The sequence below is a fragment of the Denticeps clupeoides genome, chromosome 15, assembly GCF_900700375.1.
Source record: "Denticeps clupeoides chromosome 15, fDenClu1.1, whole genome shotgun sequence".
In the NCBI taxonomy this organism is placed as follows: Eukaryota; Metazoa; Chordata; class Actinopteri; order Clupeiformes; family Denticipitidae; genus Denticeps; species Denticeps clupeoides.
This window is the reverse complement of record NC_041721.1, coordinates 17,155,792-17,222,755: the sequence shown is the minus strand read 5'-3', so window position 1 is coordinate 17,222,755 and position 66,964 is coordinate 17,155,792. Positions and strand designations below refer to the sequence as shown.

General features: G+C 43.9%; 3 protein-coding genes across 10 annotated transcripts in view; all 3 read left to right on the top strand.

Annotated features, from left to right (window-relative positions):
• The first annotated feature begins 6,658 nt into the window (after positions 1 to 6,658).
• On the top strand, positions 6,659 to 9,114 carry dph3 (diphthamide biosynthesis 3). The gene is made up of 3 exons (XM_028954860.1): positions 6,659 to 6,845; positions 6,997 to 7,071; positions 7,473 to 9,114. Exons 1-3 carry the CDS (start codon positions 6,738 to 6,740, stop codon positions 7,542 to 7,544), a joined length of 255 nt encoding a protein of 84 aa, XP_028810693.1. The 5' UTR covers positions 6,659 to 6,737; the 3' UTR covers positions 7,545 to 9,114.
• Positions 9,115 to 11,959: 2,845 nt separating this feature from the next.
• Positions 11,960 to 64,221, top strand: nck2b (NCK adaptor protein 2b). Of its 8 annotated transcripts, none has more exons than XM_028954888.1 (6): positions 12,455 to 12,470; positions 49,368 to 49,510; positions 49,595 to 49,836; positions 60,013 to 60,782; positions 62,706 to 62,896; positions 63,251 to 64,221. In XM_028954888.1, the coding sequence occupies exons 3-6, from the start codon at positions 49,611 to 49,613 to the stop codon at positions 63,291 to 63,293; spliced, it is 1,230 nt and encodes a 409-aa protein (XP_028810721.1). In that variant the 5' UTR covers positions 12,455 to 12,470; positions 49,368 to 49,510; positions 49,595 to 49,610; the 3' UTR covers positions 63,294 to 64,221. The 8 variants fall into 8 exon arrangements, 7 of the variants coding, with proteins under 7 accessions (XP_028810716.1, XP_028810723.1, XP_028810721.1 ...); XM_028954886.1 differs by lacking the exon at positions 12,455 to 12,470 and adding an exon at positions 20,723 to 20,738; XM_028954885.1 differs by lacking the exon at positions 12,455 to 12,470 and adding an exon at positions 45,443 to 48,020.
• A 1,992-nt stretch (positions 64,222 to 66,213) lies between these two features.
• otos2 (otospiralin 2) overlaps positions 66,214 to 66,964 on the top strand; it is a 2,819-nt gene continuing 2,068 nt past the window's right edge. The window contains exons 1-2 of the mRNA XM_028955481.1: positions 66,214 to 66,332; positions 66,475 to 66,549. Of these exons, the coding sequence (XP_028811314.1) occupies positions 66,489 to 66,549 (61 nt within the window). The 5' untranslated portion in view covers positions 66,214 to 66,332; positions 66,475 to 66,488. The remainder of the gene's footprint in view (positions 66,333 to 66,474; positions 66,550 to 66,964) is intronic.

Here is a 66,964-nt window from a genome sequence, read left to right as displayed (position 1 = left end):
TCGGTGTGTGCCACCATGGCGATATCCCATAATATGCTGAAATATCCCATAAAATGCTTCCGTTTGTTGTACAAAGATGACTGGCTAAATGCTATAGCATTTTAACATGGATTATGAAGAGTCGGGAGATAATTCAAATAAAATTGTCGTGGAATCATATTATCATAAGAAGCGCTCTTCTCATTGGCAATAACGGGGAGTGGAATTTCTGCACCCCCCCCACTGAGTAGATTTGAAGTGAGGATTGCTGGTAATGGGATGTGGAACATGGAGAGCCCCAGCACCTGTTCTTCATGGACCTTTAGGTGTTCTCACATGTCATCCTTAGAAGCGTCCGGAGTTTGCTGAAGGCCAAGTGATGAAAAGGAGGCCACGTTCTCTCATTCGACATCAATTAACGCTGCCCCCGCAGGCCAGGTGGTATCTCCACACTTTGGCAAGATTACACTTACAACTCATCTAAAAAAAAGTCTGGAAAATATCATTATCTTTTTATCTGGCCAGTATGATTAACATGTGCTCCATAGTGCATTTGATGCTTATTGGCTCCATATGGTTATGCAGTGTTTTTTAATATTGTGACAGCTCCTAGTTTGCAATGCATTGGACTTTTATTAAGTAATTACCCAAATGAATGACTAAATCTAAAGTGAAGCGAGGTCTTTTGTGTTCCCCATGCCCACGTCTTGTTCTTTGATGACAATTGAATGTATGTGACTTTGAGGAAAATCTAATTGTTTCAATTACAGGCCAAAGGGAATATGTGGAATGTTCCTAGAAACTGAAAGTCTTGACCACAAGATTACCAGCCTTCTGTGACACAAAGAGCCGATGACACAAGCTCAGCCACTGCATGTACAAACGCATCTTTCATAATATAGTCTGCATGCAGGACACTCAAGCGCACCCATGGAGAAGTGGTCGTTCTTGCTGTGACAGCCAGACACTTCACCACCACAGGCCTTGTGAGGCCACATTTAGCTGAACCCTCAGCCAGCTGATAAGACCGGAGGATAAAGGGTGCAGCTGTCAAGATTGTGGTAACGAAAGTGGCGCTAAAACCGTCCCTTTCCAGCGCGGCTCGCATAGACACCAGGCAAAGGTCACCAGAGAGCCCCTTTCCCATCTCCAGGGCAGTAAATGAAATACCACGGGTCTCAACCCAAACACACTGACCCTAGTTATACTCGTTAATGCCTGTGACGTGCTGCACTCTTAATTACAGTTGTAGAGACTTTGTGAAGATTGTGTGGCCTGCAATGTTCTTGTTTACATCAGAAACAACGGGCTGTCTGGGGTAAAAGTTTTCAAATGTGCAAAAGTGGAATGCGGCGGAATGCAAGAAAACAAGCAGCACAGAGGCATCTGTGAGCGCATTCACAGCGAGAGTCCAGGTCTCACAGTGTTGTGACAGAGGGAGCATTACAGAAAAATCCAAAATTCCTGGAACGCTACATGGGCTGTCAGGTTCCAAGGAGTTCTTAGAGCCCTCTGACCGTAATGTATAAATTTGTTCAACTGCTAATTTGCAGAATGGATCTAAACTGGGCACATAAGACCTCGTTCATGAGTTTAACTGCTGGGAATTCAAGTCAGATTATCAGAGGTGAATTTGGGTCCTCATTGTTCAACAGAGACATCCCAAGCAAAGGTAACTCACTCGAGACTCAGGAGCTTAAGATTTTTGGCAAACCCCTGCCCACATAGCCTGGCTCCCTGGGTGAATAGCTGGGCTCCTTTGTATCCACACAACAGTTGTGTTTTATTTTTGCGATGGTTGCATACGCGGTACATTCCGGGCTGATCTCTGACGCACTGGCTGAGGGTCCAGCACGGGCAAGCGGCGCATCTGGATTACTGCCCGGAGCCCCCGACGGGAAAGGTCTGTCGACACGATGGGCCGGGACCCCCGACAGCTTGCCTCTTCTCGTCTAGCACTTAACAAACACACATCACCAAAGCAAACCATCACTTAGCACTTTTACGGCAAGCATAAGCGCCGCACTGTGGTACTGGGTGTACCATTCCTAAATAAAGACAGATCTAATGGAGGAGAAATTGCTCCATCACGCATCATCTAGCTCCATTTGAAAAATGCATGGTAATGCAGGGTCTGTTCTTGTGCAATCCTCAAGTGCGGAACTCGGTTTACCTGAGGCCCTCAGTTTAAAAAAGGCTCAACGGCAAATATGGAAAATGGCCATGAAACTTAATTTATTGATGTGATAAGTAAAGACAAGTACAGGAATCCTCAAAGCACATTGTATTAATGTCATTCCCATGACCACCGGCTACTTATTATGGAGGCATGAAATGAAAAGGTCAATAACCATGTTTTTCTAGTCCACAAGATAAAAATAGGCCAGCTTTGCATTGCATAAGCTCAGCAAACGAACAATACGGTTTCTATAATATGAACTTGGTCGTGGTCAGCGGTTGGTGCACACAGAGTAAATACAAAGTGAATTTAGACCCAGGCAGCGTGGTATCACGAGTAAGCGAGCACAAGGTGCGTTATGCACAATTTATGATAATTGCATGAAAGCCGAGCAATTATCCCAAAAGCAATTATCACATAAAATATAAACATTCACATGCTGCAAAAAAAAAAATTACCCTCAGCAGAGGAGCAGACATTTATGTGTTTGAGGTAAGGGAAAGGGTGCACAATGCCCTACATCATGATGTTCAAGGTGATAAACTGATGTTGCGCAATAATGTCATCCAACGTGGATTTGTCACGGTACCATCGCGGTACCAGAACGTGCGCGCGCGTTCGAAGAAACGAGAAAACCCGGTGCAATTGGACGCAAGGAGGCAGGTTTAATATGCGAACGAGGGCAGGCCTGAGCCACAACACCACGCGGATGTTGTCGTTCGCATTTTAGGTTGAATTGGGGAAGGATGAGAGGGAAGAGTTGATAGGTGAGAAGACGAGTAGGATCATTCTTACGGGTTTGAGGTGGAGAAGGAGCCGAGTCGAACTGACAAATGCCAATCAATGACTGAGCAACTGGCAGTGGCCATCTTGCCAATTTATAGGAGTCACGTTACCTCATCTCCGTGTTGCTCTCAATCATAAGATAAGAAAAGAGAAACCTTTATTAGTCCCACAAGTGGGAAATTGCAAGTGGGAAATTGCATCATGTGAGAGGGTTAAAAATTAATACCCTTATTTTCAGTTTTTTTCGTACATCCAATACAAATATGCAATGTAACAAGTCTGATCTTAGTATTGTACAATATCCTCATGTTGTAGTAAAAACTGTAAACTTCAGCTTGTAATTGTTTCTCTACATGAATTAGTATTTTTTTATGTCGGTAATTAAACAATAAAAGCACACAACCAAAAACAAACTGTCAAATGCCATTTGATGTTTCTAACATTCACATCCATTTGTGTCAAACTGAACGTCCACCTCTCAACAACAACAACACAACACTACATAGAACTCCATTACACTCCAGCACTTTCACTCTCAATCACTCTGGACTCAATTCCCCTAGAAATCCTTGCACAAACATTTAATTTAATTTTTAACTCTTTTTATCCTTGCACATTTACCTTGTTATACTTTGTCACTTTATATTTTGACTTTGACGCAACCTATTTGCACATCTTCACCCTATGTTTTAATTATGAGCCCATTCTGCATGACGGTGTGTCTGTAGTGAGGACTGATCCATATGGTCGCTGAGACCAGCAGTCACCATAACTGAGTTTACGCGACTGTGTGTCTCTTTCATACCGAGAACAAGGGGACTGCTGCCTACCACTAATTCCGCACCAACAAATTTCAGTAAAGTGCCAGAATTGAATTCCTGCCAGTTCACTTCAATGCCTGCTTTCTCGGACTGTCACGGTGTTCAGATGGCATTTATAGCATAGCATCTGAAAGCCTAATTCCCCAGCAAATTGCTGCTGACCCTGTTATTGCGGAAAAGGCTCTTCTTGTGTACAAGGACCAATACCAGTGTCCCACTGCATTAACACTTCAAATCGAGCTCATCAGCACCCTCATGATACGTCTATTATGCCTACAAAATCCATTAAAAGGATTAGAAAAGTGCATTAAAAAAAACTTCCAATGGGTCAAACATCCAGTCCAAACATTATTGATGTTGTGAATGAATCTGGTCATACCTGTTAATGTCTGTTACTGATGGAATATCTGCGTAAATGTAGAGTGGACCATTATCTAGAGGAATGCCATTTGTTAAAAGTCTGTCAAACTTTCATTTTTTTCTATTCAAATCCCCAAACTGTACTGTATTTTCTAACTATTGTAGCTGTCCAGATTATTAATGTATTTTTGTTTATGGGTATGTTTTTAGAGGAGGTCTTGTCATATAGATATCACTACAAATTAGCAGAGTAGATTTTGCCAAGAACAATTACATTAATCTCTGTTACATCCTAGTACTTTGCACAATGCTGCTGGTCTTTAAAATCCTAATCTCACTCGGTGCACCACTGCTGATGTATTTAATAGCAAAAAATGTGCCAGAGATGGAAAACATTCTTCCAAAAGACATTCCCGAATTCAGTTTGGGATGAAGGCAAGAGAGACATGCTCTAGTTATAATCAATAATTGCTTTCAGACAAAAGTACAGCAGCACAAGGGAGTGCAGCAAGTGGTGCTTTCTATTTATGCTGGTGATCTTCTGTTGGAAAAACAGATGCTAATTATGAGCTTTCCCAAAAGGAGGATCGAATGGACAACAGGTTATTCAGCAACAGGACTCCAGCTGAATGCATCGGGTTCCCTCAGTTCCGATGAAGTGATGAGAGGAGAAATCTGAGGTCAAACATTCTGACGATACTTGCCAAGGGCAATGGACATCCATCACCATGTGACATGGTCAGATCCCTGGTGATTTGGAGCTTTTCCTAGTGCTGTTTGACTGCAGGGCCTATACTGTTTAGAAACTGACTCGCTACCCATACTATTTTGCCATTTAACAGTAAACTAAAGCTAAAAAAAAGCTTTTATAGAGTGTACCTTTCTAATATGTTAGGTTCTCTTATCAGATTGTGCAAACCCCATATGGAAAGATTCCAAATGAGTGTACAGACAGTGTTGTGCCTTCATAATGACAGTTGTAAACTTAGATGCTGATCAAATTCAAAAATTCAATTTCAAGGTAAACTTAATGTGACTTAATTATTACTGTGAGAGTCCAGAGACCACAGCGTACTGCTTGTTTAGTTTTTCGGGCCCTGGACAGTGCAAAGAGCCCTGTCCTCGGTACTAAATTAATTTCCCTCTGGCCTAATTGAGTCTCTTCGAATTCCAAAGCTCTGAAGTTGGAGTGGGTGGAATTTAACCCTTCTGTTGCTCAACATGACTCCACCAGTGTCAGCTAGGGACAATAAATTAGAATGAAGTAGAAGACAAAAAACACTTAACATATTACTTTAATTTCATTTTATTCATTTAAAAAGCACTTTTAAACAGTTGATTTTAAAGCACTTTACATGCAATAACTTAATCAAACTTGACATTATAAGTTGAAAGGAAGGAGCAATAAAATATATAAAAAGAATATTCAAAGAACCCATAAAACCTTGAAGTCTTCACACACAAAAAAGGACAATTAAATAAGTGTATCATCCTCAACCAGAGTTTAACACCAATTTGTAGAGATGTCTTTGAAGCAGATTTTTGAAATGTTCATAATACTGGGCTGATCTCGGTGGAAAGTTTTGTGCTGCCACCTAAAAAGCCCCATCACTTTCAGCCTGGAACTAGGAATGTAAAAGTGGTTGGTTCTCTAGTAGGTGTGTGAAAGTGGCCTAGTGGTGAAAGTGGTAAAATTATGTAATTGGTGGCCTAGTGGGTGAGGAAGCTCACCTGTAATCAGTAGGTTGCAGGTTCGAATCTCGATCCACCAAGGTGCCACTGAGCAAAGCACTGTCCCCACACACACACAATCTGTTTATTCACAAACTGAACTGAAAATTCTTCTACTGTCTTATATCATCCAATCACGTACTTTCGAGTGGCACACGTTTATATAAACTTTTAAATAATAATTATAGTAATGCTGATCTTGGAGAACTTTTTGGCATCATGACCTGATCAAGATATAAATCATTTCAGCTGACATGGGGGGGCTTCAATGGAATTCTTCCAGACTCTTAACAGCACTGATATTGTGTTTGGACAGATATCCCACTCACAAGTGTCAACAACAGGACTAATTGCTTGATGCTAATTAATAGACCCACTAAAGGTCAGGTCAGTTGGGGACTGAAGGTCATGAAAGACAAGACAAATGTTAAAAAGTGTTATTCGGTTAAATATAACATAATGTATAACATTTTTAAATTGTATATAACAGTACTTCATAAATATATTTGTCGCAAAACGAGCCATATCTGAAATTTTTTATTTCTTGTTGTGGTGATATTGGTTGTAATATTTTGTACTATTTGTGCTCAGTTTATAATGTTCTGAAGACATTCCTTAATATGTGAAATTTGCCTTGTAATTTGTAACACTAAATAAAAGGTTAATTTAAAAAAAAAAAAAAAAAAAAAAAAAAAAAAACGATCCATATCTGGAGCTTTCGCTTGCACCGTGTTTAGTTCAGCGCCCCCTTGTGGCCAATGTTCCGCTCACATCCGGGTCTGCAGTTGGCGAGTGACGTGAAAAGCGAGCGACGTTTCCTTTGCTTACGTAAAGCGCCATGCTCCCTGGGTTTCGTCTGACGGCAGATTAAAGCGATCGGAATGTCGGTGTACCACGACGAGGTGGAAATAGAGGACTTTGAGTACGATGAAGAGACGGAAACGTATTTTTATCCGTGTCCCTGCGGAGACAGGTTTGCCATAACTAAAGTGAGTTGACCGCGTGGGTTCCGTGGATCTTATTTCTGTATTGTAGTATTACCGATGTCATGAGAAGCGTCCTTTTTTTTGCGAGTTTTCATACTGACATTCGTGTCGCTGCTTACATTTATTATTTAAAAAAAAAAAAAAAAAAAAACAGGAAGACCTGATGAATGGAGAAGAAGTTGCCACATGCCCAAGCTGCTCGTTAATTGTTAAAGTTATTTATGACAAGGTGGGTAAAACATACTAAACCTGCAAAACATTACTAAATGTAATGTTTTAAATTGAGTGTCACTTACCGACATGTCACATTCAGTGTTTTTTTTTTTTTTTTTTATTGTGCGTTATATTAAAAGTGTTTTATGCTGACTGGCATTAGCAGCCACAGTTCCAGTTTCAAAATGTAATTACTGTGATTTGTGTTCTTTCAGAACACAATATTATCACATTAATATTTTAATCATTTTAAAAAAGGATGGACAACTAAACCACAGCTATTCATTTTTATTAATTTTGTTAATTTACCAGACCAAAATGGACCATAGTACAAGTAGACTTTTAATGAAGTTTCTGTATCCTTTACACAAGCATGTATCTATTTTTTTATTTACTACTTTTTTCTTTTCTTTTCAGGAAGCGTTCATGTCTGGAGAAATAGTAGAAGCTCCTGCCACAGATAAAAAATTGGAGCTGGTGCAGAGTTGACTGGAATGACCACACTAACCCCAAACCCCCCCCTCCCACCCCAAGTTGGGGGATTAGGGGATCCTAAGTTTGAGTTTGGTTTATTAGAGTGAACCTCAAACACTGTGTGGTTTACATAATTTCATGGTGTCCTAAGTAACTGCCACCATTTGTTTTAAGTTACAGTTTTAAAGGTTTTTATTTATTTTTTAAACACTCAACACAGTTTCTTTGCCTCAGCAATAAAGTTTGAGGTCCTTCTGTAGTGCTGTTAATACTTTGTGTAGTTTTGGCGCTGAAGCAGAAGGGGGCGCCGAGTACAAGCAAAATGCGTTTCTCGCAACAAAATTGCAGTTGTCTAACCTTCTCGTTCAATTCCCAAAACCTCTAGTCAGCTGCGCACATCATAACTGCAATTTCTGGGCGTTTTGGTGACTTTGCAGTTGCTTAAGTTTACTCAGGCAGATGCTTATGTGCAATTCTCAGCTATATCATGCATTAGTGTTAGCTTGTCATGATCAAAATGCATTATGTAGTCTTACACTCCAGACAAACTGTTCAACAAGATCCCACTGGCTGTCAGGTGTACTTTATAGGTTCCTAAAACATTTATTTGGGATGTATTCACAATGCTAATGATTCCTGCACCACCTTAAATTGCTCTCGGGTGACACATTATTCGGGGCGGGTATAAGATCTTGGATCAATCAAGCAACTATTCACTGAGCGGTCGCATAAAATTGCTCCTGAACCTGCAACTGGCAAGCATGTAAAGACAAGGCACAATGCAGCTTGGAAGAACATCAAGGATGGACAGCCTGAAAATGGAAGCCAAGACCCTGAAGAATAGGTGTAAGGAGACAAAACGGAAGAGGTTCAGCACATAGGTCAGTTTCTAATGAAATGAGGGCCACAATTGTGGGCCGTGTTATAAATCATGGCGTTTCAATGGCTGAAGCAGGTCAAAGGGTGCTGCCAAATTTGTGGAGAACAACCATAGCCTCGATTGTTCGGACATTTCGCAGAGAGAACTGGTGTTGCTGCGTGTGGGGATATAACAGCAGACTCCTGCAGAGGCTGGATAAGACGTTCTAGGAGGCTTTTTCCATGCTGTGATGTGGATGAGAACATTTGGCCTGACAGGATCGGCAGCAATTGTTTGTGTGTGTGTGTGTGTGTGTGTGTATAATATCAAATTTTTTTTATATATATATTTGTTATGCATAAAGCGTTGAAACTTTTTTTTTTTTTTTGCATGGTATGTCAAGCAAACTTGTGCAATCACTAAAACATTCTTCTTGAGTCAGTCTTATAAGCAGATGAGTATTTTAAGGATGTAGTAGGATGAGGATGTAGTGTCGTGACTGGACAGTATGTAAACGTTCATGCCAGCTTCAGGAAACTGGACCCATCGAGATGCCAGTATGCATGCGAGACAGTGAGATAAAGGGCTGAATTTGACCATTTTAAGACAAAGTAGAATTACTTTAAAATGCTACTTTAATGTGTGCGCTGTCTTTAAAAGAAATGTCGAACATGAGCTTCTCTCTCATGCTGGGGTTAAAGGAAATAAAATGCTTTTTAATGTTCACTGGTTTGGTGAGAGAAATACCTATTTATTCTTTTAGGGCTGAAAATATATGGCCCATAGACTCTTGCCCACCCGGAGAAGATGTCCTGCACTACGGTGTAGGCAAGATGGCTTCATCCTTTGTTTTTAATTTTGTTCCCGAGCCTTCATTTGGTCCTGGTCCATTATTCCTTGAAATTGAAAGTTGCCCGTTTAATTGTGTCCCCCTTTTGCGAAATGCTCCGTGTTCATTTTCATCGGTTTCATGCCACCCAGCAGAACTTTTCAGGGCCTGACATCAGCACCGTGCACAATGCCGGCTGGACCCTGGCCAGCGCCATGACTCACAGGCCTGGCCCGGCCGGCAGGGACACGCATCCTGTTTAATGACTGTGTGGATGATACTTGAACGGATAATTAATTTCCATAAACATTGGTCCCACGGGACAGGCATAACTGAGAAATGTTCCGTCATCTGGACCTTGGAAGGACCATTGAAAATTTCTGTAATATATTATAAAAATATCCTTATTTCTTGCCTGTGAAATGTTTGGGAAAACATAAAAACATAGAAGATGGCATTTAAGAGATGTGGAAGTTGGCATGGAGGAAATATTATCCTGTCATTATTAGTCTAGGCACTAAAATTCGAAATCCATGGTGTCTTGCAATGCAGAACAACACAATATAAAGAGCATTAATCGCTTTCACAAATTGTTCATAGACGTGCTCAGGGGCTTCATGTCAAATCCTGACTCGCTTTTATCTGTAGTGCGGCTGAATACCACAGCGGTCATCAAAGAAAAAGGCAAACCGCTCCAGTCTGTTCCAAATGCAGCAAGAACCGCAAATAACGGCTCCTGCGCTCCACTACTTTGAAGAAACCTTGATTCACGAAGAGCCGGTGCTGGTTTGTTATACCGGCTTTAAGCTTTCAGGTTGTCCATTGATCCTATTTTGGTGAACATGACAGCTCAAGATATCAAAGGTCCACTTTGAAATAAACCCCTCAATTCAAGAACATGATGAACTGAGAAACGTTTTGGTGGTTGTCTCTGGAATCCTTCTCCTGGACTGAATGTTCAGCTCGCCGTGCCTTTAACCTGCCACGTACGTCATGAAGTTAAAGAAAAGATAAGAACTGGAGAGAAGTGAAGAAAAGCAGATGCCTCAGACTCAATATTTGTATTTAAATCTAAACTTTTTTTTTTTTTTAACCATAGTATGTCATCAAAAGCATATTCTTTGGATCTTTTTGTAAAGCCACTCTACACAAATTGAATTCGATTTCCGTTCTGTGGCTCATTTTCCGTAGAACCAAGACACTTAATGTCCCTATGTATATATTCATATATCACAGATCTATCTAAATACATGTGTATATGCGTACATAGATAGATATATCTGTAAGCTATGGACAAATACATATGTACATGATGTATGTGTGTGTTTAAATAAATAGTACCTCATAAATAAATGTTTTATTATTCTTATTATTTAAATGCGTTTTTAAATGTAAACATGCGCCCAAATGTGATGTCATCAGAAGGATCAGAATTATTGATAGTCACAACACTGGGCTGCTTACACAGCCACACCTCCTGTTTACGCGAGGACGCGTGACGGAGGGCGAGTGGAATATTCCTCCTCTGCGCTCCAGTCACATCCTCTCTGAAGAGGGCGCGCGCCTTGGCCCCTGTCCCCGACTGTAAACACGTCTAACAGATTATGGATCTTCCTCCCCACCCGTCTCCCGGTAGCTGATGGGCCTGACCTGACGACGGGGGAGAGCCCGCGCCGGTGTCCTTCACGTGATATTGAGGGTGTTGTCTGTATTTGCTGTGCCGCCCGTGTGCGGTGAGCCTGCTGGGCTGAGTCAATACGTTTAACGGCACCCTCTGTCTCCGGGCCTGTCAGTGTTGGGGGCTGTCGGCCGACCCCCCTACCCTCCCCGGAGCGCTGCAGACATTATACTGCACATTTTTCATTTTAGGCCCAGTTGCGATGCCTGTTCATTCAACAGGGGCAGTTTTACAGGGTTTGCGTGCAGCCTGCAGGTAAGAACCTGGTAATTACACCTTCGTGGCCAGACAGAAGACCAGCTTTCACCCCACCGCTGGCACAATGTGGAGTTCATTTCTAATGGTACAGCTCGTATTACCATTCCAACCACTGTCACTTTTTTTATACACATCATTTATCTTTCCGCCCTTCAAGTGGAACAATAATATCTAAAAGCCATGACCGATCCTTTATTTATAACCCCACCCACCTCAAGTGTAATAATTTATTTATTCTATACCCCACCCTACTCAAGTGCAATAATCCTCCCAAGAATAATGCGCTACCGGGGTTCCGCTTGTTCCCATTACACTTACATTTACGGCATTTTGTCAGATGCCCTTATCCAGAGCGACTAACAATCAGTAGTTACAGGGACAGTCCCCCCCCTGGAGACACTCAGGGTTAAGTGTCTTGCTTAGGGACACAATGGTAGTAAGTGGGATTTGAACCTGGGTCTTCTGGTTCATTGGCGAGTGTGTTACCCACTAGGTTACTACCACCATTACTGGTAGTCCCTTTATTTTGTAACCCTTAAATCATCCAATCTATTATTATTAACAAAAGTTATTAATGTGCTCTGGATCCATGTCTATAAAGGAACACAATGATCAAATCTGCATCCATCCGCCTACTAGACATTATTGATCCATATATATGTATTAATATATGTATTAATACAAGTGATTACTGAGGTTTCCGTGGACAATAACTGCTGTGCCGCGAACTTTTCCCCGCCGACAGACCCGATCCAGGCTCGTGCCCGGCGGCCGGGCCGCGCGCGCCGTCCGTCTGTCAAAACCGGAGCGGTGACGTCACGCGGGGGGCGGTGGGCTGAGCCGAAGGTGCGGAGCCGAGCAGACGGGAGAGTTTCGGGGCCTGCCGGAGAGGATCCGCTGGATTTAAATAAAAAATAAAAATAAAAAAAAAGACGGAGGAGGAGGAGGAGGAGGGGAGATCTTCACCGCTCGGCCGTAAAGTTTGGGGAGCGCGCCAGACAGGAGGGGGGCACCGCGTCGCGATTTTTGCCCCCATTATCTTCTCCTCCCATGCGCCCGACGCGGCGTCCGAGCCAGGCGGAGTAAAGAGGAAGGTAAGGAGGGCGGAGGAGGACGGGCAGCGCGCAACTGAGCGTAAAGTTGGCGTGGAGCTGGAGGGGCTGCTGCCGATGGCTCCGCGCCCTCCCTCCCCACTCCCCACTCCCCACTTCATCTACGAATTATCAAAAAAAAAGGCAGAACGATAGAAAGAAAGCAAAAAGTTGCAAGCGATCGGATGCTCCGCGGCTCGGTGCGGGATCCGCGCCCACGAGGTCGGTGCGCGGCTTTGTGTGTTTCCCACCCCGCGCAGTACAATAGACGCCGGGATGGACTGGCGGGGATAATGGTGGCGTTTTCCTTGTTCTTCGGAGGGGATTTGCACGATCTCGGCGCCGCCGATGCGTCGCGATCGCGGAAGATCCGGATGCTTTTTTTTAAATTCTCGCTAAATGGTTTCTGAACGATGAACGACGAGTCCCATCTTTTCTTTTCTTTTTTTTGTTAACTGCGAGCAACAAATTGGTGCCATCAGTAGCGGGAGACTGTCCACCAGCACCGGATCCACGCCGGCGTGTTTCTGGGTTTAAAAGCTCGTTTTAAAAAGCACCCCGCAGCTCATTTGAATATCGGGCACCTGACAAATTCTACTTTCCTTTCGTGGTTTTTAGTTAACGTCACCGACGCAAGAAAAAAAAGTTTGCGATGGTAACATGACGGGTAAACCAGCAAAACACGGAGTACATTTACATTTACAGAACACGCCAGACTTACACCAGGTCTTTAAATGTCCATCACGGAAATCCGTGACTATCGGGAAATACCGATGATCAACTATCGGTAAATATCGATTATCAAATATCTGTAAATACCGATTATCAAATATCTGTAAATACCGATGATCAACTATCTGTAAATACCGATTATCAAATATCGGTAAATACCGATGATCAAATATCTGTAAATACCGATTATCAAATATCTGTAAATACCGATGATCAACTATCTGTAAATACCGATTATCAAATATCTGTAAATACCGATTATCAAATATCTGTAAATACCGATGATCAACTATCGGTAAATACCGATGATCAACTATCGGTAAATACCGATTATCAAATATCTGTAAATACCGATGATCAACTATCTGTAAATACCGATGATCAACTATCTGTAAATACCGATTATTAACTATCAGTTAAAACTGCTTAATAACTATCGGTAAATATCACTTAATAGCAGTCCGTGAATGATGCTTAATAACTGTTGGTGAATATCGCTTAATAACTGTCTGTAAATACCGCTTAATAACGGTTGGTGAATAACGCTCAAAACTGTCAGTGAACGATGACTAAAAATTGTGGGTGAATATTGCTTAATAACTCAGTGAATAACGCTTAAAAATTGTCTGTGAATGACGCTTAAAAGGTACGGTAGAAAGCGTGGTTTGGTTGGATGTGGTCACGTGGGACGTTACATATTCCGTAACTGCACACCTGTCGGTTAACGTCGGCGCTGCAACGCGTCCTTGTCGTGCGGGCGTGCCTGCGGCATTCCGGTACTCTTATCGGAGGATTTTTCCCCCGATATCGCCGCTTAACGTGGAGGTTTTGATTTGCCGGTAAGTACAGTGGTTTGGCTGTGGCGGTTTTGCGCCTGCTGTTCTGCGTTGTGGGTTCGTGACCTCTGCGCTGCGAACTGTGGTCCAATAGTGATTGATTAGATTGATTAGACACCTCTGCTCCTCCGATCAATACGAAGGATGAGATCCAAATATAACGCACAGGTCATAGCGTAGGGCCCTTCAGTCCATTCCGGTTTACCGCGCCATTCGTTGCATGTTTGCTGGTTGACGGCCTGCTGAGTTTCCGTGAAGGATCTGCGGAATTTTCTCCTGTTTATTCCAGATGTAAAAATGAAACGTTTTACAGATATCGTGATCGCACCCTCTACTCAGCAGCGTGGTGGCATTTTTACTGTATCGATGCAGCTTGACGTCTACAGTCGATCCTCAGGTGACGTTTTTCCAGATGCTCGTGGGTGTAATAATCATGTCTGATCTGGGAAGTCTTACATTTGTAATATGTAACTAAGACATAACAACACACACACACACACACATGCACACACACACAGTGAGGTGAGTGGACAGACCTCCAGGGCCCCCCTCCCAGACCGGAGATAAAGACTCTCCCTTTCAAAATAGCATCATTTAGACAGCTCAGGTTAAATGTTCAGAACCGCTTCCCTCACACACACACACACACACCCCGGGCAGACGTGGCATTTTCATCTGTCTGTGACTCTGGATAATTGAAATCCAGAAAGTCATGCATTAATTATGGGCCGCGTAGGGTGGCACAATCCCGGCCAGTTACCCACGAATTCTCATTAGCGTGGCGTCTCTCGCCCGGTGCCATCGTTTCGGGGACGGCTGTGTCAGGGGTGGCCGAGGGCGACCAAGTTTAACATCGCGAAAATGCCCGCGCCCGTAGATCACACAGCCTGCCTCTTATTGATAGATCGACCAGTCTATCACTAGGTCGATTCTTTATTGATCTCGAAGGGATCGTTTATTGGGATTCTAGGCATATGGACGTCTGTCGTAAACGTCACCTCGGCTCTGGCCCTGGAGGTCCCGCCCGCCGTTAAGTGGTCCTGGCTGGATAATGAATAGCTGACTGCAGCGGCGTTCAGTTCGGTTTTTCACTTTACGTATTCCAGGCTACTTGCAGTGAATGGAAAGGGAACGTCAGCACTGAATTAGCGGTTCGTTGCGTTCGAAGCGCTCGGCCGACATCTCCCCACGTTAAACTGATGATATACAAGTTGATTAGAAGTGTGGTCAACCAGTATTTGTTTTTTCATGACATGATGGTGCCATGATTCATGGAGCAGACTGGCCAGCGGCCGATAAATCTCCTCTTAATTCAGATTAGTAATTAGTTATAACAGTTTAGTAATAGTAAGTCTGCATAAATTGAAAGTGAAGTGATTGTCATTGTGAAACACTGCAGCACAGCACACGGTGACACAACGAAATGTGTCCTCTGCTTTTAACCATCACCGTCGGTGAGCGGCGGGCAGCCATGACAGGCGCCCGGGGAGTAGTGTGTGGGGACGGTGCTTTGCTCAGTGGCACCTCGGCGGATTGGGATTCAAACTGGCAACCTTTTGATTACGGGGCCGCTTCCTTAACCGCCAGGCCACCACCGCCCCAACGTTGCACACAGTATTAACGGTATATTAAAATGAATACTGGTCCTATGAGCATTAATGACCTTTGACAGTGTTGTCTTGTCTACATTTCCCGCAAATAGATGTATAAAATACATCAGGAAAAAGTTTCAGGATCCTTGATGGACCAACAATTCAATACCAATTGAATATCAGGTATTATAATGTGACCCAATTAATGATTGCTAATCACAAGTATTATTGATTCCTTTTTAAGCCCTGTTCAGAATGACAGTCATCACCATGACTTGCATGTGGCGTGCCACGTCGGATGAGTGGCACTGGCGTAAATAAGGACGCTACCACCGAACTAGGTTATAAAATGGCCGTGAGCGCGTTCTTAATGGTTCGATGCGAACGAAGCGCATCTGCCGGCAGTTTTTTGCTGGTACGGTGAATGTTCTAATTGCTCTGTGCCTATATAGGTTTGCATCGCGCGGTGGACTTGAAGGGGTGAGTCGGTGAATCGCCGGCCGGTGATAGATGACGAAGGTGATGATGATGATGATGATGATGATGATGCACTCGAGCGCCACGTCGGACCCCGTCCAAGGCGCTGCTTCAGCCGGCAGGCGAGGGAGGGGCGTAATGGTGATGGAAAAACATGACGCCAGCAGAGCCCGTATTTCATTAGAAGGCTGTGAAATCGTGGGGCCCGCGACGCCAGGACCGGGAATAAAAGCGGCGCGGTGCTGACTGGGGTCAAAAGCATGAGGCCCAGACGAAATGGCTTCATCAGATTTCCGGTGCTTTATGGCCTCGTTTATTAAATACTTTATTACATCTTACAGCAGCATGAGTCAGCATGGCAATGCCCTGCACTTGTATTGTTGGCCATTTGGTTTACGTTTTGTGTCTCATATTTATGCTCTAATATCTGATGACAACATGTAGGGTCAAATTTCCTTTTGGTGACTTTTTGCTCGGATCTGTTGGTTCAACTGGTTTTAGTGAATTCTTATGAAGACTGAAAGGTACCTGCATCAGGAAATATGAAACTGAAAGGCTCATCATAGGATAATTAATACCCAGCACTGAAATTGGAGTCATGTGGAGTATCATAATGTTAGATTCTCGGGGTGACGTCTGAGGTTCAGGTCCTTGTTATCTACCGGGTGGGTCTTACGGCTGTATGGCCTAGCACGGCCTTTCTGTCATTCTGTTTAAAAGTATTGCTGTATTAATACGCAACATAATTTGGATTCCAGGGGAGTCGGGGTGTTGAAATGAATCTCAGACTGGAAGGTTCCGCATCGATGCAGTGCAGGACGTCATCGATTATATCGTAATGACGATGCTTGGTTGATGCTTGGCGGCATAAAGATTCTAGTTAATAAGTAGTGATGGTTCTGACCAGTGACGGTACATTTTCAGTAATGTGTAATCTAAACAATTACCGTTTCCATCGTTACAACAATGTTACCGTTACTTACGTTAACATGCGGCGCGTCATCTGACCGGCCAACGCATAAGTCATGATCATTGGCTAAGGTTGAGTTCAACTTCATGGTAAAAGCCAACCAGAGGCCAACACAGGTCAAAACTCATAACTTTAAAGGTGAGAGTGTCACGCCCCGTGATTTCCGAAATTGCGGAATCCAACAAATAAAACGGAATCTGCTTTAAAATGCGAAATTGTATATAATAGCCGTTTCTGCCACTCCAACGCCATGTAAACGCGTGGTCAGCGATGGCGAAGAGGCTGTCAAGCTGTCACTTTCCTGATCGGTTCCGGTACGTTTTTTATGTTGATTTCAAATGTGAAGCGCTTCTATTTTTACGAATGGAAAACTGTGTGTATTGTGAAATATTGTGCAGGAGGACCTCTCATGTCACTGACATATTTGGAAACATAATGTGAAGTAATGTCTGGTGATGCATCGAGATATCGAATCAAATCGCTTACGTGATAATTGAACCATGATAGCAGTGAAGGTTCGCGCCTCTACATGCCTAGGCCCGCTTGTTAAGATTTCCTCAGAACTTCCACTTGGCTGGTGTTCTCCTGGTCCATGGATGATAAAGTCTTCTGCGACTGAGCACTGAGCCCTCACAAGATGGATTGACCGTCACCGCACAGCACTTGGCGACTCGGGAAGAAAACCACACAATGATCCTCTGTGTTCCTGGGATCCTGGGTACGGACGCCTTGTGCCTCCTTTGTCGCCAGCGCGTCCTCAGATGATTTGGGGTGGAACGTCCCTTGCCCCAGGGGCCTGGTGATCTGTCCCTGTATTTGCTGTCTGTAAATCAGTGATTCTACATCTAACTTCTGCACCAGTTTGCTGCTGTCCCTTGCTTCTGTCAAAAGGAACGGGAGCTTTTATGACGTTGAGAAGACATTTAGATTCATTGTTTTGGAATTCCAAGTGAACCAGGTGGCCGCTGGCATGTTGCTGTGGACGTTTGGGTGTGTGGACGGCTGGGGGGTGACACACACAGCAACCACACACAAAAAAAACATGTTCGAAGCCATTGAGAAGAATTGGTGTGAAATAAAGATCGGCAGAAGCTCAGAGATCTAGTGTGTGTCTCCTCCTGCGGACAGGCCATTTCCGTAATTATCTAGTACTTAGGCCGCCCTTTGCCATTGTGCTTGGAAATGAAGAAGAAACGAAGCGACTCTGCCTCGGGGGGGCTGTAGATCTTGGTCGTGGGACAGGAAGCAGCGCTGTTGCCTGCTGATGGGCCATATCGCAGCACCAGCGCTGGAAGATAAACCAGCTGAACTGTATGTGGTTTAGGGTTCAGACATTATTTGGTGAATAATAGTGTCATGTTGCTTATTTCTTCGCATGGGTCGCATGAACAAGTGGCTGCAAAATGGCTGCAGTTTCTGTTCTGTACTCGTGCATGGTGGTGAAGGGTTGAACTTCAGACCTTTGACCTTTAGACTGCTGACACTTACAGAAGTTGTCTCTGCTGGAATCTCTTTGCTAAACTTTGCCTTTGTTGTTACTGTAATATTGGATGATATTCTGATGTTATACTAGTACCATATTTCTGCCACTACTACTACTAATACTAATAATTATTATAGTAAACATTGAGTAAAAAAATACAGGGAGTGCAGAATTATTAGGCAGGTTGTATTTTTGAGGAATAATTTTATTATTGAACAACAACCATGTTCTCAATGAACCCAAAAAACTCATTAATATCAAAGCTGAATGTTTTTGGAAGTAGTTTTTAGTTTGTTTTTATTTTTAGCTATTTTAGGGGGATATCTGTGTGTGCAGGTGACTATTACTGTGCATAATTATTAGGCAACTTAACAAAAAACAAATATATACCCATTTCAATTATTTTTTTTACCAGTGAAACCAATATAACATCTCCACATTCACAAATATACATTTCTGACATTCAAAAACAAATCAGCGACCAATATAGCCACCTTTCTTTGCAAGGACACTCAAAAGCCTGCCATCCATGGATTCTGTCAGTGTTTTGATCTGTTCACCATCAACATTGCGTGCAGCAGCAACCACAGCCTCCCAGACACTGTTCAGAGAGGTGTACTGTTTTGCCTCCTTGTAAATATCACATTTGATGATGGACCACAGGTTCTCAATGGGGTTCAGATCAGGTGAACAAGGAGACCATGTCATTAGTTTTTCTTCTTTAATACCCTTTCTTGCCAGCCACGCTGTGGAGTACTTGGACGCGTGTGATGGAACATTGTCCTGCATGAAAATCATGTTTTTCTTGAAGGATGCAGACTTCTTCCTTACCACTGCTTGAAGAAGGTGTCTTCCAGAAACTGGCAGTAGGACTGGGAGTTGAGCTTGACTGCATCCTCAACCCGAAAAGGCACTCCAGTGATGTTGCAGCTCTGAAATTTGGCCAAACTGGTGGCAAGTGACTTTTTTTTTCGTTTCATGGGCAGTTATTTTGCGCCTTGGTTTTTCCACACGCTTCTTGCGACCCTGTTGACTATTTTGAATGAAACGCTTGATTGTTCGATGATCACGCTTCAGAAGCTTTGCAGTTATAAGAGTGCTGCATCCCTCTGCAAGATATCTCACTATTTTTTACTTTTCTGAGCCTGTCAAGTCCTTTTTTTTTACCCATTTTGCCAAAGGAAAAGAAGTTGCCTAATAATTATGCACACCTGATATATGGTGTTGATGTCATTAGACCACACCCCTTCTCATTACAGAGATGCACATCACCTAATATACTTAATTGGTAGTAGGCTTTCAAGCCTATACAGCTTGGAGTAAGACAACATGCATGAAGAGGATGATGTGGACAAAATACTCATTTGCCTAATAATTCTGCACTATCTGTACAATCAAATTCAATTGCAATGGTGTCTATATACACGCACACATTCATATCAGGATGCATAATTAATATAAATTATACCAGAACCTATGCCAAATGACAACATGAAATGATTACAATACAGGGGTTACAATTAAATGTCACTGTGATTTATTGTTCAGTATATGAACAATTTAGCAATATTAAAAAGTATAAATGTATCTGTGTTAGTCTAACAAAGACGCATCCATGTTCAGTTGGATTGAAGCTAAATTGCGTCAATACAGTACATACAGTACATACATAATATAGTACATTTTAAGCCTGTGTTTTGCCATCCTTCTGCAAAGGTGCTTATTAATTGAACCATGCAATTTTTTTGCACCCCCAATGATAAGACAGTCAGTTCCTACCTACCATAAATCGTCCCCCATGAGACCTTCATTGCTCTGAACACCATTCTGCTTTAATACACGGTTTATGGTGACAGTGACCAGCCTCTGTCTGATGGACATTGCCAATCACATGACAGCCATGAATAGAACTGAACAGGTAAACCGTGGTATAATTAGTTTCTTTATTTATGCCAGCGTCTTCTCAACATGGTGACGGAGTTGCGCAGCATCTGTCATTCAGTGTAGAAGGTGACTGCGAGGTGCAGCTCCGCCCTCTGCGACCGTAGGTATTTGTTCATTTCAGCCCCGCTCACCAGGAGAACCGAAAACCAAGTGAAAGCATGTCCTGGTTCTCAGCGCCTGGACCTCAGGTGGGCCTAAGCGCTCGGCCATATTTCTTATTCATGTAAACTCTTGTTTCCGACACCTTTGCAAGTACAGCTGAGCCGTGGGCCTCGGGCGGGGCTCGCCGCGTCACTCCGAGCCTGGGATGACAGCGCGTGTCGTGACCCTCCGGGCTGTGTGACGTTTGGGTGCTGTGGGAGATCGGCCGAACAGAACTGCGCGTCTGCCAGGGCTAGATAGAGTGGGAAGCCTCAGAGGGGGACGGCGGCAGCGCCCAGGCTGGATTAGAGAGAGTTGGGTGGGACTCTCTCTCTCTCTCTCTCTCACTCGCTTTTTTGTCCAAGCCTGTCCTTACACATGCGAGTCTGAATCTGGATTCGGTTCATTGTCTCGTTGAAAGCTTGTCACTGCTGGGGAGGAGGGGATGAGATAAGTAGACGGAGGGAGAGTTGCTGCCCCAGCAGATCGAGACTGTCAAACTAAATCGCTCAACTTGCCTTAACTAGCCGGTAACCAGCCGGCTGGCTGCGTGTGTGTGTGTGGGTGTGTGTGTGTGTGTGTGAGTTTTCTGCTTTCTTCTTCAGACTTGTTTACTGGTCTTGAATTATTATTGACGAATACAACTTTTCTTTTTGCAATTGTGCCAAATAGACTTTTCATAATAATCATGAGGCACGATCGTGAACATGTACGGGTGGTAGTAGCCTAGTGGGTAACACGCTTGCCTATGAACCAGGAGACCCAGGTTCAAACCTCACTTACTACCATTGTGTCCCTAAACAAGGCACTTAACCCTGAGTGTATCCAGGGGGGGGCTGTCCCTGTAACTACTGATTGTATGTCGCTCTGGATAAGGGCGTCTGACAAATGGCGTAAAATGTGAAATGTGAATGTACAACAGCAGGCATTCAGGCCTTTTAATGCAAGGTAGTGTCTACTTTCAATATTCCCTGAATAAGATCCATTTCTTCAAAGTGGCACGTCTGTCTGTCTTCTTTTCTTAATAAAATGCAGGGGATGTCATAAGGGATGTTCTGATTTATGAATATCAAAGTTTAACTAACTACATATGTATTTCATTTATCATCTTCAATTTTCATTCTCTGGGTTTTTTGTGTGTGTGTTGTATGGTTGGCCGCCAACCTGCTCAGTTCTCCGGCTGTAGCTATATTTATTGGGAATTTTCTGCTATATGACAGGATTGTTTGTGTGTGTCCTTGTTCTTTTTTTTTTTTTTTTTCCTTGTTGTCTCAATTCTCCGGTGACTTATGAGTCACGAGAAACGAAACAATTCTCATTTGACATATGAGTCATTGTCAGAATCGGCTCCTGCTGCGCTCCTCCGACTGACTTTGCTTCTCGGAGGCACCCGGCCCGAGCCGGAGGTGTTGCGAAAATTCCCATCTGCTCTCCACCTCGGTGTTCTGTGTTTTGCGAAACAGAGGATCGGCCCATATGCCTCTCGCGGGGTGTCCCTGCATCTGTTTTGTCCTCAGGCGGTGCCTCCACCACCAGTATTTCATGAGCCAGTCCTACCTGCTTTTCGCGTCCCAGTTTTTCCTCGGATGGTTTTTCTCGAGCTCTTTTATTTCCCTCTATCCCTCTTACATGGTTGGATATTAACCCTGTTCTACTTGTCAGTTGTTACAATCCACTTTTGATGCAACAACATCACTCCTAATAAAATGCGTTATCCCAATCTGGCAACCTGATGAGATTCCATAAAGTTATAATGCATGGGGTGTAACCTGATCTAAAATATATATTTATCTATCATTCAGATGTTCTTTTCAACTAGTAAACAATACAATATTGTGGAATCATTTCATTATCAAAACTGGCAGGTCGGAACGGGCTGTGCTACGATAAGTAATTATGCATGATGCATGAGGGCGAGTGCCATACTCATGTACCAGTGCATACAGTACAGCGTGACCTTGTGTATTTTTAGTAATATTAAGCCGGCTAACTGTTAATATTTATGGAAAACTGTTGCAATAACAAACGTGGCCAACAGTTAAAACAGACCCGAGCAAAATGTAAAGATGCATCGACAGTCCAGCCTTAGTGGAGTTCATGAGAAGCGCTCCTGTGGAGGGTCCTCTCTGTCTTTTAGGAGATGGGCCACGACGCGCCGCCGAAGGATATGAATGATTCAGCAAGCTGTGGGAAATGTTTGTCGGGGTGAAGGCCTATTCCCCGCTCTCCAGCTCACAAAGCACTTCCTTTTCATCTGACGTGTCGGAGGAGTGGGAGGGGCTTAGTGTGGGAAAGCAGGCGAAGGGGAATCTGCCGTCTAGCCTTTGCCAAATTCAGGACTTAGGCTTCGGAACGGGGCGGGTGGGGAGGCTGTGTGGAAACTGGTTCAGGTGATATAACAGTAAAGTAAATCATTTTTCATCTTTTTAATCCTTCTCATACAAAATAAAAAATGCAGTCTGTACTATACTGCTGCATTCAGTGGATTCGTGTCATTGTGTCCTTTCAAAAAATATGTGTTCAAGTTTATTAAAAACTTTAAGCAGCATATGAGGTGGTTCTCTGCGAAACAATACAAATGGAAAACGTCACGCCTGTAAAGACCTACAGCCAGGGTCACGACTATGTTGACTAAAAAACAGACAGAACATGGCTAGGGATGAAAACTGCATTGACCAGCAAGGCCAAGGACTTGAGATATTGCAGCTAACATACGTGTTTTATTTTATATCAATGCTTATATAAGTGTAGAAAGAATAGAATAGAGGAATGAATTCTGTCAGATACTTGGTTTAGTTTAATTTGATCCAAAATGTGCAGTCATATTTAATCTATGGTGTTCAATATTTGTTGTCTATGCAGCTGCTACGTATAACATAAGTTTGTCTAGCAGGTGTGTAACATGGCAAAAAAATGTGTAGATAACACAGTAAACCTGTGAAATTCTGTAAGAGCATGTACCTTACTGACATTACAACAGTAGTTATTGTGTAGTATATGACTACTACATAGTATAAGAAAAGATTGGATGTACATCAAAGCTATGAATGAACACATGTGGAGTTATGTACTTAACAAAAAAAGGTGAAATAACTGAAAACATGTTTTATATTCTAGTTTCTTTGCTCTGATTACTGCTTTGCACACTCTTGGCATTCTCTTGATGAGCTTCAAGAGGTCGTCACCTGAAATGCTTTTCCAACAGTCTTGAAGGAGTTCCCAGAGGTGTTTAGCACTTGATGGCCCCTTTGCCTTCACTCTGCGGTCCAGCTCACCCCAAACCATCTCGACTGGGTTCAGGTCCGGTGACTGTGGAGGCCAGGTCTCCACTTTTTCCTAAGTACATAACTCCACATGTGTTCATTCATCCAAACCTTTGGCCTGTACTGTATGTTGGAAGCTTAGCTGTGTGCAAAGAAGTAGGACATTTTCTCAACTACAATTCAGTCTAGAAAGAACAAGGCTATGCTCAAATGACGGTTTACCCATTTCGTAAATGGTAACAGTCAGCTGTTAAACACTTTATTAACAGTGCAATCAAGCAAAATGTTTAATCTGATATTGAAATATGGTGGCCTAGCCTTTCGAATCCCGAGCCGCCAAGGTGCCACTGAGCAAAGCCCCATCCCCACACACTGCTCCCCGGGCGCCTGTCATGGCTGCCCACTGCTCACCAAGGGTGATGGTTAAATACAGAGGACACATTTTGTTGTGTCACCCTGCGCTGTGCTGCAGTGTTTCACAATGACAATCACTTCACTTTCATTACTTCGGAACAAAACATGCAAAAACACTTTATTAACATTGGTAGAGCATGCGGGAATCGTACAAAACACTTCAAAAATTGGGATTCTCTAAATATTTCTCACACAAGACGTGTACTGTTCCTGTCAAACGAGTAGACGACATTAATGTAGAGCAAGGAGAATTGTGTGGCAAAATGGTCTCAGCAAGTAAAGATTGACATTTGAATTTCTTGAAGACCTTTATCGGGATTTTAAGGCTACCGCCTTCTTTTAAATCGGAGTGAGCATGGAGTGGTTGGACTCCTAGCTAGGTCGTGACCTGGCTAGCTAGCTTCCCTCATCTGACTACAGCAATCTTGCGCTCGTGTGACTATGTTTGGATCTGAACAAAAAGACTTTATCGTGAGCTGAGCCACACAAAGCGGCACATTTTAATTATCTCAGCAACCTCGGCCAAATTGTTAGCTATCTGCTTGGCTAACAGCCTACCTGCCCTTTCAAGGGTGCCAGTGGCTCCATTTTTATCCTAATTGCCCCCCTTCGCCGCCTCCTCGGCTGTCTGTCTGTTGTAAATGGTGTCTAAATTTGGGTTCATTAGGAAGTGATTCATATTTCGTAGCTCGGCTGTCCAGAGTCGCTAAATAAAAGATTCCGCAGGGCAGGCGGCGTGAAGCAGAAGCAAAAAGGGATCAAGGCCCCTCACAAGATGTTGGGACATTTATTGTCCTCTTACCCACCAACTCCTGGGGCGGTGCAGCCTGCGCTCCAGTATATCTCTGACATAGCTTATTGTGAACATTTTCTTTTTTTACCCGCAGTTATCGCCTGCTGCTGCGAGTCTGAAATGGTCTCGACATCAGACCCCATGCAAAGGGGCTGTTATTTCTGAAACGATGACATTTTTGGTCTAATGTCCCTTGCACGCTTACTCTTCTCTTCTCGTTACCCTACACAATGGACTCTGTTATCCTGATGATTTTGTTCTGGTGTGTATGTGTGTGTATGTGTGTGTATGTGTGTGCGCATCCTTTCGTCCTTGTCTGCTACACACACACACAACTTGGCATTAAATGAAGTTTGCACAGTGGGGACTTTTGGCAAACACTTGTATCTCCCACTGTAATATTGCATAGTGCTGACACAGCACAATAGCCCGGACTGTCCTAATGAAAAGGAAGTATATTGTGTCTTGGGGACAGACGCTCACTTGCCTCCTACTAGTCTTCGCCATGTTGATGTAAGAGGGTATTGCAGTTTTATTGACAACAAGCCCCTGCAAGGAAGTCTAGCAAAATCCATTAAAATCTGTTAAAATCCATTTCTAGTTCAGGAATGACCATATATTTATCTAGTTTTCTGATGTAGAAATCCTTTTTTTGTGTGTGTTTTTTGCATCATATAACATAATTTAACATGTTTAAATGCTCCAAATAACCAAACTGTCCCTTTAATGTAGTAATATTGAGCTGAGTGGCATTGCATCATGGTGTGCGGTATTTATTCAATGTATTCAGTTGCGCGCGGAATGCAGTGCAGGTGCAGGTTTTCTGTGGCGTTTTGTTGAACAATGAGAATGTGCCGACATGGGAGGCGTCTCCCCGGAACCTTCTACATTCCCTCTCCCCTGCATTCCCTCTGAACATGGCCGCAGTGCTATTTTTACCCTCCTCCGGGGCGAAAGTTTGGACCCTCAAGCCCCTTGCTGGGTTTACCTGTTTACTGAATCCACGATAAAGTGACATTTTAGATGGGACATGGGTGGATGGCTTTGTCAGGGCTTTTTCGTTTACTGTCTTGTAAACCCGCCATGTTGAATGCAAATGACCGTTTGTGGGATTTTTTTTTCATGAACGGATTGTTTCCTCGAACAGGCTGCGTTTTCATCTTGTCCGTGAACGTGGGCACAATACAAACACCGTGCAACATTTCCCCTCTCATGCTCTTGAAGGTTTAGAGTATAATTTTGTCCCTGTTAGCCTCGTTGTTTTGCCTGGTGTTTCCTAAACCGAAATTGAAATGTGAAAGTGAAGTGATTGTCATTGTGATACGCACAACGTAACCCATCACATTTACATTTACGGCATTTGGCAGACGCCCTTATCCAGAGCAACACCACCGAGGGGCCAAGACGGAGAAGAGTCTAGATGAATGTCTTCCTTTTACCTTCAGAGATGGAGGGACCAGGCGAGCAGTACTGGAGGCTCGGAGTATACGAGGTGCAGTGTGAGGTGTAATAAGGGCTGTGAGGTAGGATGGGGCTACTCCATGTTTGGCTTTGTAGGCCAGCATCAGTATTTTGAACCTGATGTGTGCAGCTACTGGGAGCCAGTGGAGGGAACGTAGCAGAGGGGTGGTGTGGGAGAACTTGGGAAGGTTGAAGATCAGTCGTGCTGCTGCATTTTGTATGAGTTGTAGAGGTTGCATGGTACATAGTGGTAGACCAGCTCACCACCCTTGGTGAGCATCGGGCAGCCATGGCAGGCGCCCGTGGAGTAGCGTGTGGGGACGGTGCTTCGCTCAGTGGCACCTTGGCTGCTCGGGATTCGCAACCTTACGATTGTGGGTCCGTTTCCTTACGACCCGCTAGGACAGCACTGTATGACAAAAAATTTTAGAAGCAAAAGATGACTGACAATTGTTATCATGGGTAATATTGTGACTGTTATATGACATGCATAGTTTCTACATTGCAGTAAATGCAAACCCTTTTAATGAAATGCTAATGGTTCTCACACCGAGCACTAATTAAAAGGGAGGATTTTCTCCCTCCAGACTCATTGTCAGGACGAGAGAAAACACGACTCGGCTGACTGCGCGTCTCTCTCGCCAGCTGTTATGATGACCTCTCCCCTTTCCCCCTTCCTGTTCCGGCCCTGGGTCCTCTCCCCCGGGTGGAAGAGTCCGATTGCGTGGGAACGATGTTAGGATGCTGTTGGGCTCGTCCATCTCCTCACTCGCTTGGATCGTACCACGCGGCCAGTCCTCGCGCTGGGGCGCCTGGCCGTGATGGATGGCGGCCTGTCGGGACGGCGGTGCCGCGCGCTGGTCTGGTGTGAGTGAGTTAGGAAGGGGCATCTCAGATCACGTTATTTGATTGGCCGCTCTGCCAGAAACCGACGGTTGCTGAAGGTAGTGGGGTTGAGGGAAACCCCTGATGAATAGCTCGGAGTTCATTAAAATTCTCGTCCCGGTTACCACCGCTTGGTTTATGGAACAACATCTGGTGAACCTTGTTATAGTTTTGCCCCTGTGTAGCATAAAAGCCCGAAGTAAAAAGGTTGTTACAGTGTTGGAGATTGGAGGACACGCACAGCATCGTCGTATTGAGGCCTCTCCGTGAAGCAGAGAACAAATTGCTACGTGCCGTACGAGTTGCCTCGTACCGCCTTTGTCTCTCATTGTTCCTGCGGCGTCCTCGGCGCTGCCCGGGTCTGCTGGGTAATTGGCAGCCTTAACGAGGCCATGGGAACATCTGCTTGTGGCTGGTCTCCTGCATATTAAAGGAACCGTGTTCAGAGGAAAGGTAAGACGAAGCGTGGCGTGGGCTTCGTCACGTTGCCCATTGTCTGTATGTCTGTACATCTGGAATGATGTACATTTTACTAAGATTATTGAAAAAAAGGACATCATATTATAATTTTTTTTTCGACTGTATCTCAGAATTTCTTTTCTTTATATGAAATATTCTACTTCTGATTTTCATCAGCCACATATTCCTACCACCTAGGAATTTGCCTGCAATACATGTAGATGACATGATGGTTTACCTTTTAAATTACATCAAATTACCACAAGGTCATGTAATGGAATGTAATGGAAAGTGGGAATTATATAACAATGGTGATCATATTTGACAATATCTGATTTGGTTATGATTTTTGCCTTGCCTTTTTTTCGTGTGTTTATTTGTATATGTGTGTATTGGTGCAGGGTTGCATTGAGGCTTTGTAAGTGTTGGCTCTCCGGGGACAGAATGATGTCACTGGCTTGGGGAGGAACTGTCACGCAACTCGCTGGCTCACAAATTTTCTTTGGTTCAGGTAGTTTGGTTTGGTTCAGAACAGAGAGAAAATTCTCTCTGTTCTAAAACACTTGTCATTCTAATCACTTTTCGCACTCTCTTTTTTTATGGTCTAGCACACACACACACACACAGCATGAGACATTAGGGCCAAGCTGGCATCTGGCCGCAGGATCCTCTGTCACTGTTTGGCTCGACCCCGTCCGCGGTCATTTTGACCTGCTAATGCAGATTTACAAACCAGACACATCACAGCGAGTCCTGAGGCCCACGGCTACTCCACTTCTGTCACACTCCGTAAGTGAGCCTGCTGCTGGTCCAGGACAGAAATAAAACCTCCCTGCCTTAAACTGGCCCCAGGGCCAGGTGACTTGGGTCCTTAGGGCGCGTCTGGATAATCGGAATTGTTTTGACTGTTCCAGTTGGTTTTTACTGTAATATGCAACACAATAGCAGTCTACATGTTAGACAATGATGCAATAATGCTGCTGTTTTCCCAGATTAATATTTCAGACCAGCCGTAGTGAAGCGGTTGATGTGACTGCATGGCTTGATACACTTTATAATGTTAATAAAGCTACTGGATGAAAAATGAACATAATGCATTTTTAATGCTGCAATTACACTCTCTGGAGTGCAGCAAACCATCCGGGCTAAAAAATAGCACATATCATTTTTTTTATTGCTATGTATGCGTTATCGTTCACAGCACTACTATTCATGATTATGATGTATAGTATTTCAGATTACATAGTATCCTGATCCTCTGGACTGTAACCCACGTTGTTCATAATCGCCTTCATTACCAGGGCCCTTTGAAATCCATTTTATTTTTTTCCTAAATTTCATTTGAATTCTTCTTATATATTCTGTTATAAACATATTTATTCACCTAAAACTGTCATTATGGAGTTGGTGGGGAAAAAATTACCTGCAATGTGACAAACCACATTTAATCACTGTTCAGCAAAGTACTTAATGTAAATGATATGAACATTTCATGCAAAGAACACATACGTCCTTTTGTAAAATAAAAGTGCTTCACATTTGAAATCAACATAAAACGTATCAGATAAATAAACATCGGGGAGACCTGGAATCTGAAAGGTCCTTGTTTTCCGCATCGTAGAAATCGTAGGGTCCAACATTACAACAGCTATCATCATGCAACTGTTCAGCTTTTTTTCATTCATTTTTCTTTCTTACATACATTTGCAGACACGTACAACACGGTACAGGTTACCTTAACTGCAGTTGTTCAAACATTTACAATTATGGCTTTTATCAGACGACTTATCCAGAGTGACTTCAGTAGTGACAGGGACAGTCCCCCTGGAGACACTCAGGGTGAAGCGTCTTGCCCAGGGACACGATGGTAGTAAGTGGGGTTTGAACCTGTGACTTTGTGGTCTTCTGATTCATAGGCGAATATGTTTTGCCCACTAGCACCTCCCCCCACCACCAACAGATAGAAATCCCTGTTTTTTTAGGAATATTCTACTAACTGTAAAGCCCTGCATGCTTGGCCTGTTAATTATAGACTGAATGTTCTTTATTTTGCGTAAATTTTTTGCTGGGTCAAAAAATATGAAATGCAATTCTGTTTATAGAGAAGAATAGAAGTGGTTCAAAGGAATCAGGCAAAAATGACAAAGTTTGGATGAAACAATTCTGTGATTATGTAATAACTATGACTGACCTACCCTCTAGGCACCTTGTTCCTTTTGCTCTTGGCCATCGAAGGTCTGTTGCTATACATTATATACCTTATAATTATATTAAAGTGCTCTTGTTTTACACACAATGACCTCTTTGCCCCATCCCGGCTGAATTTAATAGTCGGAATAGCCCGTTCGTGTCAGAGTGATGCCCGTTTGATCTGTAGTTTACCCCAGTGCAGGCCTGTAATTGTTGTAAAGACCCCGTTCGTCACGTCTTGTTTCAGCTTGTGCGGGAGCTGATCTGTGGCCGATTCCTGGATCGTCTTTTGCTCGTGCCGGGATAGGGGGCGAGGGAGTGCAGGCGGCAACTCCGGATTTAATGCGAGGGGTTGCTAAGCCTGCAGCTGATCCACACAAGCGTGTAGTGCTTAAAACGGGGACCTGGACTTTTGTGGAGCTTTATCATAGGCTTTTGATTGTAAAAGTAGAAACGGTACATCAGTAGCAAGGTAGCACCATTAGGCTCCAGCTCGCTCTGCACATGAAGAATGGTTGACTCGCAGTCTGACCCACATCTTGAAAGTGTGCCAGATGAACGAACTTCCCAAGGGCCACGGCGGCCGCGACAGTAATAGAAACCGCCTCCTTCTTTCCTCAGGTGCGGGAAGGAAAGGAGGGAGTGGTCCTGGGGAAAGGCTCACCGCCCTGTGTGTGCATGTCTGCGTAGGCTTGTCATTATTGCCTGAAGTGAGTGAAGTCTACTGCACCGGCTTGTGCTTGGGCGAATGCAGCAAGAATACTTGCAACAAGGTTTCCGCAGGTCATTAAAAGTCCTATTGGGCACTATTTTCAAACTGGCATATAAGCACAGCTTTATGTGCCAAGTATGGGGTGTACATAAAAGGACTGCTTGATTGTACACTTCTCTTCATCCTGATAATAAAATCTAACTCTAGTACAAGTTCTTTTGTGATTTTTTTTTTTAAATGAGAGTATCATTTAAAAAATAATCATTTTTTTAAATGATTATTGACGGCTCTAATTCACGGCTCTAATTCACGAGATTTAAACTCTCGCCCATGCGTCATGTGCACAAACACCATTTAAGGTTGTGTTTCTTTCACAGTGTAACAAATCTGCCTATTGTATCCCACATGCATCTAATAATCAGTAATTCAAACAAAACATAACACACAGCATGTGTGTTATGGGGTAGCGTCGTCTCTTTTCATTTCACTCTGCTCTTGTTCTGTGTTTTCATGTTCAGTTGGGTCATTCCCATTCAACATGAAGCCTTTCATACTATATATGTGTGGATGTGAAATACGTCTTATAGAAATGTGGGGTCATGTTCCCCTTATGTCCCTCAGAAGATATTGACCAGACACATTTGTTCTCATTGACTTCATTGTCTTCATTGTTTCATGTTGTCTCCTCAACAGAAGTGTCAGAGCACTCCTGAAGAATAAAAATTGTGGTTTGGTGGATATGTGAAGCGTGTCATGAATCACAATACAATACAGTTCAAGAACACATGCTAATTTTGAGTAATGTACAGTGAACATCAGTAAAATAATAATTATGACTTCATAATGAATCTAAACAGTATAATGCAGCAATATTAGAATATTATTTCACTTGTAATAACAGTAGAATACAAAAATATAACATTCAGTTTTTGAAGCATTTCACCAGAGTTTTTTTAAACACAGATTCTGATATTATTATGTAAGGGAATTGTACGCCACCTCACTTCAGGATTATGTGTGTATTTTTTCAAATTCTGAACAGTTGCTGTTCACGGAACACTTTGGAAGATGAGGACATTGCATAATCAAGGTGAAAATACGTTCTGTTCCTATGAATATGGTCTTGATAGGCTCAGAACATACTTTGTTAGTGGGGTCCTGGTCACATGACCTCTGTACCATTAGCATGTTGGGTCACTGATACAGTTTGAACCTTACAGGCTTATAGGCCCCATCCCAAGTTGGACTTTCATTTCAGAAGGGGTTGCTTTGTACGCTTTGTCTATGGCAAGAAGTGGTACTTTAGCCTGAACTAAGCAGGAAACAATGCAGGAAACAAGGTGAGAAAATGACACCATTGACATGAAAATCAATGAGGTAGATGGAGGCAGAGCCGCCATGAGGGTGCTTTAAATCTGACTCCCCCTCAAGGGTAGAAATATTAATCACGCAATAATCCCCTCCATATTTACGGTCCCGGCTCCCTCCAGCAATGTAATTGTGAGAATGTTTTTTTCAAAATCCAAAGACAAATCGCAACTTTTATTTTTACAATGCTGTTGAGAACAGTGTCCATAAAAACCTTTACCATCATAATATCCTGGACACTGATCTGTAGATTAATACCATTATGTCGAGTCTAAATATGACATCAGGAAGTGACATCAACAGTTATATGAGAGCATTTATATGTGAAAACATCCTTAAAAGGGGAGATTATTTTAGCCAATGTAAAAGCTAATTAGCTACGGCCTTGGTTACATGTAGCACTGAGCCAATCAAATTTGCATTTGGAACATTCTCCAAATGTTAAATAAACAGTTAATGTTGAGTTTCCAGCATTTCCACTCATGTTTACAGAAAACCTAAAAAAGAATTTGTTTGTCAGTAAATATGATTGCATATAGAAAAGACATGTTTTTTGCAAAAAAATAAGAATTTAGTCAGATAACCCAGTGTCATGGCGGCAGGAACAGACCAGGGAAGGACACATTTGCTCAACTTTCACTGGACAGGAGATTTACTCATAATCACTCAAGCACAGCATATAAGACAGGGTACTAACACATAAACAATTGAAATGGAAAAAAAAAATCCTAAGTTATTATCCTGTGTGCACAAGTCATTGTGTTCCACAATCTGTGGGCTTAAGTTCAGGACAGTTATGTAATATTTCTCTGCACTTCCATCTAAAACCATGTAATTGTTCCTGGATGTTCCATGACATTCCAAAATTAAACTTGATTAGCTCTTTTCCATCATGGAAGTGTGTATTTTAGGTTTTTAGTGTGAATGAATTTACATAACTGGTGCGCATACATTTGTTCCAGTTCATGGTACTTTAGGGTCGCCGTACACTACCTTTTCACTAACTGTAGATCTTTTGACGAATTCTCTAGAAGATGTGATGTCTTGGGGTCGTGGGGGAAAGAAGGCACAGAAGCGGGAATTTTAATAAACACAAAGAGACCAGCACGATGGCCAAAAACGAAACAGAAAAGGATAAACACGAACAAAGCCGAAGGCGTGTGGCAGAAAGGCCAGGAACAGAACCAACACAACATTAATGTCCACATTAATGTCACGGCCTTGTCCTGCTGCAGTTGGATAAACGAGGTCTGATAAAATGCTTATAGGAGAGGATTGCTGAGAATATTATTTTCCACCAGGACTCGAAACTATGACAAATCTGGGAGATTTTAAATGAGAGACATATGGACAATATAATTGAAAAGAATAACATGAATTATATTTAACAAGTAATGACACTTTACAGCCTTTTTTTTTTTTTTTTTTTTACAAAAATCTGGGTGATGTGATGTCGATTCTAGCCCTAGTCTGTTTTCGGTGTTGGTCGTGGTCTTGGTCTCAACCACCCTTGGTCTCGATCTCGCCTTAGTGTGAAATTTGTGGGTTTAAAACATAAAGACTAGCCGCTGTTTTCCCACCTCAGCATCCATTTTTGCATCTCTCTAGCGATAATTAAAACGCATTACCTGACGACAGTGGCCGAGAATTGAAAAAAAAAAAAAATTTTATTAGAAAAATAAGATTTAATAAAATTGTCTTGCATGTTGACAATTTGAGGTTTGCGGATGTTACGGAAGTTCGCATGTGCTTACCGCTCACAAGCCCGACCCAACCTGAGCCGGACTAAAATGGTGAAAATTCTGACCCCAGAGTCAGAACAGGGACACCCAGCCACTTCTCCACAATGGAGCAACTCGAACAGAAGTGGTTTTTGGAGATGTTTGAGAAGTCTCTGGTTAGAGACTGGTTATGGTGTGGGTATTGTGAGAAAATGTCCTCAATGAAACAAACCAGTGATTTGTTATCCTGTCCTTAAAGGAGTTAGTCAGAAAATAAGGAATTGTTCCTATTTTGTTTGATAATGCTGACCATGCCAATGTTTCACGGAATTCTGACATTTTGAAATGAGCATTGCTAATTGCTAATGGAAAGTGCTAATGTTAATGAACAGTGAGCTGCAGCAGTCGCTAGCTGTACTGCTTCAGTGTGCGATGTAAGGAAAAATGACACCTTTTTAATTAATGTTAGCAAATATGTCATATCAGGTCATATTTATATTTTTGTTTTGTCCTTGTTGAAAATGACAGATGTTGCCGTTCAGAACAGGAGTGCCGTCCAGGCCGGCGTCTTAACAGACATTTATCAAAGATTTAAGGCCGGGAAATCCATAGGTCTGCTTTTACGAGGTCCAGATGGTAGTTCATCCTCTAGTGTTACATGAACATGCTTTATTACTTGTAGTGTTTTACACAAAAAACTCCAAGCCTTCTAACACGGGACATAACTGCAGCCACACTCAGTGTTGAATTAGGATGGATAAATTCTTTTTTTGCTTTTTGGCAATTCTGATAATCTTGTATTTGATTTGGTAGTGAACAAGGTGTGTTGCAAGCAGATGGAAAAGGAAAATGGACAGTGGTGCTTTTAAACAGTCCAGAATGAAGACAAAGGGTGCATGAGAGCTGCCAGGCTTCACCGATCAATCACCAGCAACAGGAATGGTTGAGTAGATAGATAAAGATTCGTATTTGTGTGTTTTCATAAACCCTGAAGACAGATTTCTTATGACAATAGCATACTACATTTAATATATTGCAAAGTCACTGGATAGAGTGAATATTGGTTGTTATACCTTGTTATTTGAGGTTCAATCTTATTGAATTGGGGGCTCAGATTAAATTATTAGCTGTCGGTGACTCTTTTCTTCTGTTCATGGATAGGCCAGACCAATGCTTGCTGGTCTCTCAGGCTGCAAACGTTCCAGGATGTGAAGGTCAGTCGGAATTTGTGATATTTGATGCTTTTCAGTTCAGAAGCATTTGTGTGATTCTCAGGTTTGGCCAAACGGGCGAGGGTGACAGGCTGCAAACGAGCGCTGACGTCCGTCCCGCCCGCTGCCTGTGAGAGGTGGTGACAGATCTGAAGTGCGCCAGATCAAAGGCTGGGAAAAGAGCCGAGGAGTTATAAAAAAAAAGAAAAAAGGGAGGCTGCGGCGCCCGAGCAGGAGGCCCTCTCTCCTGATGGCAACAGCAATTAATGTCAATCGTGTGTCTTTTGCTAGTAGATCACTGGGACGTTCATCCGCACTTTCCCCTCTTTCTCTGCTTGGCTCCAGGCGCTCGGTCGGTGACGTTCTCCTTTGTTGGTTTTACTTTTTTTTTTTTTTTTTTATTGCCATCCCTGACCAGAGCGGTGTAAACCCCCACCCCCCTCCCCCCACTATATTTAGAGCTTTTAGTGTTGACCACGGCTCTCCGGCAAAGAGTCTTTCCGCTGTCGGTCGTGGCTAATCTTTTTACCACCGTCTCAAGCCGTGCGCTGAATTTAATTTTCTGCTCGAAGACTTCGGAGACGAGAAGGTCAATTTCAGCAGTTACTTGGAATCCCGAAGCCTTGGCGACCGTTGCCGTCAGCAGGATAAAGAGCAAAGCTCAAACACTTGTCCATTGATTTTTAGAGAACGCAGGAACGTCCTTGTGCCAACCCTTCATCTCTTCTCTTTGAACTGGTGCGTTTGTCTATCTGCCCCCAAACCCCCAACTTTCTTCTGAGACTTCTTCTCTTCTCCGCAGACACGTGTCGGAACTGAAAATAAACTGCAACTTGAACTTGCGAGGGAGTCCTGGAGAGCCGGATAAGGCCAGGGTCGGCCGTGGGGGGGGGGGAGGTCAACAGTGTTCTTGAGAACCGGCGCTGCCGAGCAGATTACCATTAATGATGGCCTCCCAGCTGTTGCCTGGGTCGATATCTGGCTGATGGCCTTTTCGCGCTGCACATTAATGGGTTTAATCATCTCTTGGTTTTTCAAAAGTCGGACTTCAAAGCACAGACTCTGTCCCTTTAAGTGATGGAGTTCCTCTCAGCACCACTTTGGAAAGCAGCTCTTTGCTGATCTTGTTCCTTCAGGTGGCTCTGGCACTAAAACGCCTCTGTGCCTCATTTGTAAAAATATGTAAAAAATGTAAAAATAAACCAAAAAAATATAAAATCCTGACCATTTCAGTCCCAGTGTGCCAGACAAAAAGCTCGAAGTCCACTTTTCAGTGTTTATTCACAGTTGACCTGTTTATGCTCACATTTATAATGGCCTACCTTTATAAATAAGATTCTGTGCTTTTAAGGGTGGAGTTGTATTCATGAAGGTAGTAGCTGTTAAATCAGGGGTTGGACCTGCCAGTCTAGGCCTGAACCGACTCTAAAGCTCCAATACAAGTACAATATATGTGCTGTTTTAAAGTTCTCCCGAGCAGGCATGGCTGAAGTAGACTGAATGTCAGTCTGGTGTCCGTGTGAGCTGTGCCGCTGCTGAGGGGTGTGTGGCCGAGCTGTCCCAGGAGTGACAGTAGATATGTATCAGAATCGGCATCAGATTTTTGTGAAAATCCAACTGTAACCTTCTAAAAGGTTCGGACTAGCGCTGTAATCAGGCCTGAAAAGTTGGGTCAGGCCCATTTACATTTACATTTACAGCATTTATCAGACGCCCTTATCCAGAGTGACTTACAGTCAGTAGTTACAGGGACAGTTCCTGGTGACACTCACGGTTAAGTGTCTTGCTCAGGGACACAATGGTAGTAAGTGGGATTTGAACCTGGGTCTTCTGGTTCATAGTCGAGTGTGTTACCCACCAGGCTACTACCACCCTACCAGACCCGACACGAACACCACAGAATCTGACTCGACTTGACAAGTACAGCTTTTTAAAAGCCCCATGTGCTACAAGCTCTAGACTTAATCTGGGCATACAGTGTGCAGTTTTTCCTGTTGTGGGGTAAACACAAACTGTAAGAATAAATCACATGCGGAATAAAGAAAAAGCTCACATCAGTATTGATGCTGGACAATGTGAAACTTCCTGCTTTGGTCATTTTGTGCGTAGAAAAAACTTTAGAGGGGGGGGGGGGGGGGGGGGGGGTCACAAAAATGTATGAGCAGGTTTAAAACATTAGTCTATCCTCCATTTCACCGTTTCACCTTCACAAAACAAATCATCTGGCAACAGGAACTAACGTTTTATTAAAAAGTTAACATTTAATAAAACAAATTTACCAATCATCAAATTTACTATTTACTAGCAGCGAATCATACGGAAATGTACTATAAACTAGAAGTTGGTGTTTGCTGACCGATCATTAACCATGCAAGCTTGACTAACATGATAAAAAAAGAACCCGAACAAAACCCAGGTCAACAATTACATCTCTTCATAATACAATACACAATGTGGTGGAAACAATGGATTTATGTTATGAAGCAGTCAATGTCTGCTTATTGACCCAAATTCTGAGCACTTCATCGTAATAATGTCTGTGTTTGTTCTTTTGATGGGATTTGCTCTTTTTTCTCTCTATATTTATGTCGCCTGCTGTCTCAGTTGACTGTTTTTAGGACACCGGGTCAGGGAGGTCATGACCCATGCTTCGTCTGCACAATGGGAACTCAGTCATTGTATTTTCCATATTTGCCGTTATTAATGCTACTAATGTGCTTCCTAAATATCATGATTGTTCCAAGGACCTTAATTCCCTTATTGTACTGTGTACTGTGTGTGTGTGTGTGTGTGTGTGTGTATAGTTTGAAATGAGTAAGGAATACTGTGTTCCTGGATTATCACTACCTTCGGTAAACCCTCAGTAGCCTTGCCCTCAATCGAGTCAACGTTTGGTAGGAGGCCTGTTCACCCTCGTTCTGCCGTCTGCCCAGGGGCTTCTGGGATGCACAGCTCTCTGGGAGAGTGAGAGTGGGATTAACTTGGCCTGATGTGTTAAATGGGGGCCGAGCCGATTTTCGGTCTCTGGTGTATAAAAAGCGTGGGATTGCGGCGAGGATGAGAGAGCGAGAGAGAGAGAGAGAGAGAGAGAGAGTCTGGCTCTACTAAAGTAATGTGAATTTACTCAAGGTCAGTCGGCTGGATCCACGTTTTTTCTGGAAAGTTCCTTTCCTTAAACGCATTTGAGGCATGGTGGACTGGCCGCTGACTAGCGCCAGGCGCTGCTGTCAGAATGCTGGAGCTCTGACCTTGATTCTGTGGCTGATGGAGTTCCAGACGGATGCGCCTCTGCATTACGAGTGACTGTTTCAGTGTGTGTCGCTGTCTGTCTGTCTTTCATTTGAAAGTTGTCAGCACTTTTGAGGGCTTGATACCAAATGACTGAAAACGTCCTTCTGGAGTGGGTACGTAAGTGGGAAGTTAGAATATTCTGACATGTTTGATGAATGTTCAAATAAAAGATGTCCTTCAGATATGTAAGTGTGTATGGGCAGATACAAACTTACACACACATGTAAGTACCCATTAACTAACTTAGTCTAAACCCTTCCTGTGAACCATCATCATATGGGTTTTATATTTTTTTTTTTGGTGAGGATTAGACAGACAGACAGACACACATACACACACACACACACACACACACTCTTTAGCCCCACCTTGTAGAGGCCCAGAACCTCATCTGTGACTAGTAATGAAGCTTTCAACACCTCTGCTGGTGCTTAGCTGTGTGTGTGTGTGTGTGTGTGTGTGTGTGTGTGTGATCAGAGGTCTCACTACAGTGAAAGACCTTTTCCTCAATCTATCTCTTTCCAGCAGATGGTCATGTGGGCTCTGTTCCTCGTATCACACTCTAATGAAAATCTAGTCTGGCTGGACGGCATCTTTGGTGAAAGACATCTTGTGGTAGGCCAAGCTAGGTGACATCACATCGTCGCGAAGAACAGTCGAACATTCCAGAAGCACCCTTTGGGGTGCACATGCCTTCCACATACATTCCTTACTGGACAAGTGACAGCCTGCCTCGTTTTTGTGCGAGTTCTGGAAATAGGAAGAAAATGGGTCTGACTCCTGTCTGAACACTGCTTTTCAGAACGCATTTCAGACGCTTGATGGGATTAAGCAGAAGCAGGCCTGAGAGGAATACCTTTCATGAACAGAAAACCTTTGTTCTGTGGCTATTTCATAGTTTTTGACATTTGCAGTGTTTGACTGATGATTGTTTAATGATTGTTTAAGAGGATCATGAGTAATTTAGTTACAAAGCTAAGCTTTTATTTTTTTAAGACAAAGAAATTGTGTCAGTCCAATTTTTTGAATGGTGGCGTATGTCTATGTTTGCATGACATGACGTTCCTTGATATGCATATGAAATTATGGGTTGGCCGTTGGTCAGCTTCAGCATTCCCGATGCCAGAGCATACGCCTTCATACTGAATGTGACCATCCTCACCCTTCAAAAGCCGTGGATATCACTGGAATGCCTACGAAGAACTCCTGATTTACTCATCTACCCAGGGAGCCCGAATATGGTGAATCTTGGTCAAGGCACGATTCATTTTGTTATCTTTGTGTGATAATTCCCTCCTTCTCATTGCAATCAGAACCAGGAATCCTCTTAATTCTGCTGCATTTACCATTTTTATCTGTCACATTGGCCACAAGTTTTGAACATTTACACATTTCCGTACCTTGGAAATGTTCCGTTCTCGTTTCCGCAGTGTGGCCGTCCAGCTGGTTTCGGGAAACACCAGATTGTGTGGTGAAATCTCCCACGTTGCCGAGGTCAGAGATCCCTTTTCCTGTGGATGCTGCAGCCTCTCCGCTCCATCCCTCACCCTCCTTCCCTCCCCTTTCCTCCCTCATCTCTCGCTCTTTCCTCCGGGGTCATGTCTTTCCCAGCAACTGGGTCGCAGGAGTCTTTGGTCACATGACCGCTTCAGGCCAAGAGGCCTGCAAACTGACACCGCAAATATAATCGGACACAGCCGGAGTCACTCTCTCTCTCTGAGACACACACACGCACACACACACACACACACACACACACACACACACACACACACATACACAGAGCTAATGGCATTAACTCGTGCAGCCATGCCACAGCTGTGTCCGCTGAAGCAAAGCACAGGAATTCTCTTTCACACATCTGATCACTTTTTTTTTCTTCTTTCTTGCATTCTCTCATCCCCAGCCTTTCCCATCCCTTTATTCTGACATTCCCGTTCGGATGTTACAGTGGACGAAGCAGTTTTTCCCTCGAGAGATTGTCATGTGCACCCGAACACAATTACTGCGAGCAGGAAACGTCAACACACACACACACACACACACACACACACACACGTATACACACTATATAAGGTTAGAGTGCATACCTGAGTGCACCTGCCTTGCCCTCTCTGTTAAGTAGAGCATGTCTAATTCTCTTCATCTCAATCCGACACACACTCACACACACACACACACACACACACACACACACACACACACACACACACACACACACAAGAAGCCTTGGAAATAATTGTCTAAAAAGAATTCCCATCTTATCTGAACATTTTTTAGCTGCCTTGCTCTTGGCCTTGAGGGCCTGGCGGCCTTATTAAGACAACTAGGTCTGGCCTGAGGCCATCATCTTAGGGCTGAATTGTGTGTCTGTCGGTGTGTGTGTGTGTGTGTGTGTGTGTGTGTGTGTGTGTGTGTGTCGGTGTAGTTGAAATGTCAGTGAGCAGCATCTAAGGTCTGGACTCGTTCAGCCTGCTCCTCTCCAGCTCTGGGTCACGCACCCAATACAAACAGCCCCAGGGGAATATGATCAGAGTCACACAACAGATTACACCAGACTCTCTCTCCTGCTCTCTCTCTCTCTCACACACACACTGAGTCGGCTGATTACACCAACCACAACATTAGAACACAGCGTCAGGAGGAGAGACTGTTGATACAAAAATAAACGTCAGCCTCCGACTGCCTCCGGGGTGATGAAGGCGGTTTGCCTCTCTGCTGTTTTGACGTGAAGGTTGCTGGTGTGGTTGCAAAGATGCTGCAAACACATCACCAACTGTTCTGACATTGGAGGAGTAGAGGGAAAAAAACACAGTAGAGCGATCTAGCATGTGGTTGATTCGGTCAGCTAACCATAGAGCGATAACCTGGGAAGTTGTTGATTGGCCTGTTATTTCATCACACCAATAAATATTCAAAATGCATGCTGTCTGAAATAGCTCTTGAAGACCACGAGAGGGGAAGTTGCCTTCCTCACCTGACAACTCGTATGATACTTAATCAGTATTGGGTTATTTATAGTTATATTACAATTATTCAATGTAGATCATTATTATTATTATTATTATTATCTTATTCTTGGTGTAGTAGCATTGAACCAAGTTAAATCCCTTCTTTAAAAAAAGTATATAATTTATGCATGAAATATTATTACTGCGTGCAAAAAAACCCAAGCCAAGAAAAACACATAAAATAGACTGTAAGGGCCTTCATACTTGCTATTATTATGCCTGTACCTTCTGCTGCTAAATGACTGATTTGTCGTGACCTGGTGTCCCTGGTGATGTGAAGTGAAGTGATTGTCACTTGTGATACGCAGCAGCACAGCACACGGTGCACAAAGTGAAATTTGTCCTCTGCTTTTAACCATCACCCTGAGTGAGCAGTGGGCAGCCATGACGGGCGCCCGGGTAGCAGTGTGTGGGGATGGTGCTTTGCTCAGTGGCACCTCAAGGGTGCCATATGCATATGCCATATACATATGCCACTTACATATAAAAAAATAAACACAATGTTAAAAAAAATCTTCAGTTTCTATTCATACATACTTTTGTGTAGAATCATTTAGCAGATCGGTATACATGCGTGAACTAAAGTTAACAATGATACAGGGAAGCAAACACATCTTATAATGAATTCTTTGTGTAAATTTCATTTTACATTTACATTATTTACCAGACGCCCTTATCCAGAGCGATTTACAATCAGTAGTTACAGGGACAGTCCCCCCTGGAGACACTACCACCTTCATACTTGAGACTGATATAAAAAAAATTTCTGCAAATTACTTTGTTTCAGTTGGGCAACTTTTTACTAAGGTCTGATTCAGATGCTGTGAATCATGCTGTGAACCACATGTCACATGGTACTGTGTGAGTTTTAAATATTTTCGTCCGGTCACATCTGATTTCCTCTCTTACCACTTATGACGTGCTTTGATGTTACCATCAGTGAAGTAATCAGTTCTGATTCACTAGGACTCAAACCACAAATACAATCTTTTTATTCACTCTCTTGTAGTTTTTCCTTGCATAAGTCAGACTACAAGAAAATTACAAGTTAGTCTAAGTATTCTCTAAAGAGGAAGGTCTTGAGCTGCTGTTTGAAAATACTCAGTGACTGTGCTGTTCTGACCTTGAGGGGAAGTTCATTCCACCACAGAGGGGCCGAGACAGAGAAGAGTCTAGATGAAGATCTTCCTCGTACCTGAAGGTTCGGAGAGTGTGAGGTGCATTACGAGGTATAATAAGGGTTCCGAGGTAGGATGGTGACCCCATGTTTGGCTTCGTAGGCCAGCATTTTGAATCTTATGCGCGGGGGGGGCAGCTTCTGGCCAGTGGAGGGAGTGTTGCAGTGGGGTGGTGTGAGAGGTCTTGGGAGGGTTCAAAACCAGTCGTGCTGCTGCATTCTGTATTGGTTGTAGAGGCCGTATGGCATTCAGAGGTAGACCATAACTGTTAGTGGTGACTGCGTTGCTAATTTGACTCGGGATTGGTGTCCGGGCGTCTCCCTGATTTCTTTGTCCCTTGAGAGGCTTGTTCTCGGGGATGTGAAAACTTTTCTGTCTCCCTGCTGGCTTCTTCTGACAGATGCTCCATTATCTGCTGCTATTATCTCTGCCCATGGCCTCTCCCGTCCAGAAGCATTTGGCTGCAGGTTGCCAGGTGCAGAATGGTGCGCCACATGTTGCGCTAGAAATGTGAGAATTAGTGCTAGTCAGCCCACTGCCCGCCTATCAGGTGCATGTGTGTGTGAGCGTGTGTGTGTTATATATATATATATATATATATATATATGTGTGTGTGTGTGTGTGTGTGTGTGTGTGTGTGTGTGTGGAATTGGCTTGGAGCAGCTGGACCAATTTCTGCAGATTGGCAGCTCCAGGGCTGTTCAGCTGCACGAGTGTGTGAGCGTGGAAGGGAGCTCCTGTGCACTCTCGAATTGATCCCGTTTTCCAGCTGTCAGTGTGAAATGCGCGCTTGTGGCCCGGCTCCGGGGACATCTGCGCAGGCATGAATACCCCCTCACAGAATGGCTGTCAGCGGGGACGGCGTGGCGAACGTTCTCAAAAGGCCAGGTCTTGCTCTCACAGATTTGCCGAATTGGGCCAGCAGGCCTATACATGATGTACAAGGCTGCTGTGTGTGTGTGTGTGTGTGTGTGTCTACACCTGTGTGCTGAAGCCTTCTTTAATTTTTTATTCAACTTAAGGTTCCATTATAACATTTTTAGAATCGATTACATTTCTTTATTATCTTTGTAGTGCATACAATGGGAAAAAAAAAACCTGTTACATTTAAAAGACGAAACTCTTCATGCTGCACATCTCATACTTAACAGCCACATCCAACATACGGATTAAGAACATAAAGTGTGCAATAGCACAGGGGGGTAGTTTTATGTTAATTAGATGTTGTGTTTAATTGAATAACTTTACAGTTTGCTTTAGGGAAGGAACTGGTCATGAATCTTATAGTGCATGTTTTCATGGACCTATTGCGTTACCAGAGCGCATCAGTTCAAACGGATGATGGGCATGATGTGATTTTTAACATCTTGCCAGTTGTGTTCTGTAAGATATTGGATTCAGGTGGGTCAAGGCTGGTGCTTGTGTGACCCTCAGATTGGTGTACAGTTCACAGCACACAACGTACTGAAGGAAGTTCAAAAGGAAGTTCAGTCACAAAAAGATGACTGAAGAAGTGACACACAACCCTCACATGAGAACATACAGTATGAAAAAAAAAACAGAAGAAGAGCAACCAAAAGATGTTAAGGATTGGATCGGGCAGTGTGGTTAGTCTCTTTTCTAGTGTCTTTTGCTCTCATTAGCTGTAGATATCTTGTCACAGTTGGCTACAAATGTCTTCATTCAACTTGCGATCTCTAAATTGATCTTAAAGTCTTCTTGTGAAATCTCTTACATTTTTGGCATTTCATTTCGGTATTACGAGATGTAACATAGGTTTTCATGAGGATCAGTGCCCACTGGGAGGTTGCAACTGAAGATGCTCCCATTGTGTCCTGTTTTTTGTGTGTCTTATATTGAGGGCGACTCCGGAATTTTTTGGCTTCTTACACTCACCTCATTCCACAGACCTGAGACTTTAACAGTGTTCTCACCTCTCCTAGTCTCCTGTGAACAATACGTTCAGTCTGCTATCAGCCTGCTGATCTGGGATCAGCTCTCTCCCGCTCCTGCCCTAACAGTCTTCATAAAGGTCCGGGCCACATGAGACCGCTGCCCTCAGCTCTTATTGGCTCTCTGGCCGCTCGCTTTTCCCCCCACAATTTGGGCTTCAGCAGCCTCACACACGTAAAAACTGGTGAAGCAGGGCGGCTTTTTGGCTTCCCAATCGCTCCTTGGAGACCCTTCCGATGCGCACACACACACACACACACACACACACACACACACACACACAGAGCTCTGCAATAAAAATTCTGGTTCATTAACACAGTTTCTTGGTGAAGATATACAGTTTTCAGCATAAATGAGTACACACCCTTTAAAAAGTACGAATTTAATCAGTAGCTCAATGAACAAAAGAACGATTTCCAGAAATTTCTCAAGGCTGGGTTTTATTGAACACTTGTTTAACTCCATAACATGAAATTAAGGTTAATACTATAACTTAGATCACAAAATCTTCAGTTTTACTAAAACTGGTTGAAGCAAAATTGAATACACCCTGCAACAAAAACTACTACATGTAGTATTTTGTATGACCACCGTGTTTTTCCAAGTTGGCGACACATTGCATCATCCATCTTTTTCCATTCTTTATGAATCACCTCTTTTCGAGCCTGGATGCTGTATGGAGAGTGATGCTCAACTTGCCGCTTCCAAATTCACCGCTTTGTTCGACTGGGTTCAGGTCAGGAGACATACTTGGCCATTCAATCACCATCTCCCTGTTCTTCTGCAGAAACACCAGCAGCACTCATGCCGCTCCACATAGGGGCACCGCCATGTTTAACTGTAGGCACAATTCATTTCTCTTTGAAGTCCTCACCTTTACGACTCCAAAACAGTGATCTTTGTCTCATCACTCCAGAGTGAAGAGTCCCAGTAGCCTTCATCTCTTTCAGCATGGGCCCTAGCAAATCCTAGGTGTGCTTTTTTTTTAGGAGAGGCTTCCTTCGTGGACGATACCCATGCGTGCCATTCCTCTTCAGCGTGCGTCGTATGGAACGTGCATTTTCTTCAGAAGACGCTCCTGTCGAGGTGTTAACTTTCGGGGACGGCCTGGACGTCTCTGTAAGATGGTTGCAGTTTTTGGATCACTTTTGCTAGAGTATTGAGACTGATGTGTAATGCTTTGCTGCTCTTCTTGTAGCCTTCACCTTTTTTGTGTAAAGAAATGATTTCTCTTCCACGTGGAGCCATTGCTGACAGCATGTTGAGTTTTTATAGTCACCGGTCTGCTGGACACCTCTTAAATGAATCATTAGACTCCACTGTGGTTGAATGCCTGTTAATTCGAATGTTGTAGTCTCAAGCGTGGCTTTTCTCCCAAGACTGTTATTGGGGTGTACTCATTTTTACTCATGGGCTTAAATGGATTTGTTAGGATTTGTGTGTGCAAATTAACAAATTGTATTGGCAGTCAATGTCCCACATTTGTAGGAGTATTTTGTAGTACGGTATCTCGTAGAGAACATTGCTTCAGAAAGGAAACTAAATGTAAATGGTGAATGTAGTGGGGTGTACTCATTTATGCTGAGCACTGTATGTTCTCTGTCTTTTGCTGGTATGTGTATATTTTGAGAGTGTTTCACAGCAAGGGTCCGCACTCACACACACACACACACACACACACACACACACACACAGGAGCAAACACTTGAGTCTGCTGCCCACATGCAGCGCCTGCAATCCATTTTCTCACACTTGTGCACACTCCTGCATAATTATGTGCACACTCTTCTCACTCCATCTCGCACATACGGACACACACCTTCTTCACACAGTTTAAACACACACAATCAGTTTTTCTCTCGCGCACATATGCACATGTAAACAGATCATGCATTTTTACACACACAAGCACACATGCACAGATGTGCATGCACGCACACACACACACACACAGACACACACACACTGTGTGTTTGCTCCAGGTCAATAGCCACAGTCTCTTAGCTGTTCAGTGCAGCCATCAGAGAGAAGTAGGGTTTTGTTTATGTATTTATTTTCACGGCACATTTATTACACAATGGCGCTAAATGATGCTGCCCTTGGTGAAGTTGGTTTGCTTGTAGGCCCATTTAAATGCCACATGAGTGTATGCATGCACAACCGGCTCTGTGGTTACCTGAGCAGTGCAGGTTATACAAGCCATGAATTCTAAAACTTTGAAATAATAATCATTTTTGTGCATTTTCAATCTTAAGACATCCTAAGGATTTACATAAAAAGCAAGAAATGCTTTTGAATGATAAAGAAGAAAAAAATGATTCAGATTCCATTTTTCAAGCAGATGCTGGAACACTGCTGGAATATATCTTCATTCAAGAAAAAAAAATCCTCCATCTCACCTCATCCGCCTGCCAGGAGGACCATAATGAACGTGTAAGATTAGCGATGACAGGTGACGGCCCGGACCTACTGGAAATGCCCCGAGGGTCTTTCTGATCCGTACGGACAAGATATTGAGGGAGTCCTGGAAACATGGCCAGAATTGAGGCGGTCTGTTGAATGCTTCATGAAAAATGCAGGTCGTTGACCCCAGGATGGCATTACGATGGCACTTCACCCGTCAGCCAGTCATTACAGACCTGTCACGATGGCTTTGGATGGATGGGTGTTGATGGTTTTGCTGCGGGCCCCCGGAGGGGCGGCCCCTCCCGGCAACGCTTGCGGAATTGTGGTCTAGGAGCGTGACATCATTCCCTGGCAAACAGGGTGTGCTGAGCTTTCCATAGCGAGTCTGCCGCTCTTCTCTCCTGCATTCTGATTAGGGGACAGCACTCACTGGAGTGAACCACTTTAGTTTTCAGATTCATTTTTGACAAAGCCGAATTTGTTTTTCCCAAAAATCTTATAAACACTTAAACCAGGAGGTGGCCAAGACTGTCCACGAGGAGACGTAGTCCAGTGTCGGGCAGTGGTGGCCTGGCGGGTAAGGAAGTAGACCCGTAACTGAAGGGTTGCGGGTTCGAATCCTGAACCATCAAGGTTCCACTGAAGGTCCCGTCCCCACACACTGCTCCGCGGGCACCTGTCATGGCTTCTCACCGTCATTGCTGTACTGCGGTGTGTCACGTGTAACAATGAATCACTCCTTCATTGTGAAGTGTATATCCTCCTCTTTTGCTGAACTGAGTTGTGGGTGCGTAATCCTGCACATTTTTAATAAAGCAAACTGACATATTTATTTCTTTTTCTGCTTTTGGAATTTTGAATGGTTCATATTATTACATTATTTACGTGAGAATTAATTGTGCGTGAACGTGACGAGCACTTTCCACACCTCTGATTCCTGACCTCGCCCCGGGGGTCCCAGTCCAACCCGTGCAGCCTCGGCCCACCGCGGTGATTGTTGACTGTTAATGGTCTCCGGAGGTTTGTTAAACGCCTGGTGTGAAAACACCGTGGCGGCTTCGGCTCCTCAAGGGTCCTCTTCTCCTGAAACGTGGGAGCCTCTAGAACACGCGGGTTCCACGAAGTTGGCAGTGCGTGCGTGACAGACGTCCGGCCATTCTGCCCACGGTTCCCTTGGCAACTATCTGACGGCCCTGGCCACGCCCGCGGCGCACGTCCCTCTGGACCCGGGAAAGAAGCCGTCAGCTGCGGGGGAGCCATCTCCTTCCGTCCTTACCTCTCTGAAGTACCTAATCCCTTTTTTTTCCCTCTGTCGGTTACTGCTAACCTCAATATTCTCTCTCGTCCCCGCTGGGTCCCCGACCTTCTGTTGTTGACACGCAGCGCAGCGGCGCGTATTCCTCCGGATTTGTTTTATTTATTCCTTATTAGGCCTGGAGGGCCATATGGAGGCGCCCGCGCCGGGAGCGCTAAAGACGCCTCGGCGCGACTGTCACTTCAGCGGCTTTGCCTCGGCTCCATGTCCCCTCTCTCTGTGCTGCGCGTGTAGGCTGCCTTTATGGACACATTTATTACAGCACGGCAATTCGCTCAGCATGGAGCTAAATTATTTAGCGCATGTAAGGAGCTTAAGAGGCTCAAAAAGAGTGGAAACTGCAAAAGAGAAGTGCTTCAGCTTGGGAAGTTAAATGTTCCGTGATGTCACATTTTTTAAAATATAATTTAAGCCCTTTAATCACATGAATAAATGTAGTCGCTACTATTTATTCAGTGCAAAGGTTCAACAGGTTAAGGAGAATAAACGTAGGTTTGTCAAGGTATAACTGCTATTAATCAACTTTGGCAACCCTAAAATAAATAGACTCCAAGAAGAAAGATTTGTATTTAGCTGTAGTTGGAATGTAAGGATCTAAGAGACCCAGAGCACACTTTTGTTCACCTAATTTCATTTCAGCTAATGTGCTAATGTTGAACATGTAGTGTACTGCAGAAGGTGTGCAACGTCTCTAGCACTATGACCAATTTCATGTAATGCAGTTTCTTTGGCCCTGCAATCATGTGTACGCATAATAAAGTGGATTATAAATGTGCTCTATTATGCCAAATAGTTTTTTTTGCACACTGCATTTAAAGGCTTTAATGTTTACTTGAATGCATTCATGTATATATGTATATATTTACATTCACAGCATTTATCAGACGCCCTTATCCAGAGCGACTTACAATCAGTACAGGGGACAGTCCCCCCCCTGGAGACACTCAGGGTTAAGTGTCCTGCTCAGGGACATAATGGTAGTAAGTGGGATTTGAACCTGGGTCTTCTGGTTCATAAGCGAGTGTGTTACCCACTAGGCTACTACCACCCTGTAATATCTATGTACGTGTGTATATATGTGTGTGTGTGTTTTATATATGCATATTCATATTAATGCACAAATTATATACTAGATACTCCTTATTACACAATTAATCATGATTAATCATAACATCATTTGAAACTAGAGACACGAGTGTGGGAAAGAGGCACAGGCCATACGTTGGGTTCGGGTTTGCTGTAGTTGGGGGCCGCTGACGTACGTTTAAAGGTGTTGGCGCAGAAGAAGTGACAGCAGTGAATGGGTCTCTCTGCCAGGCGTTTAGTCGAAGACGGAGCATTAGTGCAAACCCGCCAACATCTGTACGCTGCCGGCAGGCATGTTGACGCGTGGAGGCAGTCGGGCCGGTGGACTCTGCTTCAGCTCCTCTGCGCTAATGAGGGAAGGAGACAGCAGCATAGTGAGATGAATAGATGAATCCCGCCACAGCATAGTGAGAGATGGTAATCTGCCCTCCTGACCTCTTGTTGTCTCCTTTCTCTAGAGGGACTCCATGAAAGATGACGGAGGAGGTGATTGTTATCGCCAAGTGGGACTACACGGCGCAGCAGGACCAGGAACTTGACATTCGGAAAAATGAGCGCCTCTGGCTCCTAGATGACTCCAAGACGTGGTGGCGAGTGCGGAACGCCTCCAACAAGACAGGTTATGTCCCATCCAACTATGTGGAGCGCAAGAACAGCCTGAAGAAGGGATCATTGGTAAAGAACCTCAAAGACACACTTGGTAAGTATAGTTGTTTTTGGTGGCACGTCATAATTTTGTGTCCAGCTGTCATTTTAGTCTTTATTAGTCACATCCATTTCCATTTTAGTTTGGTTAAGATTTAATCCACTGAAAATCTGTTTTAGTCTGAATTATCCATGAATATTTCAGTCTAGCCAACAAAAAACTGATGACATTTTAGTGTTTTTAGTTAATGAAAATTGTATTTTAGTCTCTTTTTAGTAATACAATTCTATTTAACCCAGGCAATATTGTACAAGCACCAAGTAGAACAGATAAAAACTACATTTGCTTTTCAGTCAAACTCATTTCATAATTAAAACAAGGTTATCATATTATTATATTATTGTTATCATACAGACTCAAGAATACATCCATTCCAGATATGGAAGATGTTCTGATTTGTTCCATGTTCTTTGAGCGCACATTCTGTTTTCTTTTTACCTTCATTGTAAAGATCACTTCATCGTTTTCTCCCAGCCATCTGCTCACCCATCAGAAGTATCCTGAAACCTAGTTAATGCCGGGAAGTGACGTCATCTGTGTGACCAGATAAGACATACAGGAAACATAAACCGCGATATAATAACGTGATTAAACAAGAGGAAACAGCATCTCGTCTCGTTTTCGGCATAGAAAACGAAGAGAAATTTTACTCTAGTTTTTATTTTGTAAACCATACTTAGTCTAGTTTTGAAAATGACTGCCCAACTAGAGCACTTCACCACATAGGCCTACATGCGAGGGTCAAGTCCTTGTCCTCTTTCCCACCGTTATAGTTTTAAACATGCATTATAGCAAGTTTTAGTCTTAACTATTAATCACGATTTGTGCTAAACCGGGGAAGGCAAAGGATTAGCAAGACTTTTAATTACTTGCACAGCCTTGATGCTTGTCTCTGTGGACGTGGGAAAGCCCGTTTTGAAGAGTAATGCCGTATGATGGCCATCATTATCCACATAGTTGCGCCGTAGACGGGTAGCTTTAGCTCTGTTGACCCTAAGCGAAGGTAGGAAGCGCTAAGAGATTTCCTCCGTTGTTTAATTAGCTTCCCAGCATGCACCAGGTAAGGCCTGGGGGAAGAGAACGGCTCTGCCGGGGGTGCCGATAGAGCAGCAGGGCCCGTATTCCTCAGCGAGGATGAAGCGCTGGCGGACAGTGGCCTCCGTGACAGACGGGGTGTTTTTTTTTATTTCCTCCCCCCCATGGGGACGGGATGCGTTCGGTCACCGCAGTGGCCCCCGGCTATGCCCGTAACTCAGCCCCGTTCCGCGCTACCTGTGGCACATGTGTCACAACACGTTCGGCTGCGCTCCGCATGGATCGTGGACGAGCGTAACAGCCAATCCGATGCAGAGATGCGCGTTTCATTTTTAATGCGCTGTTGTCAGGGGAGGATTTTACAACCTTAGTGTGTAAAAAGAAATGTCGTAAGTGTAAGCAAATGTGTCAGAGTCTACTAAGGTCAGTGTTTGTGTTGTTCGAGCCTCCACCATCATCTCAAATTTGGTCGGTAGACTGATTCAGCTGAAATCAGGAACTTGGTATCACACGGTATTACCAGACATTTACATTTACAGCATTTATCAGACGCCCTTATCCAGAGCGACTTACAATCAGTAGTTACAGGGACAGTCCCCCTCTGGAGCAACTTAGGGTTAAGTGTCTTGCTCAGGGACACAATGGTAGTAAGTGGGATTTGAACCTGAGTCTTCTGGTTCATAGGCGAGTGTGTTACCCACTAGGCTACTAACAGACAGATAGATGTATAATCTATTTATTAACAATGCAAGCTTATTATTGGCTCCTTTTTATACTATATTGGGATCCTCTAGTGTGTTCATGTGGCCCGTAAAGGTCTGCTTTGTAGTGGAGCTTCGTATACTAGTAGCTGTCAGGTCTTTCTGCAGACGTGAGTGCGGCGGACGAGACGGTGGAGACAGGAGGAGACTGTCAGTAGAGTCTGCTGCTGGTCTCGGGCTGTCAGACCAGACGATGCCGATAGGAGATGGGCCTTTGAGTTGCTCTGTTCTCCACTAAATATACGACTGCGGTGCACAGCAAGGACGTACAGCATTAAACGGTCATGTAAATCCAGCTCAAGGTTCGAGCTGCAGAAGACTGTTTTTGGGGCTTTTCAGGCCCTTTCAGGAGCTTTAATTATCAAGTCATAATTTAGTCAGGAGGTCATATGTATCCAGTAGAGAGACTGCGGTTCGATCCCGTGAGACAGACGGTGAGAAGTCAGGAGGTGTCCAGCTCCAAGTGACCCTCCCATCAGCCAAGCTTGTTCCTGAAGGATCAGGGATTAAGTGGACCCGTCGTTAGACCAAATGACAGAAGCTGGCTGGAGGTCCATGCATAATGCACCGCGGCGGCGGACGGCATCGCCAATAGGGACAGAAATCTGGTCAGGATTCGGTTATGTCACAGCGAGAGCGGCGTGCTAACGAGTTAACTTCAGAGGGGTGTTAGCGCCGTATCTGTCGTACCGCATGTCGTACCGCATCATGAGAGACACCCTTGTGTGAGTTGAGAGGATTTGTCATTTGCCGGCGTCGCTCCATCACTTGCGGATAATTTTGGCGACGCCGCCCGAGCACCTGCATTTTAAATGAATAAATTTGCTATTTTTTTTTTAAAAGATAGTCAGCAATTAGGACAGAAAGTGTTGCATGCTAAAAAAAAAACGTCGTTTCCATGGAAACCAGAGATTGCCATCATCAGTCTTTGTATGGTGACTTTGTTTCTTAATCTTGCCGCGTGATTTGATACCGCATGTCATTGGACAATTAAGATTTTGGACTCGGAATGTCATTTAGTCAGCTGTCCACTGGAACTAATGGATGTTTGCAGTTTTAGGTTTCTTCTGTCAGTGGAACAGACCATTTATTCTGGTGTTGCAACTGGGTTTTGCCCCCTGCTACTTACCATCAAAGCTAGTGTCACGATGTGACATGTCTGACGTGGTGGTGCTGCCAACGGGGGTGGGCAAAATCTGGGAAAACCAGGAAAGAGGCAAGAAACCCAAGTCTTGCATTGAAGGCCGCCACGCTAAGACCACGCAATGCACAGAAACCACATATTCCGCACAATATGGCGTATTGGTTGAAAAACGGAAGGGTGGGACAAAGTTGAGCGCACACACCCGATGTTCGTAGGGCTTTCCTTTCAGCATGGTTTTACATATGGCTTGGCTCAGTGGGATCTACGGGTTACTCGCGCACAATTCCCAATTCAGAACGCGTTTATTATTCTAGTCCGAAAATCTTTGTGGCCAGACGGTTAGAAATTAAAAGATAAATAGGATGTTTTCTTGTAGATCTTGCCAAGACTGACATTAGGATTTTTGGGGTTAGCATGATATTATTATATAATTAATAACTGGTTACAACCAGGAGAAAGGTTAATACAATTATTTTTTAAAGTCTTGCCTTTACATCTAACCTGAGCTCCGTTCCTCGGTTTTTCAAAAATCTAAAATTCAAAAATTATTTGTGTATCTACATCCATAATGTGTGTTCTTTAGGTCATAAATGAAAGTGTATTGGTGTGGGTGAAGTTATGCCTACAGGGACGGGGAGATTACTTTTTTACAATCATCAGCAATACATGAAAAGTGAATCGAAAGGGAAAAGAATGTTATGTACCGTTTTCTGAAGCTCAAAATGTCGTTTAATCAGCAGTGGTCTTGTTTTTAACTGCTTTTAATCGGCCTGGTTGTCCACATAAATGACTGGGCAAAGGTTCACTGCAGGATTCCCTTCCAACGTGGGTGTCCCATTCCCCCTTCAGTCGCTGCGGTATTGATCTGAGCAGGGAATACTGCTGCTGCAGTCTGAATTACTTATGTCTGGCAGATTGTGCCCAGACTTGACAGTTTTTGTGCTTTTGACTTGTTTGTATATAGTTAAGTCTTTTTTTTTTGCTTGAGGTCATATCCCGCTTCTCCTGTGGGTGCCAGGTCTAGTTTTCCCTAACACAGCGCCATTAGTTTCATTTGCTCTCATGCATTTTTCATGGCCTCATCCAGGGCTGACCTACTTACCTCAAACTCGCACATTTATTTTTTATTTTCTTTTTTTATAAACCTGCCCCAGTAATGCAGGCCACCAGCAGATCAACTATCGTAAGGCCTTCTGGTTTGGAGGAGGCAGCAGTGTCACCAAACAGTCTGTCTGCAGTCTCTCTCTCTCACACACACACACACACACACACACACACACACACACACACACACACACACACACACACACACTATCATGTAATAGAAACTGCATAATACATGTGCTATAAAAGTGTTCATATTTGGAGATGATATCATAAGTTGACAGTTTACTAACTACAAGCACCAAGAAAGTTTGTAATGCGATCGCATGAATATCTTGCCGGGGTAGTCTGGGCTGCACTTGGCCACTTGGCACTTTGAAGTATAAACACTTGTGTGTTATCTTTTGGTCCCAAAACAGACGCATGGTTCTTGAAAAAAAAAAATGTTATTAATAAGCCCGTGTTCGGTGTGATAATTTTTCATTTGCTTAATTTTTTTTTAATAAAAATAAAAAAATGAAGAAGCAACCTTTATTTATACATTTCCAAATGTAATTTTCAGATTTTGGATTGTCAATTGAATGCAAAAGAACAAATGATGCACTTGTGGTCACCAAAAGCTGTTATTCTTGACTGAATTAAGTCGAATTTTTTTTTTTAGATCTACAAGGTGTGTTAAACTACTTGAGCAACCACAAGCTCCTGACTTTACTCTCCCTCCCTGCGAAATTTGACGCTGCTTTTAAAAAGTGTACTGCGGCGCAGCCATGGGCAAGCACTCCGAATAATGGTCTGCTTGTGTAGCCCCACCCCCCCTCGCCGCAGGGGTCAGGCTGGTACAGCCCCATGCAGGGATCAGCTGGCCGGACTTGCGAACACAATGCTGATCTCGGTTCCCTTTTTCGTTGTTTTGATTCGGAGATGGGCGGGGCTGGGAAGGGTCGGTTGAGGGGAAAGCCGATGCGGGCACTGTCGAGGAGGGACAGTAATTAGTGAAGTGTAATTTCATTGCATTTTATTTTTCTGCCAAGACTCGAGCCGCAGATTAATGGCAGGAATAATCGCCTCAGTGTTTATGGGCTGTTTTGCAAGGGACCATAAGTAAACCGCAAAGGGGGTGCAGCCATCGGGCCAATTAAAAATGAAAAACTTCGCCCTGCGAGGGCTGCGGGAAGGACGAGCGTGAACGATTGTGAGACTTTCGAACGGGCCGCTCTGGACAGAAGGAGATTCCTCCGCCGCATTGCCACAGCTAGTTCGCCGCTAACTCCGCCCCCGCCGCTTCGGTATTAATTAATCCATGTACGTTAATAGATTATTAGATGCTGAGCTATCTGTTTGCCGCTGGCCTAATGATGTGTGCTTAATGAACGAGCTTGTGATTCCTCTTCCCTCTTCCCCGTAAACGCCGATGGTGACACAAGGACGTGAGTCATTATGCGACCCCTGACCCAGTGACCTCGTTTTTTTTTTTTTTTTTTTTTTAATTAGTGGCACTTCTGATACAGGGTAACAAAACAAGCAGCGACGCTCCAGTTTGATTCATGGTGCACGCGACTTTCCCCTTATTCACCTGGGTTGTGGCGATATTCGCGACCTGCTCCACGTCTGATGTCGTAAGTATATAGAGTGTAAATCTTTACGTTATTGTTAAACAGACTGCATGCAGACTTCACTTTCGGAGGTTTTGCCTCTCTGGCCTGTCGAATCTGACAGCTCCGCTCCCACGCACGTCCAAAACCGCACTCTTCTGGCGCGTTTTATTCCTCGCGATGTCGCGGTAACACGGCACGGTTGAATTAAACCAACGTATAATAACTGCTGTAATCAACCTCTACACCATCTTGGCTTGGGAGTCAGTGCGCACACCTTAGAAACCAATGGGATTTCAGAACGCAGCGCCACGCTTGCCATGTTCGGCCTTCAACCGGCTTATTGGCGGAGAGAAGCGAATCTGCGTAAATAAGGCCATGTGATATGAAAGAGATGGAGGCGTACGACTTGGTTCTAATGAAAAACTTTAAACTTTGTGAAAATACATATATACACATATTGGTGTCATTTATGCAATAAAGGGCCAAGTTTAGCATTTAGACAGTGACTTCGAGGACATTTATGGGCCAAGTATGTGACACATGAAAGGAGTTTGATTCCCAACAGTATAAAACAGTATATACAATATAGTTTAAATCTGGTTCTTGGTGAAATGACGCTTAGTTATAGGTGCTGTGTGTTTGGCCGTATTTGAAGAATCAAATGAGTTTATTGCTAAGAGTGTGGACGAATCGCAACACGACAGGAAAAAACTCCGCTCCTCTTTAAAGCTGTTTTGTGTTCAGCACAATAAGAGAAGCAGTGAAAAAACCTCCATGGAGAGACTCATTTTTAGAAAACAAGTTCCCAGAAAGCAGATAACATTGTGTGCGATATTAATCTTCAGATTTTTTCGCTCGCTGGGTGCTGTTCAGTACAGACCTCCTGTGCATGCTGAAATCAAATTTTACGGGATTGCTCAGAAAAAAACTTACAAAAAAAGGAAAATCAAACCTTTAAAAAGTCAGGGAGCTTGGAATGGGCCCTGTGTGTCCGTTTTATAATTCCTCTCCCACTTAAAGAGGAGTGTGCAATTGAGAAGGAAGCACAGTTTATGGCTCTGTTGCCAGAATGAAATACGACCCCGTTATTTCATGGATACAAGTTACCGGGCCTTCCCTACTTCCTGCTTCAGGGCTGAACCACGGTCCAATTAGAAAGCAGATACCAGAAACCAGTTTTATTGTGACACTTGGAATCATTAGGGATAGAGTAGCATTATTAGTTTGCTACTACAGGGTGTGCCTGAAAGTGTGTGTGTGTGTGTGTGTGTGTTTGCATGCTTGTTCTGTCCCCCACCCCACATCCAAAGATAACATAACAGCACACCAACCAGCCTGACAACCTCAACAGTCAATCTGTTCTCACTAAGTTCACTGGGATCACATGGACACAAACATGCATTGGAGGGGGAAGAGTGGGAGAGAGACGGGGTAAGAAACCCTCTTACCTCAGCAGATTCAGGGGACCCACGCTGCCTCCACTATGACCCCACGGAGACTCGTCCCCCAAAAACACACCCTCTCTCTGGAAAATGAAATCGTGTTATATTACTGTACTGTATATATGACATTTTTTTCCTATAGTACATCTGTACATTTAGACAAAAAAGGGAGTATCAGCAAATGGTTTTGCCAGCCAGCCGTGTTGCCGTATCTATCTATCTATCTATCTATCTATCTATCTATCTATCTATCTATCTATCTATCTATCTATCTATCTATCTATCTATCTATCTAAATTCCATTTATGGTGCCTATGATCTTTCGTACTTCACCCCATCCCCACCATCACCCCGTGTTCCCCTATTTAAAGAAACAAGAAGAAAAAAACACCTTTAAAGTTTGGGGATGTAGGCCACTGTCTTTATGCCGCGACAGTAGCTTTCTGCATCCTCGATCACCTCCAAAGTTTCCTGCGGTATTCACATGAAAGACGTGCTGATTGGCTGTCAGCGGGCAGGTACGGCTCTGTCACCGCGGCCCCGTAAATCTCTCTTTCTTCCTCTCAGGTCCCCCACTTCCGCCTGCGTCCTACATACCGACGCGTGGTTAAAACCTCAAAGTCTGTCAAGCCGCAGTTCTCTTTTTTCTCCTGAAGAAATCCTATAAATAGAGAAACAGCGGCGCTGCCCCCCCGTCATCTGCTCTTCACGTCCCGGGTGGCTCATGAAGGCGGAATGGGGGGGGGTTCGTGACAGGAGCTAAGTGCTGGAATTTGCCGAAATCCTGTGATTCCGCAGGGCCTGTGATACCTCGACAGGTCACTGCCTCCCTAAAATCAATGGCTGGCCTTCTTTAATGCAGCGATAAACCTTTTTTTTTATTTTTGTCCTCCTCATCTTCTAATTTAACCTGTCAAATAAATAATATCAAAACGAATCACTAACGGACATGAAGACTTCACTTGACTGAATTACGGTGTGCAGACAACAAAAAATAATTCATGATTACATAAAAGCATTCCTATACCTGCTTTTAACTGAACCTCAACACCACCCAGCACTTAACGCTTAATAACATTTATTAAGGTGCTGCACCAGACGGGATTCAGGCCGAGACATTCCATTAAACGGGCTCGTTGATTGGGCGTCGGCTTGGTTTGCAGGCCTGAGACGTTGTGACAGTTTGGACTGCATGTGTCCAAACACCCATGTGAGACCGGGTGCACACGCAGGTTAATAATTCATGAGTCGGCGTGGCAGCGGGCCAGGATGTGGCCTGAAAGGCACGTTCCCTCACGGACCTTCGGACTAAAGGGTACAAAGTGTTAAGGCAGGATTGTTTGCTGCCCGACCGGAGTGATAAAGAGTCTGAGGGACCAGTGTCGGTAGCAGCAGATCAGGTCTTCGTGTCCCCCACTGTGTTTGGTCAGTGTGGTGGTCTGTAGCTCTGGACCTGATTTCCCACAGGAGACTCACGCAGCCCACTGCAGGGCTCACACACACGCCACTCACTCACAAACCCACACCTACAGACAATTTAGAAAGAAATGCAGAATGCAGAAAGAAAAGCAGAGAACCCGGAGGAGACCAATACAGGGAGAACATGCAAACTACACGCTGATACAACTAACAACCTTTTTATTTATTTTTTTAGCATAAATGTTAATATGTTTGGATCTATCACCGAGACGGACAGGAACATACGACGCGGTGGATAATGATGGCGCACCGGATCTCAGATAAATGTAGCGGAGCCCTGATCGCCCGTATATTGTTTCTTAGCAGGACAGCCAGCGGGACACCTGTGGTCTAGTCACCAACGACAGACACCAAAGCCATTCTTACCCTTCCTGCTGTTTTACGCATCATCTGATCGTCCGATTATGAACAAAAAAAAAACTGTCTTGTGTCTAACTGCACGCCCCCATTACACAATTTATGTTAAAAGGCATAAATATATTTTATTACTGTGCTATAAATCTTTTGATCAAATTGAAATCAGTGGAGGCTTGTGTGAATTCACAGATGTCTCTCCAATACCAAAGCTGTTTTACAGAGAACAGCTCATTCGAAAATAATAACCTCACATGCATGTAAAGGGGGTAATATTTCAGTCAGTATTGGCAAAATTGAAATTCAGTACAGGCATAAGTTTGGACACACCTTCTCACTCAATGTGTTTTCTTTATTTTCATGACCATTTACATGGTAGATTCTCACTGAAGGCATCAAAACTATGAATGAACACATGTGGAGTTATGTACTTAACAAAAAAAGGCGAAATAACTAAAAACATGTTTTATATTCTAGTTTCTTTGCTCTGATTACTGCTTTGAACACTCTTGGCATTCTCTCGATGAGCTTCAAGAGGTCATCACCTGAAATGCTTTTCCAACAGGAGTTCCCAGAGGTGTTTAGCACTTGTTGGTCCAGCTCACCCCAAACCATCTGGATTGGGTTCAGGTCCGGTGACTGTGGAGGCCAGGTCTCCACCTTTTGTTAAGTACATAACTCCACATGTGCTCATTCATATTTTTGATTGGAATTTGTGGCATTGTGGCATTTAGCATCACTGCTTAAAGCATTGCAATCATATCATACCTTGTATGTGACAAATCAAATTTGAAACATGGCCTTGAATGAAAGTTTCTCAACCGCTCCTGAAGATGTTTGTCATCAAATCAAGCCACCATCTTTCACGGTCCATCTGTCCATTTCTGATGCTCGCATGCCTTTTGTAGGTGATGAGCAGGGCTCACACCCCAGCACCCGGCATGCTGCAATACGTCTTTTGTGTGACAGGACGAGATGGACCGCATACCAGGGACACACCACAAGACCTGCCATCTTGGAGATGCCTGTAGCGTAGCATCACAACATTTGGTCACTTTGAGCCTGACGCTCAAGGAACCTTCTCTTTCCTGCTGCTCTTGTGACTATTGTAATGGCAGTCACTTCACCCATGCGTTGTTTGAATGGTACAGCTAATCAGGAAATTTAAGGGAAGGTCGTGACCCAAGTTGGCGGGAACTATTTTGCCATCTTTCAGTCCCTCATTCTGTCAATTCTCCTTTTTTTTTTTTACTCAGGCCTTGGGAAGACGAAGCGAAAGACAAGTACGCGCGATGCCTCCCCCACGCCAAGCACCGATGCCGAGTACCCATCTAACGGCGGCGGGGGGAGCGGAGGGGCGGAGCGCATCTACGATCTGGACGTCCCAGCCCTCGTAAAGTTCGCCTACGCTGCTGACCGCGAGGACGAGCTGACGCTGGTGAAGGGCACCCGCGTGGTCGTCATGGAGAAGTGCAGCGATGGCTGGTGGCGGGGCAGCTACGCCGGCCAGGTCGGCTGGTTCCCGTCCAACTACGTTCAGGAGGAGGGTGGGGAGGAGGCGGCTGGCGAGCACCAACTGGCCGGAAAGTACCCGGGCACACAGCGACTACCGAGGGGTATGGGTCTCAGCAACGGGAGCCGGGGGCCCACAGTCCTCCACACGGTGCAGACGCTCTACCCGTTCAGCTCGGTGACGGACGAGGAGCTGAACTTTGAGAAGGGCGAGACCATGGAGGTGCTGGAGAAGCCAGAGAATGATCCGGAGTGGTGGAAATGCAAAAACAGCCGGGGACAAGTGGGCCTGGTGCCAAAGAACTACGTGGTGGTCCTGAGCGACGGGCCGGCGCCTGGTGGCCCTTCTCACCACACCCAGCATATCGGTGAGACCTACACGGGACCCTCGCGCACGGGGAAGTTCGCCGGGAAGGACTGGTACTACGGCAACATCACACGGCACCAGGCCGAGTGTGCCCTCAACGAGAGGGGTGTAGGGGGAGACTTCCTGGTTCGAGACAGCGAGTCTTCGGTGAGTCTTTTAAACTCTGCTAAAACAGCCAAAACTTTTACCAAACCGCTTCACCCGATCCTGTTTTCATGCTCTAGTGTGCTTGTTCTCACACCCGTTGGTATAACAGGGATGGAGGCTGTGTGTTTTCACATTTGGGGTCTGTCACATTTTGGGCTCTGTCCTTGGCCGCCTTCTATTCTCAATATACACTCGCTCACTTGGTCACATCATCCAATCACATGGCTTCTCCTATCACTCTTATGCTCTATCTGTCATTCCCACCAGAAGATGCTACTATAGCAACAAAAATTTCGGCCTGCCTCTCAGACATATCGGCATGGATGTCTGAGCGACACCTCCAACTCAACCTATCCAAAACCGAGATTCTGATCTTTCCGGGCAACAATTCTCCTCAGCAAAACCTTTCAATTCAAATTGGCTCGCTATTGTTAACACCCACGGCATCTGCAAAAAGCCTTGGAGTTTGGATAGATGACAAACTGAGTTTGAACCATCACGTTGCTGCGATCTCCAGATCCTGCAGGTTCACTCTCTACAACATTCGCAACATTCGGCCTTTTCTCTCACAACAGGCTACGCAGCTCCTCGTCCAGGCAATGGTCATCTCCAAACTCGACTACTGTAACTCTCTCCTGGCTGGAGCCTCTGCAGTCACCATAAAACCACTCCAGATGATCCAAAATATGGCAGCCCGTCTCATTTTCAATCAGCCAAAATACACCCATGTTACACCTCTTCTTACCTCCCTCCACTGGCTCCCGGTAGCTGCTCGCATTGAGTTCAAATCCTTGATGCTGCCTACAGGGCTGTAAATGGAACTGCACCCCCCCATATCAATACAATACTACCTAGCTACACTCCTGCACGCCCTCTCAGATCTGCAAATGAAAGGAGACTAAAAATTCCTTCTTCACGGGGTCTCCGATTCCAATCAACTCTGTTCTCCGTTGTTGTCCCTGGCTGGTGGATTCCTCCACATGACTAGCCGAGACTATCAATACTTTTAAGAAGCAGGTGAAAACCCTCTTGTTCAAAAAATATTACAGACAAATCTAACACTTACACATGCACATGCGTACACATTGCACAAACAATACAAAAATGTATAAATACATTATAATTTTTCTTCGTCTAGCACCTAACTATCTCTGAGCATGCTCTTCACTGACAAGTTTGAGCCTTATCAGGGCTCTTAGTTTGTAAACTCAATATTCTATAGAAATCGAACGAGTATTGCTGGTGTCTTCCTCTTGTAAGTCACTTTGGATAAAAGCGTCTGCTAAATAAAGTAAAGTAAAGTAAAGTAAAGTAAAGTAAAGTAAAGTAGTTGAATGGATGTACTGCTGATGGCTGAAAGTGTGTGTGGATATTATTGTGGATGCATGGCTCCCTCTGCTGGCAGTTTTTTACTTTAGGATGTGTGACATTTTTTGCCGTCTAAGCCGTAAACATTAAAGTGAAAGTGAAGTGATTGTCATTGTGAAACACTGCAGCACAGCACCCGGGGAGCAGCGTGTGGGGACGGTGCTTTGCTCAGTGGCACCCTGGCGGTTCAGGGATTCAAACCGGCAACCTTCTGATTACGGGGCCACTTCCTTACCCAACCATTGCCCCAAAAAGCAGCTTTGGGCTGCGAGCAGGATTTGAACCTCCACGGGGAAACTTCATTGGATTTCGGGTCCAACAACTTAACCAATCAGCCATCCGGTTAAAGAGCACATAAAATGGTGCACAATAACAACAGTTATAATAGCTATAATTATTTTAATTAATCATAAATACGAATATGAGTGTAGTAAATGTGTTATAGTTCTGTGTTCATATTGTAAGAAGTGTAACCATTACCCTATAATAAATATGCTAATAGTGATAATATTGAAAATCTGTACCTCCCTCCTAATGTCCCTGTCTTTTCCACAGCCGAGCGACTTCTCCGTGTCTCTGAAGGCAGCGGGCAAGAACAAGCACTTTAAGGTGCAGCTGTCTGAAGGGGTGTACTGCATCGGCCAGCGGCGCTTCAGCACCATGGACGAGCTGGTGGAGCACTACAAGAAGGCGCCCATCTTCACCAGCGAACAAGGAGACAAACTCTACCTGGTCAAGCCTCTGCAGTGAGGGATTTCCTGCCGACCTCCGTCCGAACCTTAACCCGACAGCAAGCCTTAGTGCCAGACCCTACACTATGACTACACCGTCGCTCTGTCACTCCGTTTTAATTAAAAGCTACCTTCGCTTCCTTTTTTCTGTTACTACTTTTATTCTTTTTTTACATAAAAAAACAGCCATGGTAACAAATGGAGTCTAGTCACTTGAACTCAAAAACCAAATTTGAGAATTTTGATGGTACGACTGACTGTCTTTTATTTTTGCTGTTTTTTTATTTGTATGTTTTAACTTATTCATCCATTTACCTCTCTTGCATTCACTTTTCTTACGTTTAATTTCTTGTTCCCGATGTTTTTCAGTAGAAGACGTGTACGAAAAGACGAAAAAAAAGGCCTTCACTAAGTGACTGTTCTAAGCCCTCACTCATTGCCTTGGCTGATAGTTCCACCCCTCTCTGGTTCTTCTTGCCTGTGGTATCATTTCTGGGAACATTAACATTCTGCAGCACAGCAACAAAAGCAGAAACAAAAAGCTTTGTCCTTCCAAGACTATTTCCACTCAGGCTTTAGCCAAATGTCTGTATCAAGAGGTTCCAAGCAAGGAACCTCAAAAACCTGTCTTCATCACGCAAAATCCGGACAACCTGGAAGTGACGGGGAAACAGCTGGGGGCTCAAACTGGAGTACTTGGGGACGTTTGCAGTTCTGAGCTCCTTTTACTAACTGTGTATGGAGAGGCTGTGTGCATTTAAGAGGCCTCAGGTACCCATCATTGTCCAGTTTCTTATAATTCTTCTCTGGAGAGGAAACGAGAAGAAAATGCCCTCTGGTGGTGAAGTGTGGAGATTACAAGGGAAACCTGTTTATTGTTTGAGGTGAATGTTTTGTGGATGTATAACCAAATGTGCCACCCACATAGTTACTCATATGTACGACTCCCACTGCCCCACCCCAGCCACGCCCAAGCCCTGCCCACGTTTCAGACTCACCACTGTTATTGAAATCAGTTATACTGTTAATGTAGTTATCTGTGAACACTGATTTAAGATTAATAAGGAAATATATACACTTCTGTTGGTTATATCTGTTGAACAATAAGTCTGTTTCATTTTGTTTTTGACTTATTTTTTTCATGTCAAAGTTCAATGAGCATTGTTATTGTTATTTAAATTCTGGTTTCATCTGTATGTTTATTTAAAAATAATAATAATAAACAAAGAAAGAATATGGTGCATATATGAATATAGATGAAACAGTAAAGGTACTGTATTATGACAGTGTGGTGAGATCTGAGATACTTTTGTTCAATTAAAAGGTCTTTTGCAAAATAATTAAATGTTTTTTTATTAATGCGTGAATGCCTTATCTCTGCAACATCTATTCTTAAGCTATGCTGACACCAGGCTGATGAACCCCCTGAAAAAGTTTATAAAAGAGCGATCATGACTATTTTTATTTGGAATCATTTCAATTACTTTTTATTTTTACTGGAACAGTTCAGCTCACTTTTGACCTCTGGATCATCGTTGATTACCAGTGATCCCCAGTAGGTGGCAGCGTTGTTACACATGTTGCGTAATATTTGTGGATGTTGAAGTACACAAATCATTTAGTTCACAAATAAAGTAAAAGTAGCAATACTCTCTTTAAACTACACTTCATATGTATTCAAGTGTGATTTACGAGGTTCAAATATGCCCAATTATTTTCTGTAACAACCTTTGTTTTATGTGAGAATGATGTCATTACTTTCTAAATAGAGTCATTTTCTATTAAAAATGCACAAAAAATGAAGTATTCCCATGAGACTGTAGCTATGAAATATCAGCGTTTGAGAGCAGGCGAGGATTTACATGCATCTTAGTTACATGTTTAATGGAAACTTGGATGAAATATAGGTTCACATTCATTGTAAGTGGAACGGAACATTTCATTTGCATAATACAGTAATAAAGTAAGACAAGGCTTTTAAAATGTAGTTGGGTTAAAACAAACATTCTCCCCAAATATACTCTAGTAAAGAGCTACACTACCAGTCAAAAGATTGGACGCCCCTACTCTGTCTGTGGTGGTTATGGAGACTAAGATGGAGCCATTTTGAAGAATCCAATGCGAGAAACATATTTAGTAGAGAAACATATTCAGGAGAAAGTGAAGTATGTAAAGTGAAGTGATTGTCACATGTGATACACAGCAGCACAGCACACGGTGCACACAGTGAAATTTGTCATCTGTATTTAACCCATCACCCTGAGTGAGCAGTGGGCAGCCATGACAGGCACCCGGGGAGCAGTGTGTGGGGACGGTGCTTTGCTCAGTGGCACCTCAGTGGCACCTTGGCGGACCGGGATTCGAACCAACAACCTTCTGATTACGGGGCCGCTTCCTTTACCACTAGGCCACCACTGCCCACTGTTTGATTTATCTCAGAGTCGCCTTCTTTTTAGCTTCATGGCACCTTTGTTCACTATTGTCGTCATCTAAAGCCGCTTTATAAGATGCTCATTAACATGAGTGAATGATAAGAAGGTTCAGCATGAACCTTCAGGACGTAAGGTGGTGGAGAGAAGATACGAGTGTGAAATGCTCCCTTCACCGCAAAAGCTCCCCGCTTTGGAGACATGCAAATGTTATTTTTTTTGGGTGGGGGTTCTTTTTTCTTTATAATTAAATGTATTAGTTGTAAAAAAAATACTTTCTTTTGCTACTGTCCACTGCTGGTTTTTGTATGTTATGAATTGTTCCAGCCATTTCAGTAAATCCCCTCCCGTTTTCCAGCGCTTCTACTGCTGCTTCTAATGATTTCATGTTCTCCAGCAGTCCTAGGATAATATTTGACATCTTACAAACTGTTGATTCAGACAGGAACTGCATATCGCTCATTTTGCAATTGTCCTAGTAACAAAAGCGCTAACGAGTTTTGGCCTCGAGGCGCCTTGAGGAAGCCAAGAAAATCTTGGCCTGGAACAGACTCCGTGGAAGGCAGAAAATCACACAAATCAAGAGGGCTGGATTCCTCACATACTGACATCCGCACCGTCTGCGTTATAAATCGACGTCCGGCGCAGCTCAGATCTCGCACGTCACTCGGCTGTTCTCCCATGCGGCTGCAGAGTATGAAGCAGCGCATTAAATGTTCTTTTTCTTTTAACGTGGCAGCGAAGGCATCAGTTTAAAGTTTGGAATGTTCCATCTGGTCCGCCCTTTTTCGCACAAAAACCCCTTTCAGGGATGCGGCCGGCCTGCCGAAGGTGTGACAAGTCGAGGCCGGGTATGAAAGAAGCGGGATTGGCCCAGATGGGACTCGCACATGCAAAGGGTGTGTGAAAGGCAAACATGGCAAGTCTTGCCCACCGCTACAATCAATGGGGTCTGTAAATATAAGCCGCACACGTACACGGGCCACAAAAGAGCGCGATACGGCCAAGAGGTTGCACTCCACGTAAGTCGTTCTTCATGCATGTCCCATTCAGCTCCATTGAGCTCCGCTCGCATCTGCACGGTTTTTGGCACGCTGACTTTACAAGCTGTTGTAAGTTTGACTTGGACATTAACGCGGCTCGCTCTCCCTTCGCTCGGGGTAGCGTCGGTGTCTGCCATGCCTCGCCTGGCTCCGCTTTCGCTCGGCTTGGTCCTGCTGGGAGTCCTTTGCCTGACAGGTATGTAGATGGCATGCAGATTTCAGTTTAATCACTTAACCGAACGGGATCAATCCCTGGGATTACACGGGGCACCAGATACTGGGGGGTTGTGGGTAGGGATTTCTGGATCTGATTACGTCTGCCCACGTGCAAGGGCATCAACTTCAGCTTTCTGCTGTTATCTTTGTGTTACTATGCGGATATAATAATTTATACAGGCACCACATTACAGTTCCACTCATACTTGCAGCCGTAGTCAAAACGAACATGTTCATCGCTGCCGTTCATTCGTACATATTTAACACGTTCTTTAGTTCTTGTGTTGGGTTTGACCTAGGACTCACTCAACCACTTTCCATAACTGCTTAGGACATACACACCATTCACACCATCACACAGCTCTGGACGGTGAAAAGAACCCGGAGAAGCTGGT

Coding starts and splice junctions, on each gene's coding strand:
- dph3 (XM_028954860.1), top strand. CDS start 6,738: ATGTCGGTGTACCACGACGAGGTGGAAATAGAGGACTTTGAGTACGAT. Junction 6,846..6,996: donor ACAGGTTTGCCATAACTAAA/GTGAGTTGACCG, acceptor AAAAAAAAACAG/GAAGACCTGATGAATGGAGA. Junction 7,072..7,472: donor TTAAAGTTATTTATGACAAG/GTGGGTAAAACA, acceptor TTTTCTTTTCAG/GAAGCGTTCATGTCTGGAGA.
- nck2b (XM_028954883.1), top strand. CDS start 49,611: ATGACGGAGGAGGTGATTGTTATCGCCAAGTGGGACTACACGGCGCAG. Junction 49,837..60,012: donor GAACCTCAAAGACACACTTG/GTAAGTATAGTT, acceptor TTTTTTACTCAG/GCCTTGGGAAGACGAAGCGA. Junction 60,783..62,705: donor TTCGAGACAGCGAGTCTTCG/GTGAGTCTTTTA, acceptor TCTTTTCCACAG/CCGAGCGACTTCTCCGTGTC.